The sequence below is a fragment of the Nicotiana tomentosiformis genome, chromosome 2 (genome assembly GCF_000390325.3).
Source record: "Nicotiana tomentosiformis chromosome 2, ASM39032v3, whole genome shotgun sequence".
Taxonomy (NCBI): domain Eukaryota; kingdom Viridiplantae; phylum Streptophyta; class Magnoliopsida; order Solanales; family Solanaceae; genus Nicotiana; species Nicotiana tomentosiformis.
Genome location: NC_090813.1, coordinates 137,270,070 through 137,342,158, shown reverse-complemented (window position 1 = coordinate 137,342,158; position 72,089 = coordinate 137,270,070). Strand labels below are relative to the sequence as shown.

General features: G+C 39.4%; 4 protein-coding genes and 1 long non-coding RNA gene across 5 annotated transcripts; 1 reads left to right on the top strand and 4 right to left on the bottom strand.

Annotated features, from left to right (window-relative positions):
• Window positions 1-36,604: 36,604 nt before the first annotated feature.
• On the bottom strand, window positions 36,605-37,751 carry LOC104094588 (uncharacterized). The gene is made up of 2 exons (XR_685948.4): window positions 37,517-37,751; window positions 36,605-36,919 (listed from the first exon to the last, which is right to left on the bottom strand). It is a non-coding gene; the product is annotated as an uncharacterized lncRNA (long non-coding RNA).
• Window positions 37,752-42,443: 4,692 nt separating this feature from the next.
• On the bottom strand, window positions 42,444-42,947 carry LOC104093213 (uncharacterized). The gene is made up of 2 exons (XM_070194204.1): window positions 42,869-42,947; window positions 42,444-42,769 (listed from the first exon to the last, which is right to left on the bottom strand). The coding sequence occupies exons 1-2, from the start codon at window positions 42,945-42,947 to the stop codon at window positions 42,444-42,446; spliced, it is 405 nt and encodes a 134-aa protein (XP_070050305.1).
• Window positions 42,948-43,114: 167 nt separating this feature from the next.
• LOC117276036 (uncharacterized) lies at window positions 43,115-43,834 on the bottom strand. The gene has a single exon (XM_033655364.2). The coding sequence runs from the start codon at window positions 43,832-43,834 to the stop codon at window positions 43,115-43,117; it is 720 nt and encodes a 239-aa protein (XP_033511255.2).
• Window positions 43,835-46,149: 2,315 nt separating this feature from the next.
• Window positions 46,150-50,857, top strand: LOC138905684 (uncharacterized). Its single transcript, XM_070194203.1, has 6 exons — window positions 46,150-46,326; window positions 47,735-47,977; window positions 48,113-48,342; window positions 48,445-49,438; window positions 49,820-50,653; window positions 50,750-50,857. Exons 1-6 carry the CDS (start codon window positions 46,150-46,152, stop codon window positions 50,855-50,857), a joined length of 2,586 nt encoding a protein of 861 aa, XP_070050304.1.
• An 11,342-nt stretch (window positions 50,858-62,199) lies between these two features.
• Window positions 62,200-64,965, bottom strand: LOC104093214 (uncharacterized). The gene is made up of 5 exons (XM_009598943.2): window positions 64,614-64,965; window positions 64,292-64,501; window positions 63,885-64,144; window positions 63,596-63,776; window positions 62,200-62,696 (listed from the first exon to the last, which is right to left on the bottom strand). Exons 1-5 carry the CDS (start codon window positions 64,963-64,965, stop codon window positions 62,200-62,202), a joined length of 1,500 nt encoding a protein of 499 aa, XP_009597238.2.
• Between the last annotated feature and the right edge of the window lie 7,124 nt (window positions 64,966-72,089).

Here is a 72,089-nt window from a genome sequence, read left to right as displayed (position 1 = left end):
GCTGTATTGCCTCTTTTACAAAGAAAATATACGTATGAGTTTGCAACTCTGAGGCATAACAACTCGAACCTCCAGAGAAATATTTTCTTAGAGATGCAATGCTGATAAAAGGGATGAAAAGAAATGAGATGTTTGTATTAGCACATAATACAAAAGAAGTAGATAAGGTAGATGCATTAGCCGATTAGATTGGAAATAACCTTAATAATATATATAATCCGATTCGAAATCCGAAATATTGATCCGATCCAAACTTTAAAATCCAATCCGATCCGATCCAATATTAATTCAGATCAGATTCGGATCGCATTTTGTAGAATCCGAAATCCGAAATCTAAATCCGAAATGTGCTAAATTTGATCTGATCCGATCCATGCACAACCTTATGTAGGACAATTTGCAAATAAGATATAAAACAAGTAGACATGTGAAATTAGACTAAATATGATGATTAAGTAACTCAATTAAAGCATGAAAGGAAACTACATAGCTAAAAACCAGAAATTTTAACATTTAGCCCGTGTACACACTTGTCACCTTGCGTACACGGCTTTCACATATCACAATTATCATAACAATACCAAATCCTAAAGAAAATTTCCCCCACACAAGGTTAGACAAGTCACTTACCTCAAACCACGCTAAATCAATTGATGTGTGGCTATAATTCCATATTTTAGTACATTAATTACCTTTCATTTTATGTGCTTCAGTGTTAAACTATACTTTATTTGCACGTAATAGAGTCTATTTTATGTGTAGGTGAATTGGAGATGAAATTAGAGCAAAAAGGAAGATTTAAAGAATAAAGTGTGCTCGAAAACTGTGGAAAGAAGAAAGAATGCATTAAGCAGTAAAAAAATAAAGAAGCTCGCAAGGCAACCCTTTGATTTCGCATGGAAGCTGGTGACGCGAGCCTCTGAGCTCGCGTAGGAGCAGGCATCGCGAAGGGTGAGGCGAGCTCGAGCTCGCGTGGAAGCTGGTGCTGCACAGTGTTAGGCGAGGTTCATCTCGCGTGGAGCCTCGCGAGGCATGGTCTGAGGCGCGCTTACTCCGGTTTTTGAAGGCTTATTTCATCTCCTGGTTTGACTAGGACTTGACCTATGTCGTTTAGGTATTTTCCTACACATATAAATAGACATAAAACACCACTTTTGAAGCAGTTTTTGGAGACCGGAAGCAAGAATAGCACGTGGAACACCAGTTGGGAGATAGAATCATCGATTTCTACATTATTTCATCTTTACTTTGTAATTTAGTTATGCAAAATATTTGGGATATTGTTACTATGAGTATGATTAGCTAAACTCCTAATCTAGGGTTTTGATGGAACCTATTAGAGGATGATTTTCTTGTTACGTTAATATAGATTTGCCGTAGTATTTTCTCTATTTGTTCAACTACGTTATTATAGTAGGTTGGCTGAAGAGCTCTCAATCGACTGTGCCTATTTAGTGTGTATTACTCGGAAGAGAGTGCATATTTAGGTAGTTGTTGAAAGATATCACTTCTAAAGTATATGGGGGATAAATACGGAGGGTTTAAAGGTGGGATTAGGAATAACGAAACCTTGGTGCGATCCGAGTGAGCCGTAACTTAGTGTTAGCTAGCGTAATTCAGAAGAATATATCTAGTAAATTGTGGTAGTTACTCGGGAGAGAATTACGACACTCAGAGAGCTTATGATTGGTAGAGAAAACTTAGGCAAATTTATAGGAAATGTAGCGAAAAGGATTTCGACAGTAGGGGAAATCAAAACCTTAGATCATTCCAATTCTTGTCTATAACCTGTCCGTAGTTAGTTATTAAGTACTGTATTTTCATTACATGTTATTTAGTTAGTAAACATCCAACTTGTTATTTTAATATTTCTGAATATTGATTGCGTGAATTTGTGCGAGTCTAGTAGCTATGCTTAATAGGTTAATTCCCTGTGGGATTCGACTCCGGACTTGTTAACCGGAATATATTTGCAACGACCGCTTAATCCTTTTTATAAGGCATAGTTAGGCACGATCATCAATCAACTAGAAGGCCTTTCCCTCGATTTTCCAACTTCAAATGACTCGAATCTAGCCAAAATAATTTCATACTATAAATATAACTATAGGAAACTAATTCAAACAATGAAATTACGATGTTTGCAAAGAATTGAAAAATCGACCCCAAAAGGTCAACCCGGGCCCGTGTCTCGAAACTCGACCAAAATTGTAAAAACCGAACACTCATTCGATATCGAGTCCAACCAAACAAGAATTATTCAAATCCAACTTCATTTCGCCTTTCAAAACTCAAAAATTTAGCCTAAGAAGTTCTATCACTTTTTCCCAATATTTCCAACTCCAATCCCTAATTACATGACAAAAACAATGATATATTCAAGTAATTTAACCAAAATCGAATTAGGAATCCTTACCCCAATGATCTCTTTGAAAATCCCTCGAAATTTCGCCTCAAACCGAGCTCTCTAAGTCCCAAAATGTGAAATATGAAATAAACCCTCAATTTCAAGCTTAAGTTTTGCTGCCCAATTATTTACACATTGCGATCGCGGAATTTCCTCCGCGATCGCGAAGATTAAAATTTTCATCAGCTCAAAAACCTTATACGCGAATGCGGAATACTAGTCGCGAACGTGGTGAGAAACTTTTCCAAAGTTACTCCATTGCGTGAACCAAATCGCGACCGCATAGAGCAATGCATTCACCTCCCAGACCTCCCCTTCCTTCATCGTGAACGCGGCACTACTCACGTGTTCGCGATTCACTGACCTTCCAAGCTTCGCGCACATAAGCCATATCACGATCGCATAGCACTAATCCACACCTGCTAAATCTCATAGCTTCACAATCGCGGCCCCTCTTTCGTGATCGCATAAGAGGAAACCAGAACTGAGAGGCACTAGAACTTCAGCCATTCCTAAATGATATGAAACGCGCCGAACATGGTCCGAATTACACCCGAGGCCCCCAGGACCTCAACCAAACATACTAATTAGTCATAAAACATCATACGGACACACTCGAAGTGTCAAATCACATCAAACAATACAAATTCGATGAATCGCAATCCAAATTCAAGCCTATGAACTATGAACTTCCAAATTCCGAAACCAACCCGATTCATACCAAAACAACTCCGATTAACTCCAAATTTTTCACACAAGTCATAAATGACATTACGGACTTATTCCAACTTTCAGAATCGGGATCCAAACCCGATATTAATAAAGTCAACTCCCGGTCAAACTTTCCAAAATCTTCCATTTTTCAACTTTCGCCAATTCATGCCGAAACGACCTACGGAACTCCAAATCAACACCAGACACGCTCTTAAGAATAAAATCACCATACGGAGTTGTCGGAACCATCAAAACTCTATCCCGGTGTCGTCTTCATACAAGTCAAATTACGGTCAACTCCTACGACTTAACCTTCTAACTTAGGGACTATGTGTCCCATTTCACTCTGAAACTCACCCGAAACAAAAACCAACCACCCCTGCAAGTTACATAACAACAATATAGCATAGAGGAAGCATAATTTAGGGGATCAGGGCTAAAATACTCAAAACGACAGGCCAGATAATTACACTAGGCAAAATTTACGTGCTCACACACTATGAAAGAGTCTCATAAAGAAATCAATGATTTAACCAATCCCGAGATTCATGAGGAAATCACTGAGCCTGAGACTCAAGAAAATAAGGAACTATCAATAAATCCAATCGTTATTGAGACGAATTTGAATCGACTGGATATAGTGGTGGATTATGTCTTTGCAAATAATGTTACATCTAGCATTATGCTAGATAGTGAGGATCTTGAACCTCAGTCTGGTGGAGAATGTAGACAAATATGTGATTGACCAAAATAGAAAGAAGTAATCCAATCAGAGTTGAATTCACTTGCGAAATATGAAGGTTTTGGGCCTGTAGTTCAAACACCTAATAACGTTAAGCCTGTTAGCTATAAATGGGTATTTGTACGTAAGATGAATGAGAAAAATGAGGTACAAAGATATAAGACATGCTTTGTTGTATAAGGATTTTCACAAAGGCCTGGTGTCGATTATGAAGAGACATATTCACCTATTATAGATGCAATAACGTTTCGTTATCTCATTAGTTTTGTTGTTCATGAAAAGCTTGACATGTATTTATTGGTCTTATTTGATGACAATGATTGCAGTCCCAATCTTGTTGGTTGTGCCGATGCTAGGTATTTATCTGACCCATGCAAGGCTCGACCCCAAACATGCTATGTGTTTACATGTGGAGGCATTGCCATATCTTGGCAATCGACAGAGCAATCAATTGTGGCTACTTCATTTAATCATGTTGAGATAATTGCTATTCATGAAGCAAGTCAAGAATATGTGCGGTTGAGGTCTATAACACATCTTATTCGAGAAAAATATGGTTTGAAGTGTGACAATCTACCCACGATTTTGTATGAAGACAATGCAGCATGCATAGCCGAATTGAAGAGAGGATTCATAAAAAGAGATAAGACAAAGTATATTTCACCAAAGTTATTTTTCACACATGATCTTCAAAAGAATGGTGCTATCAATGTGCAATAGATTCGTTCAAGTGATAATATGACTGATTTGTTCACCAAATTTCTACCGACGTCAACCTTCAAGAAGCTAGTGTACAAGATTTGGATGCGAATTCTCAAAGATGTGAATTGATGCTCTCATCGGGGGGAGTTAATATGGGTTGTACTATTTTTCCTTATGAGATTTTGTCCCACTAGGTTTTTCCTGCAAGATTTTTAACGAGACAACTAAAATGTATATTTCTAAACATGTGTACTTTTTTTCCTTCACTAGAATTTTTCCACTAGGTTTTATTTTAGTTAAGGTTTTAACGAAGTACATTATTTGTTGAATAGATATTCAAGGGGGAGTGTTATAAATAGAATTATATTCTATGTGAATGTCTATCTTTTAGAGAGTTTATTACTATGTGACTAAGTCACTTTTCCCCTATAAGTAGAAATATTTTATCCCATTGTGATTCATCTCCGAATCAATAGAATTCTCTCTCTTTCTTTGCAATATTCGTCTTTTCTTTATTGTTTTATTTCACATTCACTTTTGTATAGAAAAATGACAATAAACAGTATAAAACCTACCCGGATTCAGTCAAATCATAACTTTAAAAAAACTATTCATTGTATTTTACTGAAAGATTTGGCTTGTTGCTTAATTTCATTTGTAAGTTGTTCTGGTGCTTTTATTTTTCTTTCGAGTTGGAATTTTTCAAAAAAAAAAAAATCCAAAAACGTACATTATTTTTCTTTATGGGTTGAGTTTGATGAAATTATTTAGAGGTTATCTAATTGATATTTTACATTGTAATTTAGCTTAATTTCTGTCACGACCCAAAACCTAACCCGTCGTAATGGCACCTATCGTGATACTAGGCAAGCCGACATCTCCAAAACACTTTCAACATTTAACAGAAATGAAGTAATATATTTAAAATAACCGGCGTCTTTCATAAAAATGGGGTAAAACCCAAAGCATAATTGTGGAAAAATAGCCCAACATCGGGGTGTCATTGAATCATGAGCATCTAGATATCCAGTCTAATACAGATAGTGTCTGAGTATCAATACTGAAAAGAAAGGAAACATAGAAGGAGAGACAAGGTCTGCGGACGTCGGCAGCTACCTCGTAGTCTCCGGTACTCGATCACGCACGGACTCAACGACCTCCGTGATCAAACACACCTGGATCTGCACATGAAGTGCAAGGTGTAGCATGAGTACAACCAACTCAGCAAGTAACAGAAATAAATAAAGAACTGAGAAGGTAGTAACGAGCTATACAAATACAGTTCATTTTCAATAATTCCAGCAAAGAATAGACATGCTTTCAAATCCAGCATTTCAAGTCAAATCAGTTTATACAGTTACAGTGCAGGTAATCTAGATATAGAATCTTTCAGAAATTTCACAACAATGATAGATAGCAACTAAGTGCATCAACAAATGGAAAACAAGTACAATCTCTCAGGGCAACAGACACTCAACTCGTCACAACTGCTCAATCACTCGGCTCTCATCCCTCAGTACTCACACTCAATAGGTACCTGCGCTCACTGGGGGTGTGCAGACTCCGGAGGGACTCCTTTCAGTCCAAGTGTTATAATCTGCACGGATAACTCACGTACTTCACGGACAACTCACGTGCCATCGTATCATATCAAGATCTGCATGGACAACTCACGTGCTACAGTATCATATCAGAATTAACACGGATAACTCACGTGCTAAGTAAAAACATCATGATTCGCACAGACAACTCACGTGTTACGGTATCTATACCTCTGTCACGACCCAAAATCTGACCTGTCGTGATGGCGCCTATCTCAATACTAGGCAAGTCGATAACATCAATAACCCCCGATTTCCTTTAAGTTTGAAAACATAATATTTAAATACAATACAAAATCCCACAAATACTGATACGAACACTCCCCAAAACCTAGTGTCACCGAGTACATGAGCATTTATTATGAATACAAGTCTGGAAAATATAGTCTATAATAGTCTAAGACCAAATACAGTAAATAAGGAGATAGGGAAGGAGAGGCAAGGTCTGTGAAACACGGCAGCTACCTCAAAATCTCCGGGAAATCAACTGCGCGAAAGAATCAATACCCGCTATATCCGGGAACACCTGGATCTGCACACAAAGTGCACGGTGTAGTATGAGTGCAACCAACTCAGCAAGTAATGATAATACATAAGGAACTGAAGATAATGATGAGCTACATAGTTACAGTTCATTTTCAGTAATTCCAGCATAGGGTAGGCATGCTTTCAATTCCAAAAGTTTAAGTCAAATCAGTTTTATACAGTTCAAGTTCATATAATCCGGATATAAAATCTTTCATAGAATTTCACATTAATGACAGATAGCTACTAAGTGCAACAACAAATTAAAAGCAAGTACAGCCTCTCAAGGCAGCAGATACTCAACTCGTTACAACAGCTCAACCACTCGGCTCTCAGCCCTCAGCACTCACACTCAATGGGTACCCGCGCTCACTAGGAGTGTACAGACTCCGGAGGGGCTCCTACAGCCCAAGCGCTATAATCTGCATGGACAACTCACGTGCTGCACGGACAACTCATGTGCCATAATATAAATATCTGGATCCGCATGGCTAACTCACGTGCTGCACGGCCAACTCACATGCTATAGTATAATATAAGGATCCGCACGACCAACTCACGTGCTGCACGACCAACTCACGTGCTATAGTATAATATAAGGATCTACACGGCCAACTCACATACTGCACGGACAATTCACGTGCTATGGTATCAATATCTCACAATCAGGCCCTCGACCTCACTCAGTCATAAATCTCTCCAGTCTCTCGGGCTCTCAATAATCATGAAATCAGCCGAAGCAACAATGATATGATGTATCAATAATAATAACAGAGACTGAGATAAAATATGCAAGTAAAAACTGAGACTGAGTACATATAGCATTTAACAGGCAATTCAACAAGTACGTGACCTCTATGGGTCCCAACAGTACTATCACATAGCCTAAGCATGATTTATAACATGATTTACAGTCAAATTTTATCAACACATAGAGAGCATATAGTTAACAACGAATTATTCAACCTTACAGTTTCCCGGGACGAACCAAGTCACAATCCCCTCGGTGCACGCCCACACGCCCATCACCTAGTATGTGCGTTACCTCCAAAATAATCACATGATACCAAAATTTGGGGTTTCATACCCTCAAGACCAGATTTATAACTGTTACTTATCTCAGAGCGTGAAATTCTTTACTTTGCTATGCCCTTGGATTTCAAGGCTTGGACAAGAATTTGATGAACAAGACACTTCATCTACTTCCTCTCTCTAGAACACTCTCACTTCTCTCTAAAATCATCAGATAATTGCCCCAAAATAAGTCCCAAAGCCTATTTATCAAAATGGGGTCGGGTTATGAAAATAGAAAAATTACCCCTCCGAAAACAGGTCTGCGGTCGCATAATGGACCGCAGAATGGGTATGCGGGCTGCAAAGTTGATCACAAAATCGGTGCCCAGAACTGGGCTCTTCTGGTGCATTCTGAGACCAGTTTGCGATCGCAGAAGCAGTTTTGCGATCGCATAACTATTTTGCAATCGCATAATTGGTCGCAGAATTGTATTTTTCCAGCCTTTGGTAATTTGGTTATAACTTCTTGTAGAAATGTCCAAATGACAAAAGGTTTAAAGCGTTAAAAATTAGACTCAAAGATATTTCATTTGATAGGTAATAAACCATATAAAACTTTGTAGAATGAGAGTTATGCTCATTTGAAGTTGGGTCTTGTGCGAACTCACTTGAAACTTTAGTCTATTATGAAATTTCCAACTTCTACTTTCAATGCCGAAACCTATCGAATCAAGTCCGATTGACCTCAAATTTTGCACACAAGTCATAAATGACATAACAAACCTATTCCAATTTCCAAAATCGGATTCCGACCCCGATATAAAAAAGTCAACCCCCCGGTCAAATTTTTTTAAAATTCAACTTTCGTCATTTAATGCCTAATTCTACTACGGACCTCCAAATAATTTTCCGGACACGCTCCTAAGTCCAAAATCACCATACGGAGCTATTAGAATGATCAAAATTAAATTCCGAGGTCGTTTACATATAAGTCAATATCCGGTCAACTATTTCAACTTAAGTTTCCAACATGAAAATTTATTCTTCCAAGCTAAATCCGAAATACCTTAAAAATCAAAACCAAAAATTCACACAAGTCATAATACCTCGTAGGAAGTTATTCAAGACTTTAAATAGTTGAAAGGAGCGTAAATGTTCAAAACGACCGATCGGGTCGTTACTACCTCACAACCAGGCTCTCGGTCTCTCTTAGTCATGTACCTCTCTAGTCTCACGGCCCTCAGAAATCATAAAGATCAGCCCAAAGAAAATAACATAGTGTATTAACAAGAATCAAGAAGAGACTGAGATATGATGCGCAAGTAAAACCATGACTGAGTATAAGACAACAAATAGCACTTAATTCAGCAAGTACTCGACTGCTGCAGGTCCCAACAGTGATAACATATGGCCTAAGCATGATTTCTAATATGATTTGCAGTCAAATCTCTATAAAACTATTTAAAACTGTTACTTACCTCAAACCGCACAAAATCCTACTCCGCAATGTCCTTGCCCCTCGAATCAATCTCCAAACGCCCCAAATCTAGCCACAAGAAGTACGATATAATTAATGTAAATTAAAAGAATCAATTCCACAAGAAAAATACGAAATTATAAGCCAAAATCCGAAATAGGCTCAAACTGGCCCTCGAGCCCACGTCTCGAAATCTGACAAAAGTCACAAAACCCGAAAGCCCATTCACTCACGAGTCCAACCATACCAAATTTATCAAAATCCGACATCATTTGCTCCTCCAAAACCCCAAAATTCACTCTCCAATTCAAAAAGCCCTAATCTCCCAAATCTCACCTCACAAACTCACCAACTAGGTGTAAAATCAATGGGTAAATAGCATTATTGAAGATAAATAGGCACAAGGAACTTACCTCAGCAAACACCTCAAAATCCTCCTCAAAATCCTCCAAAATCCGAGTTCCAAAATGTGAAAATGGTGAAAACTCTCGAAGTCTTCTATTTATATATTCTGCCCAGCAAAACCGCACCTGCGGACCTCCTGTCGCATTTGCAATGCCGCACCTGCGAAAATTCCATCGCAGGTGCTGATCCCACTTAAATTCCCAGATTTTTCATCTGCGGTCACATATTCGCACCTGCGGGCTCTGCTCGTTTCTGCGATCCTTGCTACTCAGGCCTTTTTTCGCATCTACGCCTCCTCTTCCGCATCTGCGATTTCGCAGATGCGCTCCTAACCTCGCGCCTGTGCTTCTAGTACAACCCGACCTTGCCCGCATCTGCGTCCTCCTCTTTGCTTCTGGGGGCCGCACTTGCGGGCTCCCACCGCAGGTGTGAAACACTAGAAGAAACCAGCAATGCCTAAGTCCAAATTTCCTTCCGATGGGCATCCGAAACACCCCCCGAGGCCCCCGGGACCTCAACCAAACATACCAACAAGTCATATGACCCCATGCGGACTTAGTCGAACCTTAGAATCACTCAAAACAACATCAAAACACTAATTACACCCAGATTCAAGCCTAAAGAACTTCTAAACTTTCAAATTCCACAAATGACGCCGAAACCTATCATACCACGTCCGATTGACCTCAAATTTTGCACACAAGTCATATTCAACATTACGGACCTACTCCAACTTTAAAAATCAGAATCCGACCCCGATATCAAAAAGTCAACCCCCGGTCAAACTTTCCAAAAATTCGACTTTCACCATTTCAAGCCTAAATTAGTTACAGACCTCAAATTCACAGTCCGAACACGCTCCTATGTCTAAAATCACCCAACGGAGCTAACGACATTGACGAAACTCCATTCCGGAGTCGTCTTCACACACTTCCGACGACCGTCAAAATCCTGAGACTTAAGCTTACGTTTTAGGGACTAAGTATCCCAAAACACTCCGAAACCAAAAACAAGACCTCCCAGCAAGTCACTTAAGCAAAAACAGATATGGAGAAAACAGTAAATAGTGGATCGAGGCTAATACACTCAAAACGACCGGCTGGGTCGTTACATCCTCCCTCTCTTAAAATAATCGTTCGTCCTCGAACGAGCATAGAGACATACCTGAAGTGGTGAAAAGATGAGGATAACAGCTGTGCATATCATGCTCGGTTTCCCAAGTTGCCTCCTCGACCGGCTGACCCCTCCACTGAACCTTCACTGAAGAAATATTCTTCGACCTCAGCTTTTGAACTTGCCTATCTAAGATCGCCACCAGCTCCTCAACATAAGATAAATCCTTGTCCAACTGGATTGAGCTGAAATCCAACATATGAGACGGATTCCAACACGTGAGACGGATCGCCGTGATACTTCCGTAGCATAGAAACATGGAATACTGGATGAACTTCTACTAGACTGGGAGGCAAGGCAAGCTCATAAGCAACCTCCCCAACATGTCGCAATATCCCAAATGGACCAATATACCTCAGGCTCAGCTTTCCCTTATTTTCGAACCTCATAGCACCCTTCATGGGTGACACCCGGAGCAAGACCCGCTATCCAAACCATGAATGCAACATCGCGAACCTTCCGATCCGCATAACACTTCTGTCTGGACTGGGATGTGCGTAGTCTATCCCGAATCACCCTAACCTTCTCCAGAGCATCCTAAACCAAGTCTGTACCCAATAATCTAGCCTCGCCCGGCTCGAACCAACCTACTGGAGACCTACACCGCCTACCATACAAAGCCTCATACGGCGCCATCTGAATGCTCGACAGGTAACTGTTGTTGTAAGCAAACTCCGCTAGAGGCAAGAACTGATCCCACGAACCCACAAACTCCATCACACACACACGAAGCATATCCTCTAATATCTGAATAGTGCGCTCGGACTGCCCGTCCATCTGAGGGTGAAATGCTGTGCTCAACTCCACTCGAGTACCCAACTCAAGTTGTACCGCCCTCCAGAACCGTGATGTAAACTGCGTACCTCGGTCAAAAATGATAGATACCGGTATGCCATAAAGTGTGACGATCTCGCGGATAAACACTCGAGCCAGCTGCTCGAAAGAATAGGTAGTCATCACAGGAATGAAATGAGCTGACTTGGTCAGCCGATCCACAATCACCCAAACTGCATCAAACTTCCGCTGAGTCCGTGGAAACCCAACAATGAAATACATAGTGATCCGCTCCCATTTTCACTCCGGAATCTCTAACTTCTGAAGCAACCCACCTGGTCGTTGATGCTCATACTTCACCTACTGACAATTTAAGCACCGAGCTACATACTCCACTATGTCCTTCTTCATTCTCCTCCACCAGTAATGCTGTCTCAAGTCCTGATACTTCTTCACGGTGCCCAGATGAATAGAATACCGTGAACTGTGAGCCTCCTGGAGAATCAACTCATGCAAACCATCTACATTGGGCACACATTGCCTGCCCTGCATCCTCAATGCACCATCATCCCCAATAGTGACCTCCCTAGCATCACCGTGCTGGACTGTGTCCTTAAGGATGAGTAGATGGGGGTCATCATACTGATGCTCCATGATACGATCATAAAGAGAAGACCGAGAGACCACATAAGCCAATACTTGACTCGGCTCAGAAATGTCTAATCTAACAAACTGGATGGATAAGGCCTGAATATCCAATGCCAATGGCCTCTCTGCTGCTGGAAGATATGCTAAGCTCCCCAAACTCTCCGCCCGACAACTCAAGGCATCAGCCACCACATTGGCCTTCCCGGGATGGTACAAAATGGTAATATCATAGTCCTTAAGAAGCTCTAACTACCTCCGCTGACGCAAGTTAAGATCCTTTTATTTGAACAGATGCTGCAAACTCCGATGATCAGTGTAAATCTTACAATGGACCCCGTACAAATAGTGCCGCCAAATCTTCAAGGCGTGAACAATAGCTGCTAACTCAAGGTTATAAACAGGATAGTTCTTCTCATGGGGCTTCAACTGGTACGAAGAATAAGCAATCACTCTACCCTCCTGCATCAGAACACACCCAATACCGATCCGCGAGGCATCACAATACACTGTGTAAGAACCAAAAGCTGATGGTAGAACTAGAACTGGAGCCGTGGTCAAAGCAGTCTTGAGCTTCTGAAAGCTCTCCTCGCACTTATCCGACCACCTGAAAGGAGCACCCTTCTGGGTCAATTTAGTCAAGGGCGATACAATAGATGAGAAACCCTCCACAAAACGATGGGAATAGCTCGCCAACCCAAGAAAACTCTGAATCTCCGTGGCTGAGGACGGTCTGGGCCAACTCTGCACCGCTTCTATCTTCTTCGGATCCACCTGAATACCCTCACTGGACACCGCGTGCCCTAAGAACGCCACTGAACTGAGCCAAAACTCACACTTGGAGAACTTTGCATAAAGCTTCTCTTCCCTCAATCGTTGTAACACAATCCTCAGATGTTGAACATGCTCCTCCTGGCTACGAGAGTACACCAGGATGTCATCAATGAATACAATAATGAACGAGTCAAGATAAGGCTGAAACACACTGTTCATCAGATGCATGAACGTTGCCGGGGCGTTGGCCAACACAAAAGACATCACAAGGAACTCATAATGGCTATATCGGGTCCTGAAAGCTGTCTTAAGAATATTTGAGTCCCGAATCTTCAGCTGGTGATACCCTGACCTCAAATCAATCTTGGAGAACACCATCGCTCCCTGAAGCTGGTCAAACAAATCATCAATACGCGGCAAAGGATACTTGTTCTTGATTGTGACCTTGCTCAACTGTCTGTAATCAATGCACATTCTTATAGTACCATCCTTCTTCTTCACAAATACAACTGGTATACCCCAAGGTGACACGCTAGGCCGAATAAACCCCTTATCAAGGAGTTCTTGAAGCTACTCCTTAAAGTCCCTCAGCTCAGTCGGTGCCATATGGTACGGTGGAATAAAAATGGGCTGAGTTCCCGATACAAAATAAATACCGAAATCAATATCCCTATCGGGCGGCATGCCCGATAGGTCTGCAGGAAACACATCTAGGAAATCTTGCACCACCGGAACAGAATCAATAGCAGGAGCCTCTGCACTAACATGCCTCACAAAGGCCAAATAAGATAGATAACCTTTCTCAACCATCCGCTGAGCTTTCAAGTATGAAATCACTCTACTGGGAACATAGTCTATAGAGCCGCTCCACTCATATAGAGCCACTCCACTCAACCCTCGAAAACTCCGGAATCGCCAACGTCACAGTCTTAGCATGACAATCTAGAACAACATGACATGGAGACACCCAATCCATACCCAAAATCACGTCAAAATCAACCATACTAAGCAATAAGAGCTCTACTTCGGTCTCCAAGCTCTCAATAGTCACCAAACATGACCGATATACTCGGTCCATAATAATAGTATCGCCCACCGGAGTAGATATATGAAAAGATGAAACTAGAGACTCACGGGGGATATCCAGAAAATGAGCGAAATACGATGATACATATGAATAAGTGGAACCGGGGTCAAATAATACAGAGGCATATCTGTGGCAAACTGAGACAATACCTGTAATCACAACATCTAAAGCAATGGCATCTGGTATGGCAGGGAGAGCATAGAAATGGGCCTGGCCACCCCTTGATCGGCCTCCCACTCTCGGGCGACCCCTAGCTGACTGAGCCCCACCTCGAGTTGGCTGGACAGGTGGTGGAGCTGCTGGTGCCATCGGCCGAGTACTGTACTGTGGATCCCCACTCAATAACCTAGGGCAATCTCTCTTAATGTGACCAAAATCTCTACACTCGAACCAACCTCTCCTTTGACGGAACTGCTGCTCCTGATGCCCAGAGGAACTACCCGTGGAAACCTGAGCTGATGAGGCATGGTGAGAACTCTGCGCTGGTAGTGCACTGAACGACAACTAGCCCTGCTGATGACTGTGTGATTCGTGGCCAGATGATGCACCACGATGGACTGGGCGAGCCGTCTGAGCATGTCTGAAAGGACGACCCCTACCATGGTGGAACTACCCCCAGAAGGAACACTGCTAAATCTACCCTGTCCACGAGGCCTCTTGGCCTCCCTCTCAACCCACTCCTGGCTGCGAACCATCTCAATATGACGAGCAATGTCGACAACCTCATTGAAAGAAGCACCAGACACTCTCTCTAGTCATAAGCAATCGCAACTGAAAAGTGAGGCCATCTATGAACCTCCTGATCCTCTCACTATTTGTGGGAACTAACCAGATAGTCTGAAAATCTCATCTCATACTGCGTCACAGACATATCACCCTGATAAAGCTACTCGAACTACCTGCACAGCTCCTCTCTACGGGACTGAGGCACGAACTTCTCTCGGAATAGACCGGAGAACTGCTGCCAGGTAAGGGGTGCTGCGCCGACCGGCCTACGCCTCTCGTAAGCATCCCACCAACTGAAGGCAGCCCCAGAGAACTGAAAAGTAGTGAACGAGACCCCACTGGTCTCTAGAATACCTGCTGTACGAAGTATCCTCTGACACCTATCCAAGAAGCCCTATGCATCCTCTCCTTCGGTACCACTGAAAGATGGAGGCTGGAGTCTCCCAAACCTCTCCAATCGACGTTGCTCATCATCAGGCATGACAGGTACCACATAGTCCTGAGCAGTTGTAACCGGCTAGGCTGGTGGTGCCCTCGGTGTTTGGAATCCCTGTACCACCTGCTCCGGTGTGCGAGAGACAGGACTCTGAGCACCTCCCCCGGCCTGAGAAGTGGCTGTTGCGGCCAGAACAGAGACTGCCTGAGCAAGACTGGTACACGCGGTCAGAATCTGAGCTAAGGCCTCCTGAAGGCCTAGAATCACAATAGGCACAGGTGGTGCCTGAGCTAGTCCCACCGGCTCATCCACAACTGGAGCATTTTCTTGAACTGGGGTAACTGGTAGATCTGTAGGTGTTGTCCTAGCTGCGGTGCGAGCTGCACCTCTGCCCCTACCACGGCCTCTACCGTGACCTCGGCCTCTTGCAGCCATGGCTAGAGGTACTGGTAGTTGTCCGTCCTACCCCGTAGTACGAGTCCTCACCATTTGTGAGAGAATATAACAATAGATGTTTAGTTACCATAATCAACAGATTTGCATGACAAGAATTCAAAATGTGAAGTTTTTCCTAAGGGTTCGACAGACTCTCGAAGATAAGTACAGACGTCTCCGTACCGATCCGCAAGACTCTACTAAACCTGCTCATGACTCGTGAGACCTATGTATCCTAGGCTCTAATACCAACTTGTCACGACCCAAAACCTAACCCGTCGTGATGGCGCCTATGTCACGCCCCGACCTGGAAGCGAGACTGGCACCCGATGCCTCAACTAACCTAGTGTACCAAATTGCGACTAAGGGACTCTGAACATATAATGTCATAATTTGGCCAAGGGGCCACCTTGCAAGACAATTTGCGAAGCAAAATATAAAACTGAATGGAAACTAGCGCTGACTAAACATCATTATAAAGTTGGGCCGACAAGGCCGTCATAACTACTACAACTGACAAACCACCAAAATATACATACCAGGCCTACAAGCCCAACATAATGCACTAACTGACAGGATATGTCTACAAGCCTCTACTGATAGATATATTGTGATCGGAACAGGGCCCCGACCTACCCATAACATATATACATACATACGGAAGATGTACACGAAAACCTAGACCCGATAACTCTGAAGGATGTGGAGCTTACCGATCAGGCTGAACTCTGGAAACACCTACTGAGGAGGTATACCCGTCTGTCTATCTGAACCTGCATGCATGAAATGCAGCATCCCCAGAAAAGGGACGTCAGTACAAAATAATGTACCGAGTATATAAGGCGATAACATAATTGAAAGTTGAAACTGAACTGATAATATAATAACTGAAAGTAATTGGGAGTCAAAGATGATCTGGAGATATACTTACCTGTTGATACTGACTCAACTCCTTCAATATAGTAAGTAAAATAATTGTCCGGCCTTATAAGGCTCGGTATATATAACTGCTCTGCCATAGTAGGCTCGCTCATAGGCGCTCGGCCATACTAGGCTATGTATCTCGACCATGCTGGGCTCGCTCATAGGCGCTCGGCCACAGTAGGCTCGGTATATAACTTTCCATCTGATCAGAGGTTGCCCAATAGGGGCCTGCCCATCGATTATAGCTCGATAGTAATGAAAATACTGTAATACTGTATATATAGTCTTGCTGCTCTCTTGACTGAAAGAAGACAATACTAAATTGAATATAGAGTCTCGATAAGGAATAATATTATAACTTATGAGACTAGAATAATGTGAATAAATTCATGAATACGAACTTCTCTTTATGTCTCATTACTAACACATGTAGCTACGAGATCATGCCAAAATAAAGGAAGGCTTAGCCTTAACATACCTTATCACACTCTTTTCAATTACCAAGTTGAACTCGCCTCTTCTCACCTTAATCTACAACAACGATAATAATACTATCATTAAGTTATGAAATGTATAACTATCGCACAACGAACGACATGCTTATTTTGTATTAAAACGGACAACATTTCCCCTATAATCCTTACTTCCTCCAAATTCAAGATAACACCAACAATACCAAAAACAACAATAACAACATATATACATTATTTTCCAACCTTATGCACACCACACAATGCTACAAAACAGCCCAACACACCCCAATCTCTTCATACACAAAACGACCACCGTAGTAATGTCAACAACCCGAAAATGTTACGCGAACGACCAGCCCAAAATACTGCATTTATGTGGTGTTTCTCCATACCCTTCCTCCTCCAAAACTCCATAAAATAGTAGTAAAACACGCAGCCCAACAGCACCACAAAATAGTACACAAAACAGTCCGCTACAAGTGAATAACTCGAACTCACGGCTTCCGATCACTGTCCCGTGAGTTCTTACAAATATAGAACGACTTACTATACATCTACAACAGAAAAAAATAGATGAAAGAGAGCAGTAAACTTACCTTATTTTTTGGATAACTCGACTCCTATCTTGGTTCTTCAAATTCTAGGCTTTACCTCCGATTAGAACTTGAAAGGGGGAGGAAATCAATTGGGGTTTGGGGGAAATATTTGGGAGGAGTTTTGCAGAGAATGAGTCTGGTTATTTTGCCCTATTATTAGACTAATATATGAAGGGGATAGGACTTTAAAAAAGCCTCTTTGAACGACCCGAACTGGCCCATTTTTGGACGACACGAACAGGCCCAGTTTTGGATTCTCGTTTAAGCAAGTAGGTGACAGTCTGCGCAGTCTCGCAAAAATGCTCATATCTCTCTACTCAGATATCGTATTGACAAACAGTTTAATGAGTTGGAAAGTAGACTCATAGATCTTTAATTTGATGCGTGGAACACCCCATAACTCTAAGTATATTGGGAGACAATTGCAGTTACATTTCACCCAAAGTTTCAGTAAAACTTATGAACGTAACTTGTGATGACTTTCATCGACTTTTGTTCCACCACTCGCTTGACTTCAAAACATAACACACGACTATCATACGAATAACATAACTCGTAACATAACCTCCTTATCATGTAAAACACCCCGGTCTCATCCCAAAAGTACATGCTATAACATTCCCAATTTGTCGGCTTTCGACGAAACATTATTTTCTTCAATTCCTTTAGCTTCTAAACCTTCCAACCCTCTTTGTAGTTGTTGTTCATGATCTTCAATATTTGTAACTTCCAAGGTAACATGATTAACTTGTTTTATATATTTTCAAAGATGATCTCATTTCTTTGGGTCCTACATTAGTTTGCTCACGACACAATTTTATTTACGAAAATATAGGGTGTAACATCATTCCCCCCTTGGGAACATTCGTCCTCGAATGTTTACTTCTAGAGACTTCAGAAAAATTTTGCCAGAGTTTCCTCTGTACACCAGACTATAACCAACTTGTATGCAGCCAGAAAACATACTATGCATGCCACACATGGCAAATGTCTATAAATAACAACACTTTGCCTCAAAGAGTCGTAAATCATAAATACTGAAAGTCAGAAAATAAGAGCTTACCTGATGACCTACTAGCCTGAATAGAGTTGTGCTGTAGCATCCCATCTCGAGCCATATCTTCAGTTTGAAATAGGTGGGGGTATTTATACTTCATTTCTTCCTCCGCTTCCCATGTCATTTCTTCCACATTATTGCTTCTCCATAAAACCTTCACTGAGGCTACCTCCTTATTTCGTAGCTTGCGAATTTGTCGGTCTAAGATGGCAACTGGAATTTCCTTGTATGACAAGTCCTCCGTAATTTATACATAATCTATGGACACTACTCTGGTAGGATCGCCAATGCACTTCCGTAGCATAGATACGTGAAAAACCGGATGGACTGACTCCAATTCTGAGGACAATTCTAACTCATAAGCTACCTAGCCCACTCTTCGAATAATCCTGTAAGGCCCAATATACCGTGGGCTAAGCTTGCCTTTCTTTCCAAACCTCATCACGCCCTTCATAGGGGATACCTTTAAGAATACCCAGTCATTAACCTTGAACTCTAAGTCTCGTTGCCGCACGTCAGAATATGACTTCTGGCGACTTTGAGCTGTCAACAGTCGTTCCTGAATAAGCTTTACTTTCTCTACGGCCTGCTGAACTAGGTCTGGCCCATGTAACCCAGATTCTCCAACATCAAACCACCCTATAGGAGATCTGCACTTACGCCCTTACAAAGCCTCGTACGGAGCCATCTGGATACTGGAGTGGTAACTGTTATTATATGCAAACTCAACAAGAGATAAATGTTCATTCCAACTTCTTTTAAAATCCAACACACATGCTCGTAACATATCCTCAAGCGCCTGAATTGTGCGCTCAGCTTGCCCATCAGTCTGTGGATGAAAAGTTGTGCTGAGATTCACCTGAGTCCCTAGACCTCTCTGAAATGACCTCCAAAAATGTGCTGTAAATTGAGCCCCACGGTCAGATATAATAGATACTGGTACTCCGTGTAGCCGCACTATCTCCTTAATATATAACTTTGCATAATCTTCTGCTGTATATGTAGATCTGACCGATAGAAAATGAGCTGATTTAGTGAGCCTATCGACTATCACCCATATAGAATCGAACTTACGATGAGAATGAGGTAAACCCATAACAAAGTCCATGTTTATCGCCTCCCATTTCCATGTCGGGATCTCTATAGTCTGCATTAGCCCTCCGGGCTTCTGATGCTCTATTTTCACCTGCTGGCAACTAGGACACTGGGCGACAAACTCAGCAATGTTCTTCTTCATATCGTTCCACCAGTACACATCCTTAATGTCATGATACATCTTTATCGACCCAGGATGAATGTAGTACCACGAATAATGTGCCTCTGACATAATCCTGTCTCGTAGCCCTGATACATCTGGAACACATAAACGACCCCTATATCTGAGAACTCCATCTCCCTTGAGCTCTAACGATGGATTCTTCTGCTGCGGAACTCGCTCTCTCAACTCGACCAACTCTGGGTCATCGTACTGCCTTTCCTTGACTTCAGCTATGAGAGATGATTTTGCAGTGTTTTGGAGTACAACTCCTCCATCGTCGAAATCTACTAACCGAACCCCCAAATAAGCCAATTGATGAATCTCTCTAGTTAATTGTCTTTTCTCGGCCTTTACATGCGCTAAGCTACCCATAGATCGGCGACTTAAGGTGTCTGCTACAACATTAGCTTTCCCTGGATGGTAGAGAATATTAACATCATAATCTTTCAATAACTCAAGCCATCGCCTCTGTCGCAAATTCAACTCTTTTTGCTTGAATATATATTGCAGACTTTTATGATCGATAAATACATCAACATGAACACCATATAAATAATGCCGCCATATCTTAAGTGCATGAACAACCGCAGCTAACTCGAGATCGTGGGTTAAATAATTCTTCTCGTGCTTCCTTAATTGCCTTGAAGCACAAATAATTACCTTCCCATGTTGCATCAGGACACATTCTAACCCAACACCTGAGGCATCACAATACACGACATAACCCTCTGGACCCTCTGGAAGTGTTAGAACTGGCGTTGAGGTCAACCTGTTCTTAAGCTCTTGGAAACTCCGCTCGCAAGCCTCCGTCCACTGAAACTTAGTTGATTTCTAGGTTAACTTTGTCAATGGTGCCGAAAGGGAAGAAAAACCCTCTACGAATCTTCGGTAGTATCCTGCTAAGCCTAGAAAGCTACGAACCTCTGTCGGAGTGGTAGGTCTCGGCCAAGATTTCACGGCCTCAATCTTTTGAGTGTCTATCTTTATACCTTCATCGGATACAATATGCCCCAAGAATGCTACAGACTTCAACCAGAACTCACATTTAGAAAACTTAGCATACAACTTACGATGATGGAGGGTTTGGAGTACCGCTCGCAAGTGGTCCACATGCTCATCCTTTGAACTTGAATAGACCAAAATATCATCAATAAATACTATGATGAACATATCTAAAAATGGACGGAATAGGCTATTCATCAAGTCCATAAATACGGCGGGAGCATTCGTCAACCCGAAGGACATGACAAGGAACTCGAAGTGGCCATATCGGGTCCTGAAGGCTGTCTTCGGAATATCTTTCTCCCGAACTTTGACCTGGTGGTATCCCGATCTCAAATCTATCTTTGAAAAGAATCTAGCCCCCTGCAACTGATCAAACAAGTCATCAATCCTTGGAAGTGGATACTTATTCTTAATAGTTACCTTGTTCAGCTGCCTATAATCGATACACATCCTCAACGAGCCGTCTTTCTTCCGTACAAAGAGTACCGGTGCACCCCAAGGTGAGGTACTGGGCCTGATGAAACCTTTCTCCAACAAATCTTTTAACTGCTCCTTCAACTCCTTTAATTCGGCAGGTGCCATTCTATATGGAGGGATGGATATTGGTTGAGTTCCTGGAAGCAAATCGATGCTAAAATCAATCTCTCGCTCTGGAGGAATACCTGGAAGTTCATCTGGAAACACATCTGCATACTCATTGACTACGGGAATAGACTGAATTGTAGATATCTCAGCATCTGCATCTCTAACTCGCACAATATCATAAGTGCACCCTTTTGCAATCATTTTCCTTGCCTTCAGATAGGAAATAAACCTACCTCTAGGTGCTGCTGTATTACCTACCCATTCAAGGACTGCCTCACCTGGAAAATAAAATCTAGCTGCCTTTGCTCGGCAATCAACTGTAGCATAGCAAGCTGACAACCAGTCCATGCCCATGATAGCATCAAAATCCATCATCTCTAACTCAACTAGGTCGGCTGAGGTCTGACGACTACAAACTCTCACCGTACAACCTCGGTAAACCCGTCTAGCAATAATCGATTCTCCGACCGGTGTAGATACCGCAAAAGGATCACTTAGTATTTCAGGCACTATACCAAATTTCCTCGCGACAAATGGGGTAATATATGATAAAGTAGATCCTGGGTCTATCAAGGCATAAGCATCGTGAGAGCAAATGGTCAATATACCTGTCACAACGTCTGGTGAAGACTCCTTGTCATGTCGACCCGATAAAGCATAAATACGGTTCTGATTAACACCTGAACTGGAACCTCTACCTCTGCCTCGACCTCTACTAGCTGAAGATTGAGACTCGCGCCCAGAAAGATGCACAGACATAGATGATCCTGTCGCTGAACTTGCTGGTTGTGCCATACCCCCAGAATCTCTGTTTGGGCAATCTCAAATCATATGCCCCGGATGCCCACATGTATAACAAGCATCAGAACCTGCTCGGCATTGGCCCAAGTGTCCTCTACCACCGATGTCACAACGCAGCGAAAATGACCATGTCTGCTTTGAACCTCGTTGTTGTTGCAAAACTGATGCCCGTGAGCTCTCACCTGGTCCTAACTGAGTATAGCGGTCATACCTGTAACCCTGCAACTGAGGTGGCGGAGGCCTAGGTGGCCGTCCGAAGTACTGGCGCCTATAACTACCCTGAGATTGCTCCTGAGACCTAGGAAATCTCATCCTCTTACGTTGCCCTTGCTCAGTCCTCTCTGTACCCTGCTGTCGATGCCTAACCCTTTCTATATTCTGAGCGAATGCCTGAATCCGGGAGATATCCATATTATCATGCAATGCAGCGGTGGCACATGCCTCGGTCAACTCTGGGGCTAACCCTGCTATAAACCTATGGATCCTGTCACGCATAGTAGCAACTATAGATGGTGCATATCTGGCTAATGAGTCAAAACGGAGACTATACTCTCGAACACTCATATTGCCCTGCTTAAGGGCTAGAAACTGATCGACCCGAGCCTGTCGGATCTCCTGCTGTAAGTACTGGTCAAGGAAAGCATCTGAAAAATTCTCCCAACTAGCTAGAGGTGCATCACGTGCCCTGGACCTCTCCCATCCCTCGTACCAAAGGATGGCTATATCTCGGAGTCGAAAAGTTGCTAGTTCAACTATCTACATATGTCCTTCAAAGAGGATCTCAACTATTTCATAAACTCTCAGAATATGCACAAAGAGATCAAATATACGATCTCTGAAATTCCATAAAACTCTTGGAATATTCATTAAGAGATCAAAGACATGTCAAATATGTCTTGTTCAAAGTTCTAGCAACATTCAAGAGCCAAATGGATTGTTGCTACATGTTTTTTGATCATCATACATCAAGAATATGCATATCATCCTACATACGAGAAATATGCCGCTAAAACCCTCGAATTATGTATAATAAATCAGAGGAAAGAATCAAGGGATAAATAAAGTTGTAACCCGCAATGTTTATCAATAAAATCCTTTTTTATTTATAGTTATTTGTACTTACATTTTTATATTTTTCATACGAAAATTCATTATAAATAAATTGGCACGCCTAGTGGGACCAGTTCTGCCCTTCATCATTTTATCCTGCAAATCGAAAACTACAAGTTTCAAGATTATCTGTTGTGATGGTCGGGTATTTCAAGTCTCATTTTCAAGTTTCAGTAAGCCTACACCTCGACAAACCTTGAAGTAGGGGGCATTTGTAGACACTGAAATTTTAGCAGATAAAGATAAATCCTAAATTCAAGACGACTCTTGAAATATTAGGAGTCTATTAGGGTTACTTGGTGGCTACTTCACCCAAACCCTAATTCGTGCCTATAAATAACGCTACATATGTCGTTCAAAGAGGATCTCAACAATTCCATAAACTCTCGAAATATGCACAAAGAAATCAAATATAAGATTTCTGAAATTCCATAAAACTCTTGGAATATTCATTAAGAGATTAAAGACATGTCAAATATGTCTTGTTCAAAGTTCTAGCAACATTCAAGATCCAAATGGATTGTTACTACAAGCTTCTTGATCATCATAAATCAAGAAGATGCATATCATTCTACATACGAGAAATACACTGCTAAAACCCTCGAATTATGAATAATAAATCGGAGGAAAGAATCAAGGAATAAAGAGAGTTGTAACCCGCAATGTTTATCAATAAAATCCTTTTTCTTTATAATTGTTTGTAATTGCAGTTTTATTTTCCTACGAAAATTCATTGCAAACCGCATGAGCTCCATAATCCAACATATTATACTGGAACTTTCTGTATTTCAGCAAAACAATGGCTATTTTTTAATGACATTGCAAACGCTGACTATTTTTTGATTACCGATCCGAAAACTAGCCCATCCTATTTTCACAAATTGGACTTGTGAAGTAGGTGCACTTTTAGAGCCCAACTGGACGACTTAACCCAATTGCACTTAGATTTTAATCTATATCCATGTATTTTTGTCACGACCCAAAATTTTCACCTTCGGGACCGTGATGGCGCCTAACATTTTATTTGCTAGGTAAGCCAACATTAGAATAATATTAGCCATTTTAAAATAATTTTAAACTAATTAATAACAAAGAAACAAATGCTGAAGTAAGGTCTGAAATGTAGTGAGTAATCCATAATAATAGTGATGTCTAAATACCATCCCAGAATTGGAGTCACAAGTGCATGAGCTTCTAGAATAATACAAATACAAGTCTGAATAAAATTCAAGGTGTATGAAATATAATACACATCTGAGATAATATAGAAGGGGATTTCAAAACTGCGAACGCTGTACAGTTATACCTCAAGTCTCCATTGGTAGCTGTATCCGGGCAAATCTAATGTACGACGCTGGGACCAACTCTGAAATTTGCACAAGAAGTGCAGAGTGCAGTATCAGTACAACTGACCCCATGTACTGGTAAGTGTTGAGCCTAACCTCGACGAAGTAGTGACGAGGCTATGACAAGATACGTATGTAATCAACCTGTACAAGTATATACAAGTACAAAGTAACAATAATATAATAAATAATAATTTATAAATTGGGAGGGAACATGCAAAGGGGAATGATATAATAACTTCAACAGGAGAAGTGTCACTTAGCAGCCAATTAATTCATCAACAATAAAATGAGTAAATGATAATATGAAAGTGGCACGGCACTACCCTTCGTGCTTTTATTCTCATTTGACACGGCATCACCCTTCGTACTTTTATACTCACAAATGGCACGGCAACACCCTTCGTGCTTTTACACTCACAAATGACACGACAACACCCTTCGTGCTTTTATACTCGCGAATGGCACGACAACACCCTTCGTGCTTTTATACTCACAAATGGCATGACAACACCTTTCGTGCTTTTACACTCTTCCTTACCATGAAAATAATAATATAAATTCAGAAGAGTATTTAAATGCGGGGATATACACTTATTAATCAATTCAATACCAAAATACCGACTTCACCTTCCAAAATATTCAACAATAATTAAATGAATAATAATTTTACGAATAATGATCAAATAATCAATAATAAACTTAAGAAGAAATATCTTAATTAAATAGATAATTATTCACAATAAACAAATTCCATTCGCATGCTTTGACTCAACCACAATGTATAAGTACTCGTCACCTCACATATACGTTGTACCCGCACATTAAATCATGTAGCAAATAGTCAAAAAGGTCCTACTCCCTCAAGTCAAGGTTAACCACGACACTTACCTCGCTTTGCAACCAAATTCAAGAATCCAATAAGCCTTTGCCTCGCGAATTTGTGTCTAAAATCTTCAAATCTAGTCATAAACAATTCAATATACTCAATATAAATCGTAGGAATTAATTCCATATGAATTTCCTAATTTTTCGGATTAAAATTCGAAATTCATCTAAAAAATTAACAATGAGGCCCACGTCTCAAATCTCGAAAAACCGAACACTCGTTCCGAGACGAGTCCAACCATACTAAAATTACCAAATTCCGATTTCAAATGGACTTTCAAATCTTAATTTTTTATTTTTGGAAAGTTTTATAAAAATTTCAATTTCTTGCATCTAAATCGGAAATAAGTGATGAATATAGACATGAATTTATGAAATATAATCACTTTTGGTTATAAAATACTTACACACTTCAAAGTCGTGAAAAATCCCTTTAAAATCGCCTAAATTCGTGCTTGAAATGTCAAAAAAATGAGAAAAATCTCGGGCTCTTCTATTTATACACTGCCTAGGGGTTTTCGCATCTGCGGTGCCAAGGCTCGCACATACGCATCCGCTTTTGCGGAAGGGGTTTCGCTTCAGCGAACCTCACGTGCCAGTCTTCGCTTCTGCGATGCTTAGGACCGCACCTGCGGTCTCGCTTTTGCGCAAAAATCGCCGCACCTGCGAAGACCCCAGGCTAGCCCCAGTCCTGCATCTGCGCAATTCCACTGCACCTGCGGCCAAGACCCTCGCAGGTGCGATCACATCAGAGGCAGCAGTTCCAGCATTTTCCTTAAGTCCGAATTTGATCCGTTAACTATCCGAAACTCACCCGAGGCCCCCGGGAGCTCAACCAAATATACCAACAAGTTCTAAAATATCATACAAACTTACTCGGGGTCTCATATCATGTCAAACAACGCTGAAATTATAATTCATACCTCGATTCGAAATTTTGAGTTTCAAACTTTTCAATTTACAAAACTTGTGCCAAAACATATTAAATGAATCCGAAATGACTTCAAATTTGGTACATAAGTCATAAATGACATAACAGAGCTATTTAAATTTTCGAAATCGAATTCCGACCCCGATATCAAAAAGTCAAATCCGTGGTCAAACTTTGAAAATCTTTAACCTTTAAATTTCTAGTTTCCGTTAAATTGTCATAACTTGAGTTAGGGACCTCCAAATTAAATTTCGGGCATATGCCCAAGTCCCAAATCACGATACGGACCTACCAAAAATGTTATAACATTGATCCGGGTCCGTTTGCTCAAATATTGACTAAAGTCAACTTAATTGAGTTTTAAGGCTCTATTTTACATTTTAATCTATTTTTCACATAAAAAGTTTTCGAAAAATTATACGGACTGTGCACGCAAGTCGAGAAATAATAAATAGTATTTTTCGAGATTTTAGAATACAGAATTAATTATTAAATTTAAAGATAACCTTTCGGATCATTACAGTTTTAAAGCCCATCCTGTTTTGAATCAACATGTCTTCAAGTAGGACTTAGCCCAAAATTTTTGTGGACTTTATCTAATAAATTTTAAATGGCTACATTTATATATATTTATACATCTGAAGAACCCAACTGATCTCCATGAAAATTCAATTAAGTTGGTATACATTTTAAGTAGAACTTTGCATGTACCATTGCATAGGCTGGTGAAATGTTATGGGAAGATGAGGACGCTGGACGGCCCGCCAAACAAGGAGCAAGCATAATCAATCTTTCTATCCCATAAATGAATGCCATAGTTATGTTGTTATTTTGTGGTTGAGTTGCACAGATTGGATCATTGTAGCCACTTCGACCACAGTTGAGTTGTAAGTTATGACTGTGTACCTAAGGAGATATTGGTTCACCTTAAGTGGCAAACTAATTCGTCGATAAGGCACTGCAGCGTTCAGGGGGTTGCAGTGAGCTAAACCATCTTACGAGTAGTGAAGAAATATAGACCATTTTAATTTTCCCATCCATCTATCTTACGTTGTTAATCATGCTCTCTCCTTTCTTAAAAATGTTAAGTCAATCAATCAAGTGTAAAGTATGATTGCAAGATACATTTGAATGAGACCAATTCATTTAGTTCATGTTCAATTATTAAATAAGTGAAGGACAACTTAGAACAGTGGAAATGTGTTCACTAGTTCTAGATCTCTTTCGTTTTTGTAGGTGTACTTTTTGAGCTCTACAGGGACGATTTGGTGGTTAAATGCATATAGTAAAGCATTGACAAGTCTGAATATTCCAATTCGTATAGATGATTGGATATATCTAATGTTCTTGGAGAACAAACGTTTTGGTACAGCTAGCTCCAATTTTCTTGTATCAAACAATTAATTTTCAATTTCAAAAATTTATAAATGAAGATTATTATTGCACTTAAAATACTGCTCAAACAACATTTTCTATTTCAAATAGGTTATTTCAAGTTAAAGTTGAACGACCCTTCAATTTTGTGAACCAAACTTTTATTACAAATAGGGCCTTGCATAATTTAATAAATATCAAATTGTCGTAGCAAAATTGAAATTGTGGTATTTGAATTCGGTATTTTGGTATTTGATATGGTATTTTATTTCAATTCTTAAAAAATCAGGTATTAGATATGGCATTTGATATATTTTTTTAAAAAAAACACCGAAATATCAATATTGTAACGAAATATAGAATAAGTTACACGATACACATTTTATTTGTGGTACACCATATATGTTCTTTATTGCACATGTAAAAAATATTATGTGACATCATAAATGAGAAAATGCTCAAGAGTATGTGTAGTTCGAGCAAAGGCATTTGCTGCTCTTGATCTTGTTCAACTTGGTTTGAGAGCTTGACTAATTTACGCCCCTTGATCCTTGCTCATTTATGAGATCTTTATGCTGAGCTTTTTAGCCTTTGGACTATATTTTCTTTGGCATTTATATAGGCCGGCAATAAGCCCATGTACTTATTTAGAAAAATGGAGGAACAAGGTAGACTATATGCAGGTTGCTAAGTAGTTATAATGTTTTTATGGTTTCATGGTATTTTTTACTCGTGTATTGTTGTTGTATATGTTGGATTCGTCCTTGTTGCATTATTTAAGTTTTGCAATTAACTCTAAACAAGTAATAAAATATTTTTAGTGATCAAATTTATTCCTTTATATACCTTTTTCCCAATCAGGTGAGCTTATAACATTTTTATTATTATATTGGTGAGTACCTCAATTAAGAATATTTCAGTGTATGACTCTATGCAGTAGTTAGCATTCGCGAGCCGAGCAAACCAAAGTTAATTACCAGACCGAATAAACCAAAATCAAAAGGAGAAAAATCGAAACATATTGAATTGAATTAGGTATGATATTGGTATAATATTTTAAGAAATCTAATATCGAAAATACTAAATCGAAATGTCTGAATACCTAGCATACCTACCAACGAACACCCCTAATTACATATATTAATTATTTTTTCAGTTGTGGACATAATAAAATGTATGTCTGGTAGACTGGCATATAACTGCTGAATTTATTGTTCAGAAGATCTGGTTTTCAATTGGTCATTTTATATTATAGTAGCAGTGTTGTGTGGCAACATATAGGTTGGCTCGCCATAAATGAAAGTGTCCATCGCCTTCGCCATACTGTTTTTGTAGCTTTTCCTTCTGACTTTGTTAGGTTTGTTCACTCGTTAGGCTTTTATTTCTTGTAGCTGTATGAAAATGAAACTACTAGTATGTCTTTTGTCGTTCTTACACGTGTATATGTGAAGTTGAGAACAACTGAAACATTTGAATGAAGGCAACAAAAGAATATGTCCGGGTAACGACATAAAGAAAAAGGTTCATCTATAGTCAATTACTCGATCCGTTTACTTTTACTTGTCCACTATTGAATTTGCATACCCCTTAAAAAATAATAAATAAAGTGCATAATTTACCATGATACCCATATTAATTGGTGTATAGTCTTACTGGATTTGAAAAATGATTTGGAATGAGTAATTAATATTAAGGGCAAAACAGAAAAATATATTATTTATCTATTGATATATAAAAAGTGACAAGTAAAAATGAAAATTTAATTTTAGAATACTTGACAATTAAAAATGAACGGATGAAGTAATTCAACAAGAAAAAATGGACTATCTATTTAGGATTTGCCCTCTATAATGGGAAATAACTAAATGCAAGACTTGTATGATAGTTAATTTCCTGATTTCCTAACTTATCAAAGGAACTACATTATTGTATTCCGTGGCGGAGCTAGGGGCGGAAGAGGTTTATTCGAACCCGTTTCATCTAGAATTATGTAAGGTTAATTATTTTTTATATTTACATATATTAGATATTAAATTCTTTTAACTTCTTAGTATATTCACTTTTTGATATTTTGAACCCCTTAGATAAAATTTTTGACTTCACTAGTGATTGTACTTATCACTGCTCTACTTCCGAGTCTTTTCTCTGTCACCCCGTCTACGCACACGAAATGCGCAATTTAGTATAAACCACAAGAAAACTGAAGAAAGAGACACGAGACTTAGTTTTCTAAAAATATTCTTATTATATACAACTACTTAATTTACTCGTGCTTCGCGCGATCATAAAAAGCTAAAACATAACTAAATCGGTAATGGTATATAACGGAAAATCAATCTCTACTAATAAAAAATTTCTTTCACAATATTACTATAAAACTATTACAATGGATAATAACATATGTGAATTGGTAAATTACATTAACAGTGAAAGATCTTTTACACAATTAAAAATTAAATTTTAATCTTTACTCACTTGAAAATGAAAGATCTAACTTCAGATAAAATACCTCGGGCCCTTCATCTAAATGAAGTGAATCCTTCATGGCACCATAATACTCTACTATTTAAGACACGAAAAGAATGCTTTAAATAACAACTTAAAAAATTAAGAATAATGAATCAAATTTTTGTCTTACTAAAATAGAATAGGAAAAAGGAAAAAAGAAAAAGGAGATGATTATTAAAAAAGCTTTTACATATATAGAGTAGAATGTTCCCTAGCTAAAGTGATTTATTTTTTGTTTACTACTGTATCATACAATCAAGCCTTGGTGCCTGTGCTGCTATTGGTGGTGCTTCTTTTGCTTCGGTTAATATGGCCTCTACCTCAGATTTTTTATCCTTGTATCTATTTTAATTGTCGCAAAAATAAAGTCATGTAAAGCATTGTGGCCCCTTATTATAGGTCAAAGATTTAGCCTTCAAATTAGATACAGCAGCAAAATACTTTTTTTTTATACTGAAAATGGGTTATATACTTATATTAGTATTATATGGAATAACCACTTTCATGTTGAGCATAATATCAACGCTTTGGTTATTATACCATTCAGCAAATGTAATGTTTTAATGAATATGACTTTGGATAATTTCAAAGGCCGCCAGGCCATATTAAGCAAGAACCATAAACAGAAATGACCATTTGTCTCAGAATTTTGTTAATAATAAGAGTTATAGTTATAACATTTATAGCAGCAAAAATTTACACAGCAGAAATCAAGTATATGACACCAACAACTTTATCTTAAGGCACCTCGTATGTATAAAAACTGACTTATAACTATATTACATTTGAAACTCTTATTAAGCTAGCCTTGAATCATTCAAGTTCTCTTTCTAATATAAGTACATAGGAAATAGAAGATCTTCTTTACATCCCAAAAAATTTCCAGGGCTCCCCATAATCCGAGCTATCATAATAAAACCCACTGAACTCACAATGATAATTGGTTCATGAGTTTTTTGTTGACATTACTTCCCAATATCAACCAAATGGAGCAGCAAAGTCATACTTTTAGCTTCTCCGTCAAAAAATAAGTCGCATTTGATGTTTCTATAAACCCTCCGATCACAAACAGATTTGAGTGCGAAATTCAAATGGCCAAAATGACATGGTTGATAGTAATATATTAAGAAACACAAAATGACATGACAATTTACTGGAATTCACACAAGCAATAAATTAAATATGGGAGAAATGGTTTGAATAGTACTTGTACTCACTGCAAAGAGATAAAATTTAATATCATGTACACATCTAAAGTAGAAATTGGTGAGGAAGAACTTTGACATCTTAGCCTTAACATAATAGTAGCAATATATCGAGCACAGCTAGACAGAAAATTGTAGAGACCAGGAGAAAATAAAGTCTACTACCACCAATAATTCTCAGCAGTTAGTAAGAAAATAAAATTTCCGTAATGGTAAAAAAGATAGTAACAACAATATAATGAGAATTAGGAAGAGCAAAGGCATAAAACCAGGGGCGGACGGGTTTCCGGGAACCCAGTAACTTTTGCGTAGACACTGTATTTATATTAAGAAATTCAGTAAATATTTGTAAATATCTAACCGTAAACCCAGATATTATTGCATATTAATTTAAAATTACGGTAGGAACTCATAAGTCTTAAATCCTGGATACGCCTATGCATAAAACCATAAACATAATACATATGCAGAAACTAAAATCAACACGAAGATAGTGGAAGAGCCGAAATTCTAAAACAGATCCATGACGATGCATGAATCTTTTTGTATTATAGAAGTGTTCAAATATTTTAGGAAAAGAAAAAAAAAGAAGGGAACTTATGTTTGATAAGAACGAATAACAGGATTTAAGTGCATAACTTACGTGTTTGATGCCAAATGCTCCCCATACTTAGAACTTGATTCTTCCGTATTCCTATAAAATAACCACCGCATAGTTTCTCCAATAAATCTGAAATAACAATGGGAAATAGTTTTTCTTTGCAAAAAAAAAAAATTCGATAGACAATTTTAATGCTCATTAAACAGCTAAAATAACAATCAAAAACTAATTGAACACAAAAAACTAAACGTGCTACACCATAGTTACACTAATTCCAACTGAAGTGGAGCACTCACCGATATCAAAATGAATATTCAAGAACATATAAGAAAATTTATCATTCACATAGATAAATAATATGCTTCCAATGTGAATACAACTCAAAGTTTATCCCATGAAATTCAATACCTTCCGATTCCATCAAAATGCACATTGAAAAGAAAACAAAAAAGAAAGCAAAAGGATGTAGGATGGACGAAAACTTAATAAAAATAAAGAGGTATAGGACGCACAACAAAAATCGAAAAGACAACACATTAATAATAAAGTATAGCTGAGCGAAATACCAAAACACTTAATTGCCTCTTTCAATTTAAAGTTTTGACAATTACTGTGTGAAAGACTTTAGGAAGGTTAAAGGGAAAACAAAAGAACCAAAAATCTTTAGAGGAGCAGAACATGGAGAAAACAGGCACAAAAAAAGGACGAAAAATATAATAAATAACATTTGTATTATGTCACTTTTAACATTACTAATCATACTTCAATATAATTATAAAACCTAAATATGCTGCAAACACCAATTGAAGATGCTATACTCATTTTTTCCCTACTTTTTTCACTCTTTTTTCTTAACAAAAATTTTAATCTCAGGATAAACAGTGTAAAAGCCAAATAAAAAAAAAGGAAGAAAAACAACAGGAAAAAATTTCACTGGAATCCACATGCTCGGACAAATTGGCTCTGCCGACTGTAGTGCAAGGACGAGCAAAATCATTATAAAGGCCTGCAATAGAAAATGATAAAACGGAATTTAACACATAAATACATGAAGTGGACCAACCAAATATGAAGCTTTATTACTTAGATCTTTCTCAGAGACGGTAAAAGTCTTCTGCCATGTTAACTTCTTCTCTGGCTTGATATGGGTATTGATTGACTTTTTCTCCTTTGTTGATCATCGATTTTATACTACATATTTGGGAGTAATGAAATTGAAGTAGATTCTTGATTCACTCTCTATTTTTGGTGTCGTGGGAATTGAAGGTATGATTTTGGTATGGAACGGGTTCCAAAGAAATTTGAAAAAACATACCTTTACTGATTGGTTGTTATTTTTATTTTGATTTAATAATTGAGTTTATTTTGTGAAAATTAGAGAGAAAAACCTAAAAAATTAAAAAAATAGATAAATATATTTAGAGATCAATAGGACATGCCACCTCACTCCTTTAGGGCCTTGCTTTATATAGATATATAGACACTTAAAAAATAAACGTAAACATTACTTCAAGATGAAAGTAATTATTAAAACCTCATATCCTTAAATCCAAATTAGAGTATATACTAGCTTAATTTGAACAATAGATACGTCGCCGTTCTTCCTTCCTACCTTGTAATTTTGCCAAGGATATGATTGTGAAAATCCATTTTCTTTTACTTCCACTCTCTTCACTGGGCCTGTTTGGTGCGTGTTAAGAATATGGATGTCTTGCATGGGCAAGCTTAAAACATACCATGCAATCATCTCTCTTTGCAGTGTCATTGTCGTTCCATTATTGAATCTGATTTGACAAGGCACATTACCAGGACACGTGGCCACTGCGAAGTCGCCACATCAGGCCACGAACACAGTCTAAGGAATTGGGTTTCCATATTCGTGAAGTAGTAGCTACCTTGTGTACTTCTAACTTTTGTTTCGATTAATTAACAATTAATTTGTATTATTGAATAGAGTGGAAATATAATTAGCTTTTGTGAATTCAATGCAAGTGCATAACTTGGTGCTGTTTTCGCAGAAGACGCGTGACATTGGACCAAAATTCTGTTATAACATCTGTAGGTAATTAGAACAAGGCTTGAAATAGTTCTGAATTTTCTTCTTTTAATATATAACATGCTATATCATTTCCTCCATATTCACAAACAGATGCCAAAGCTTCAAAATCAAGTTCAAAAGTTCAAAACATAAATGTTGTAATACGGACAGCAACGGTCAATAAAGAACCAATTACTAACTCTGTCCCATCCCTTAAGAAGAATGCAACCATATTTGCATATAAAAACATTGACATCACAATTCGTAAAACGCCAGTGACATACGTTGAATTTGCTAGCTATTTATCATAATATTACAAATTAGAAAAAAAATACAAAGAGAGCCTAAACGGGGCAGGGAAAGGCAGGGCGAGGCGGGGCAGGGCAGGGCAAAATTTGGAAAAATGCTAAATAGGGCAGGCAGAGCGGGGCAAAATATTAGCAGGTCAAGGCTTGCCCCACCCCGCCCTAACCTGCCCTGCCCCATTTTACACCCCTAATATTGGTACAAAAATCTACTTTTCTCGATAGTTCTCTTTAATTATTTCCGGTCCGAGTCATTTTCCAGATAAACTTCTTCACCAATAAAGGAACACAAACTATCCGGTTTTTCTTATCTTGTCCGCATTGGAATTTTTTTTTGGTTTCTCACCCGGTGTCTGGTACCCATTTAGGGGTAGCGCTCCCTATCAAGAATTTTTCTATACCGATGGCTCGAACTCGAGACCTCTGGTTAAGAGAGGAGGAGCCCCATCCAGTGCACCACATCCTTTGGTGGTCGCCTTGGGATTTTGTTTGCTTAAGGAGAAATAGAAAAAGATCTAGGTCAAATTACACATATATGTAGATGTGTAGTATCTACTTTAATTGATATTTTTGACTATTTTCACACGTATGAAGTAATCTACCTTTTAATATTAATTAACAATAAAATTAATTATATTAACCTTAATTTATTTATTAAAAATATAAAAATAATGTTACGACATGGATCGGGATTAAAAATTTTTCCATTTTCATCCATTAAATAATAGTGAAATTTAATCACTTGAAAAGTCTGTTTTAAATTGTCAAGTTGCAAATAGTTAGTTACTAAGATCTGATTATGAGTTATTAAATGGTAAGATGAATAAAAATTCTCAATTGGAAGGGATGTTCCTAAAGGGCCCAATGAATTCCTAATTGGAATTAGGGGATCTTTTTTAATTGATTCTTTTATCACACTGTGATATTTTACATCCTTGAATGGCCCCATTCGAGAACAATTGGCTGCTGACAAAATTATCAACGACTGACATTCCTTATTTCTATTTAACAACGTATGAATAGTTCCTTGAGGTTGGTTAAGAGATTGTTGAATTTTTGCCTTGGAATAGGAATAAATGGAAGAAAAGGGGTTAATATTGGTACAATCTGATCCATTATCAGAGAGCAATCCTGACCCCGACGGATCATTCCTTTTTCCGATATATGAAATAGGGGATTTCACTAAGTTGATTCTTAGGAAATGTCGAATCAAACCATTTGTCCTTATTTCAACAAAAGAAGCACGGGCTTCTTCGCAAGAAGAACTTTTTTTGTCTTGGTTCCAATTTAATACTAAACAAGTCCGAACTAATTGAATACTTGTGTCAGAAATTCCTCGAATCGGTTTGCCATTTCCATAAAGGATATAATTGACAATTCGAAGTTGCACATTATCCCTTTCCTGCAATGGATCCGGTGGAAAAAGGGTTGCTAAATTTATACCGTCCGTTATTTCATATGTGACGACAGGTCGAACTAAAACAAAAAACCTTTTCTTGCTAGGTGTAATCCGTTGGACATAGATCCAATTTTTCACTTTTTTTGATTCCTTGGAATTTCTTTTTCCTGTTCCTGGTGGTATCAAAACGCCGGTATGTCGGGATATCTTATCTGTCTCTCCAGAAAAATGGATATCTCTAGAAAAGATTTTAAGTTCAATTCGTTTTTTTTCCCTCTCCACCCGGACCAACCCACCGACTCGGCTTCTTGATAACAGAAGTAATCATACTGCAGCTAAGAATTAAATCAACATCGGTAATCATACTAGAGCTAAGAATTAAAACAAGAAACCAAAATCTGTTATCCTATAAAAGTCTTTTTAATAATGATCTCCCATCTTATAGAAATCAAAAAACCAAAATATCTCATGCTACAACCTACAGAAAAGTGATTGGTAAGAAAATACTTACTTTATCATTATCTCCACAATCATTTAGCAATAAACCACAAATAATCTAGAACTTCACTTTTAACACATTTCAATTGATTTTATCTCAAACTTAATAAATGAAACAACACCTTCCTATCACCGCACATTGACTTCAAATTCACAAAGAAACTAAAAATATGCATCTAACCCAACAGGCTTTTCATACATTGTCTTCCTCTTTTTCAAATTCAAATTCTCTAATACACTGTCTTCCTCCTTTTCATAAGTTATCTTCTTAGAAACTTTACAGGTGGAAAGCCAAACAGATTCGCTAGTGATTCTGACTTCTAGTCAGTTCATACCAGAACTAAATCAAACTGATGACCTCGTGACCATTTCACCAACTTCTGAAAATTTTAGCAAGAAAGAAAACATGTTTAATCAATCTTGACCACAAGAATATTACTCCGGCGCATAGGATGCAAAGGAACTGCTCACAAATGCAACAGATGCACAGTTCCGAGAATATGGAACTTAAAGAATGCATTTCAACATGAGACAGGGATACGAATTGGCGCAAGCATCGAATAGAAACTAGCCAAGGCAGATAAATTAAAGCATCAATAAACTGAAGCTAAGTCGATCACCCATAAATGAAGTTATAATCTAAACACTCAAATTACCAATTGCTCATGTTCAAACATATCAATCAACCAAACCGAATTTCTAACAACAAGAACAAAATGTCAAATATATGTCCTTAAGCACAAATTGAGACTACAATCACAGTAACCAAGAGAATAGGGCATCACCCTATTTCAATCACAACAATATGAAAGTAACATTGCGAATAACAGAGAAAAGGAGAAAAGATGAACTTGTTCATTCGAAATTCTTTTAACAGCAGTAGAAGAATCAACAGATATAATATTTTGCTCAAAAATTCCAACTGAAAACAGCAATGTTATCTAGCAGAAACAACGAGCCAAATCGAAACAACGAACCTCAGACGAAAACTCGAACCGGCACCGGAATTTCAAATCCAAACATGAAATCAAACTCAAACTTCAATCAAACTCTCTCTTTGAAAACGGAAACTCGAATTGGAAAGTAGATACATCTTTTTTTTTTTGAGATTTAAATTAAATTAAAATCTGAAAAATGGAAACAAGAAGCAAAACCCTTTCTTTTTTAAGCCCTAGCTCTTACTTCTCTTTTTTCTAATCCGAAATTTCTCTCCAAAATTTTTGTTCTCCCAAAAGAAATCTATCCGCAATTCTCACAAAAACAAAATCCCCTCTGAAACAAAAACGACCTCCAATATATAGAAGCCCTGCCCTCCTTCCAAATTCGAAAATCCTCAATTCTTTGTGTGGACGATTTTTGAACAAATGGAGGGCATGGATTGATTGTCAATCAATCTATGGCTCTCATTAATCTAAAAATCGCCTCAAAGAGAATCTAGTCGTGCAAAATCCGAAAGAATTAATTCTGTTGTCAGAATTAGTTATGCTACATGGCAAGAGGAGAGAGGAGGGAGCACATGAGGCGAGTAGGTTGATATTTTCGGTGGGTTTGGGGGTCGTTTGGAAGCAGAGAGGCGGAGGAGGGGTGGGGGCGCCGTTGGAGATGAAGAATTAGGTTTAGGTTTCTTTTGGTGGGTGTTATAATTGGTATTTTATATGGAGTATTGGAGTTGATTGTGTCCATTGGATGGGGATGGAGTGAAGGGCTCAGATTTAAGAAAGGAATGGGGAGGGTTTGGGCAGACGGGTCGCGGGTCTGAGGGATTGGATAGGGGCTGATGGGTCAAGGGAAATTGGATCACTGAAAAATGGCTTTGGCCTAAATCGGAACCAAACAAAGCCTTTCTTTCATTTATTTTTCTTGAATTTTTAATCCTAATAAAATTAATTAAAAACCTAAGTTAAGTTCTAAAACAATCTAATTTGTAGAATTAAATTAGTTATCTATTTATAACATTAAAATAATTAATTAATCTAAAACTAAAGAAAGAAAAATACTAATTTTAAATCTAAAAGCTAAATATGTAAAAACGACCATTTATTCTGATTTTTGTTTAATAATGCAATTAACTCATGTAATTATATCCTAATATGCAATTAAATCTAAGATTCTATGCAATGAATATTTTATATATTTTTTATATTTTTTATAATTTTAAATATTAAATATGAAATTAAATGCGAACAAAATTAACCAGAAAATCCTAAAATTCTATAAAAATGAAAATAATTTAGAAAGATCTATTTTTGAACTTTGTAGGAGTAATTTTAGTCGGGCAAAAATTACGTGCTCATAGCTACCCCTCTTTGCTCGGAAAGACGAAGAGTTTTCGGTAAAGATAAAGTAAGAAAATACGAGCAATTTTTGCCCGTTTGGATACTCCATGGAAAGTGTTTTGAATGAGTTTGACCAAACCTTGCTTCGTAGGTTGCCTACATATCCTTGGCTATAAAGGTATCAGGTTAGTGTAGTTCTGGAGAATGATGGAAGGACGAGTTGGAGAGTCGAGTGAGGTACCGTTCTAGGCTCCGGTCTGTGGTCCTGTTATTACATCAAAATCAAAATGGAAAGAAAACTAAGCAAGTCTATCAACTATGAATTACAAGATCCCTATCCATAGGTCTTCAAAACTTGATATTGAATCTTCTACAATTCTGTTGTGCATCTCGAACTGTCGACTCGCATTCTTGGGCAAGCTTCTGCTACCTCTAACTTGAACTTGCAATAAATTCCCTCATTCTCTAGGTGGGCGCCTGTCAATGACTTGAACTTGAAATAAATTCCCTCGTTCTCGAGGTGGGCGCCTGATGCTGCCTTAAAACTTGAAATAACTTCCCTCGTTCTCCAGGTGGGAACCTGATAATGACTTGTACTCAAAATAAATTCCCTCATTCTCCAGGTGGGCGCCTGCCGATGACTTAAAACTTAAAATAAATTCTCTTGTTCTCCAGGTGGGCGCCTGATGCTGACTTAAAACTTAAAATAAATTCCCTCGTTCTCTAGATGGGCGCCTGATGACTTAAAACTTGAAAGAAATTCCCTCATTCTCCAGGTGGGCGCCTGATGCTGACTTAAAACTTGAAATGAATTTCCTAATTTTCCAAGTGGGTGCTTGATGTTGACTTAAAACTTGAAATAAATTTTCTAGTTTTCCAAGTGGGTGCCTGATGTTGACTTAAAACTTGAAATGAATTCCCTCGTTTTTCAGGTGGGTGCCTGATGCTGACTTAAAACTTGAAATGAATTCCCTCATTCTCCAAGTGGGCTCCTGCTGACTTAAAACTTGAAATAAATTCTCTTGTTTTCCAGGTGGGTGCCTGATGTTGACTTTAAACTTGAAATGAATTCCCTCGTTTTCCAGGTAGGTGCCTGATGCTGACTTAAAACTTAAAATAAATTCCCTCCTTCTCCAGGAGGGCACCTGCTGATTTAAAACTTGAAATAAATTTTCTTGTTCTCCAGGTGGGCGCATGCTAATGATTGTACTATAAATAAATTCTCCCATTCTCCAGGTGGGCGCTTGCCAATGACTTAAAACTTGAAATAAATTCCCTCGTTCTCCAGATGGGCGCCTGATGCTGAGTTAAGACTTAAAATAAATTCCCTCGTTCTTCAGATGGGCCCCTGATGACTTAAAACATGAAAAGAATTCCCTCATTCTCCAGGTGGGCACTTGATGCTGACTTAAAACTTGAAATGAATTCCCTCATTCTCCAGGTGGGCGCCTGCTCACTTAAAACGTTAATAAATTCACTCGTTCTCCAGGTGGGCACCTGCTGACTTAAAACTTGAAATAAATTCCCTCATTCTCCAGGTGGGTGCCTGCTGACTTAAAACTTGAAATGAATTTTCTCGTTTTCCAGGTGGGCGCCTGCTGACTTAAAACTTGAAATAAATTCCCTCGTTCTCCAGGTGGGCGCCTACTGACTTAAAACTTGAAATAAATTCCCACATTCTCCAGGTGGGTGCCTGTTGACTTAAAACTTGAAATGAATTCCCTCGTTTTCCAGGTGGGTGCCTGATGTTGACTTAAAACATCAAATAAATTCCCTCGTTCTCTAGGTGGGCGCCTGATATCAACTTGCACTTGAAATAAATTCCCTTACTCTCCAGGTGGGCGCCTGCGATCACAACAACATGGACAAAACAGAGAAAATTTCCTGCCCCAGTTTGTACTGGGGACACTCATTGAGTGTTAGTTGAATCCCATTATCTAGGAGGGTCCTGGAAATTTAAAACTAGATCCCATTATCCAGGAGGGTCCTGAAAACTTGAAATTAAATCCCATTATCCAGGGGTCCTGAAAATTTGAACTTATCTGGAACATATTTTCCTCATGGAGTATCCCTATACAACAAACACAATTTCTTGCCCCTGTTTCACTCAAAGAAAATATCGTCAGTTTAAAAATGTGGTGGTTAGTTTGTGGCATCCTTGCTGAAGGTATCTGCTTCTGTTGCTACCACGCTTCATTCTGATTAGCTGCTTCGGCTAACAAAGAATTGTTTGACGTTTTGATCAAACCTTGACCACAGAAATCTGTGAATCAGAATCCCTTACACTCAACTTGTTATATGGCAATTTTTTTCTGACAATTGTTGAACCTTTGCATTTCTTCAAAATTCACGAATCGCTTGACCACCTGAACTTCAATTACCACCACATTGCTCATTCTGAATCATGTCACTTGTGATGTGCTTGGCTGAATCTCGCTTGGTGCAATTAAAAAGCTGGTAATGGACTTTAAAGTCCTTTCTTGCTTTCTTAACAAAGGCTAACTTGACAGAGACTTAGAAAAATAGACCCAAAAGAAAACGAAGTGAAGTGACTTCGAGAATTAGGAATAAAGAGGAAAATTTTGAACAAAGATGACTATTTGAAGAAAAATGGAAAAGAGACTTATCTGAATGAAGCAACTGGCTCCAATGAACATGACATGCATTTCGGATTGATCAGCCTAATCTATCCAACTAATCACATTTCAGTTCATGCCATGTCTTCATACTTTAAACCGGGTTTCCATAATTCAATTTCTCTGTAAAGTCATGAACCTCAATCGACTTGTAGTGCCCCGAAGGGTTTTCACCAGCAAACCTCTCTCATTTGCTCATTTCTCAATTCACTGTCGCCTTACAGTACCCGTAAGGGTTTTCACCAGAAAGACTCTCTCATTTAAATTTTCTCTCGACTCACCGTCGCCCTACAGTGCCCGTGAGGGTTTTCACCAATAACACTCTCTCATTTATTCACTTTTCCTTATGCCCGTGAACAAAGGTGCTACCCATGATGTAAATCATACCTCTATCTCACTTGACTTGGCATCCTCAAAGTTGATCAGAAGGTCTTTCTTTGGACTATAGTGTAGGTTTTGGACAGGGTTAGAAAGAAAGGGTGGCATAAATGCTCAAAATAATTTAAGATGAAGGGGTTCAAAATTATAACTTTTGGAATCAGATCTTTTTACAAAATTAAAACTTCTGCCCCAGTTTTTTTGAATCTGGGGATTTTTGGATTTTTATTTTGATGGGACCGAACCGTGTAAGGCTGCGTACGTATCCTTAAAAGGAATCAGGTCGAACGTAGTTCAAACTAGTAAAAGTTGTTTTGTTTTTATTACTTTGCTTTTTTTTTTCTTTTCTCTTTTCTTTCTTTTGCTTTTCTCTTTTTATTTTTTACTATTTATAACTCTACTTATGATTCCAAAAGAGGGGTATGAAAGAAAATAAATAAGGATAAAAAAAGGGTAACAAAGGATAAAAGTTTCTGGGGTAGTAGAATAAAATGCCTTCGTCATTCCAACTTTGAACATGCCTAGTGCAAAATGCGATTGAAGATAAGCAAAGAAATCATACATAATATCTCTTGACTGCATCAGAATTGATAGCCATATCCGCATATTTGCCTTTACAAAGCACCATTGGGCAATGCCTTTGTCACAATGAACGACCCCTGCCAGTTTGGGGCTAACTTGCCTTTAGCTTCAACCTGATGTGGAAGGATGCATTTCAATACTAGCTGGCCCACTTCAAATTTTCGGGGACGCACCTTCTTGTTGTATGGTATTTCCATTCTTTTCTGATACAATTGACGATGACATACTGCTGCCAATCGTTTTTCATCAATCAAACTCAACTGCTCTAGCCGGGTTTTGACCCACTCATCATCATCAATTTCAACTTCAGCAACGATCCGAAGGGATGGAATCTCAACTTCCGCAGGTATAACTACCTCTGTTCCATATACCATCAAATAAGGAGTTGCACCTACTGAAGTGCGAACTGTAGTGCGATAACCTCGTAAAGCAAAAGGTAACTTTTCATGCCATTAACCTTGCACCATCTTACGAAGTATCTTCTTTACGTTCTTGTTAGCAGCCTCAACAACTCTGATTGCCTTAGGACGATACATAGTGGAGTTTCGATGCATAATCTTGAACTGTTGGCATACCTCTTTCATCAAATGACTATTGAGGTTAGTAGCACTATTTGTGATGATTACCTTGGGAATTCTGAACCGGCAAATGATATTTGAATGAACAAAATCTACCACCGCCTTCTTGGTCACGAACTTGAAAGTTACAGCTTTGATCCACTTGGTAAAGTAATCAATGGCCACCAGAATAAACCTATGCCGTTTGACTCTTTCGGCTCAATTGGTCCAATGAAATCCATGCCCCAAGAAACAAAGGGCCAAGGTGCAGACATTGTGTGTAACTCAGATGGTGGGGAATGAATCAAATCACCGTGCGCCTGGCATTGATGACATTTGCGAACAAAGCTGATGCAATCTCGTTCCATGGTGAGCCAATAATAACCTATTCGAAGTATCTTCTTTGCCAAGACATACTCACTCATATGCGGTCCGCAAACTCCGAAATGCACTTCGGCCATGATGGTAGAAGCTTGTTTAGCATCTATGCACCTTAGTAGTCCTAGATCTGGAGTCCTCTTGTACAAGATTCCCCCACTTAAGAAAACTCCACTAGCCAGACGTCGAATAGTTCTCACCATAACCACATTGCAATGGGCATGCTGATCACGGACTTGGATATGTAGAGGGTCGACGTAAGTCCTATCCGGATGGTGTAACATTGACGCTAGAGTAGCCAAAGCATCGGAGATCTCACTATGAATCCTGGGAATATGCCTGAATTCTACTGACCTGAATCGTTGACAAAGATCATGCAAACACTGTCGATACGGTATGAGTTTCAAATCCCGAGTCTCCCATTCTCCCTGAATCTGGTGAACCAACAAATCTGAATCTCCCAAAACTAATATTTCCTGAACTCCCATGTCTATAGCTAGCCTCAAACCCAAAATGCATGCCTCGTATTCAACGATGTTGTTGGTGCAATAAAATCGAAGTTGAGTTGTTACGGGGTAGTGATGCCTTGTTTCAAGATTGAATACAGCCCATATTCCGACACCTTTTATGTTAGCAGCTCCATCAAAGAAGAGTTTCCAACCTAACTTTCATCATGATCAGCCTCGTCAACATATATCACTTCTTCATCAAGAAAATAAGTCTTCAGTTTCTCATATTCTTCATCCAGCGGATTCTCGGCCAAGTGGTCGGCCAAGAATTGGGATTTTATTGCGGTCCGAGTCACATAGATGATGTCAAACTCGATGAGTAAAATCTGACTCTTTTCAAGTCTTCCTGTGGGCATAGGCTTCTGAAAGATATACCTTAGAGGATCCATCTAAGAAATGAGGTAAGTAGTGTAGGACGATAGATAATGCTTCAACTTTTGTGCCACCAAAGTCAGGGCTCAACATGTCCTTTCAAGAAAAGTATACTTAACCTCATAAGGAGTGAACTTCTTGCTGAGATAATAAATGGCTTGCTCTTTCTTGGACATGGGCCCTTTTGGCCGGCTGTTCTAGTTCTTGATCGACCCGAAGTCTTTTACCATACCATGTGGTGTAGTTGGATCCTACTTCACCCGTGGAACAATCCCGTACTTGAGTCTATGGCTCCAGGAACCTACATTGGTGCCAAATCTAGCGAACCCTTTCTTCTGGGTATGTAGCTTTTGGGCATAGTTCAATAACCTGTGGACTTAAATCTTCATCATAAGGGACTGTTTGGTATCTGCCCAATTGGTGTAGGACCCGATGCAGGGCATATGGCTGAATACTCCGAAGACCCATTAATAAAAGAAATCACACTCCGGCGGACATGCAAATAACTTCGTCGACCGGGAGCCAACCGAAAGTCCACTCAATTCGATTTGCGTTTAAAGAACCCAAATACGCGAACCATGCCTCAGTACCTTCTGGCAACTCATGACCGTTTACCCGGTTTTCATATTCTTCGATGCAATTGAATCCGGTCAGATCATAGTTCATGTAACCTGGGTGATGGCAAAGATGTTCTACCAACCACATATGTAAAAGCAAGTTGCAACCCTAAAAAAACTTTGTCCCAGCTCAACAAACGGTTAAAGCTCGGTAAATTTCCGCGAGAGTCATTTGTATGATGATCAATGAAACGCTATTACGAACCTTTGCCTGAACAGCCTATACGAACGCGAGACTAGCTCCGCGAATGCTAAGGACAAACCTTCATGCCTCAGACCAATACCTTACGCGATTGCGAACCAATCCCTAAGATCGCGAAGAACAACCTTTCAAACCTAGGCCACCTCGCTAACACTTCGTGTTCTCCCCTTCCATGCGAACTCGATGAAACCATCTGCCAAACACTGCGACCACGAGCCTCCATACGCGATCACGAAGAACAACTTCACCCAGCTCCCAATCAACACTACGCAATTGCGAGCTTATTATCGCGATCGCAATGAACAACCCTGACACCAGAAACTAGAAATTTCAAGACAAGATGAAATGGCCCGAAACCACCCCGAATCACACCCGAGGCCCCTGGGACCTCGTCTAATCACACCAACAAGTACCAATACCTTATCCAAACTTATCCAAAAGCTCAAAATGCCACGAATAACATCAAAATCACCAATTTGTGATCAAAATCCTTCTTTTAACTTTCAAACATTCAAACATCGACGAACGTATCTGAATCATATCTAAACATTCTTGAATGACGCCAAACATTACGTACGAGTCACAAATCATAATACGAACCTATTCCAAGGCTTGGAATCCCAAACGGGCATCAATAACATCAAAGTCCACTTCAAATCAAACTTAGGAAATTCTAAAACCTTCAAAATGCCAACTTTTCACAATAAGTGTCGAAATGCTCCGGACCACTCGATACTCAACTCGAATATATGCCCAAGTCCGAAATAATCATACGAACCTATTGGGACCTTCAAATTCTAATTCCGGGATCGTTTACTCAAAAGTCAAACCTTTGTTAACTATTCCAACTTAAAGCTTTCGAATTGAATTGAATATTCTCTCTAGATTTTCTCTCTCTAAAAATGCTCGTCTCAGCGCACCGACGGTGAACTAACGTACGCCTCGCCGGCATGTGAGGTCGAGAAAGACCTAAGAGGGTAGGTCCGATCATGAAACCAGTCAAAGAGATACTAAGTAGAACCAATAGGAATGGGAAAGAAGATGTGAAGGAAAATGAGAGGTGCCCTAGCCCTGCGACTTCAATGGAATAGTGTTCACAGGAGATGGATATCTTGCCGCCATTGAAGGGAGCAAGTTCAACTCAAACAACGTCAATTGGTGGACTAAACCAAACTCCAAATCTCAATCAAGATAAGGAGGTGCTACCTACGCCTACAGAGAAAGGCCCAACTGCTAGAGCTGAATCAGAGGCTCAATTGAAAGTAGTTGATCAACTTGGTGTAAGCAAGCCAATCACCATGAAATAGGCCCAAATTCACAAGAAATTGGATGTGGACCAGCATAAGAACAAGAAGAAATGGGTAAATCTGTTCGTGGGCAATCTCCATCAATTGGGGCTCTAGATAGATTCATTGCAGCTAACTGGAATTTTGCAGCTAAGCCCAAAATTTACTTTCACAACGATGGTTGTTTTGTAGTGAAATTCAAATGTTTGGAAGATAGGGATATTGTACTTCACTCAGGACCATACACTATACATAGCAAACCTATAATCGTTAAAGCCCAGTTGCCTAACTTTGATTTTGATACTGAAGTGCTTCAAACAATTCCCATATGGGTGCAACTTCCAAACCTACCACCAAATTGTTGGAGCATGGACTCTCTTAGTAGGATAGGAAGTGGTCTGGGTATTCCTCTTTATGCCAATGAATGTACAACAAAAATTGAGAGGATCTTGTATGCTAGATTGTTAGTAGAAATGGATGTTACAAAGCCTCTGCCCTTACTCAATTAAAGTCATGGACCCAACATGGAAGATCTTTGAACAAAATATTGAGTATGACTGGGTTCCTGAATACTGTCATAAGTGCCTTCAAGTGGGTCATACCTTTCGAAATGAGGAGAAACAACCAAAACCTATGCCAATGATCAAGCAGAAGCAAATGAAAACTAGGATGGAATGGAAGAGGGGAGAGGATCAATAGCAGATTAGATCCAAGCCACAAGAAGTTGATGGAAAAATACAAAACACACAGCACAACCAAAAGCTCAAGAACCTGAATTAGTCATTAATAGTCAGGGGAAGGAGAATTGGGAAATTATCAAAGGAAGATCAGGAATCAAAGGGACTCAAACCAAAGGAAAGGATTCAGAGGGGATCAATGTGATAAATGATTTCAGCCCTTTAATTAATGCAATATAAGGAGAGGATGAGGGGTATAAAATTGTTGAAAAGGGGCAATGCAGCTACCTAGGAGACACGTGTGGTGCAAAAACACTACATATAACTAAATGAAGGTCATAACCCGAAATGTAAGGGGAATAAATAAAGTATATAAGCAGAAGGAAGTAAAGAAGTTCATACAGAATAATGATGTTGGTTTAATTGCCATACTAGAAAATAGAGTAAAAGAATAGAATGCTAGGAGGACAATCTTGAAGATTGCAAATAATTGGAGATGGTGTGCTAACTACTCCCATAGTGACAAAGGCAAAATTTTGTTAATTTGGGACCCAAACAGGGTGGAGTTTGATGAAATTGCCATGAGTGCCCAAGCCATTCATGGCATAGTATGGATCCCTCACTTGAAAGTTAAATTCACATTATCAGATATATATGGTTTCCACACTATTGAGACTAGGAAATCATTGTTGAATGAACTGAGGAATATGAGTGTTACAATGCAGGGGCCTTGGATAGCTATTGGTGATTACAATGCAGTAACAGATATGGATGATAGACAGTTTGGGAATCATGTGCATGAAAATGAGGTACAAGACTTTAATGCCTACATAATAGAGTCTGGCATGACAGAATTACGAGCTGTTGGTAGGAAGTTTACCTGGTCTAATGGGAAGATCTGTAGCAGAATAGAGAGAGCTTTTGTTAATGCTGAATGGTTTCTTACAATAGCTCAGACTGAAGTTGCAGTAATGAACCCCGACTGCTCAGATCATACTCCACTGAGCATACACTTTGAGACAGTTGAGAAAAAGGGGCCCGGACCTTTTTGATTCTTGAACTGTTTGTCTGATCACAAAGATTTCTTGAGCACTGCTAAAAAGGCATGGGATATCCCTATGAAATATCAATGCATGGAGGTACTATGGAGGAAGTTAAAGGAGGTAAAAACTGGTTTAAAACAACTGAATCAGGTGGAATACAGTAATGTGGAGAAAAGGATGCAACTATATAGACAGAAGTTAGCTGATATACAAGCCATGATAACTAATCACAACCATCCTGTTGAATTGTTCATTGCAGAAAAGGAGTTGCAAAAGGAACTAGAAAAGTGGTGTCTTATGGAAGAGAGTATAATGAAGCAAAAATCTAGAACAAAATAGTAGCAACTGTGAGATGCTAATACTGCTTATTTCTATGCCAATCTAAAGAATAGGCAATCTCAAAATAGGATTAGATTCCTCATCAATGCAAATGGGGAAACTCTACAGCAACCCAAGGAAATTGAGAAAGAGGTCACAAGGTTCTACAAAAACTTACTTGGAACTACTGCCGATCAACTACCTGCCATTGATCCTACCATCATGAGGAGAGGTAACTACCTAAATAGAGGACAACAACTAAGCTTGATAGCTCCAATTAATAAGGAAGAAGTTTACCAATCACTAATGAGTATCGATGATCAGAAGGCACCAGGCTATGATGGTTTTAATGTTCTTTTATTCAAAAGAGCATGGCCAATAATAGGGGAAGAGGTGACAAATGTAGTACTCCAGTATTTTGAAGATAGTGAATTATATAAGGCGATAAATTTCACTATCACACTCATCCCAAAGGTACAAAATCCATCCAAAATTTCAGAGTTCAGGTCAATATCTTATTGTACCATGTTATACAAACTCATCTCCAAAGTCCTGACTAGAAGAATGCAAGGTGTGATGGATAGTTTAGTGGATCAAAGTCAATCTGTCTTTGTTCCTAGAAGGTTGATTACTGACAACATCATACTGAGCCATGAGCTTGTGAAGGGATATGGTAGAAAAGGAATTACACCTAGATGTATGTTGAAGATTGACATGAGGAAAGTCTACGACTATATTGAGTGGCAATACATAAAACAAATTCTCAATTATTTACAATTCCCAACATGCTTTGTCAAATGCATCTTGAGATGTGTGCAGTCTGTCTCCTACTCTATCATTCTCAATGGTAATCTAGTGACACCTTTTCAAGCAAAGAAGGGGCTACGACAAGGGGACCCCTTATCCCTTTTACTATTTGTTCTTGTCATGGAATATCTTAATCGGTCCTTAAAAGGACTTAATGCAATGCCTAGTTTTAAGTTTCATCTAAGGTGCAAGAAATTGCAGATCATTCAACTTGGGTTTGCTAATGATTTACTTCTATTTTGCAAAGGAGAGCTGGAATCAGTGCAAATGCTCTTCCAGTGTTTTTAACACTTTTCACAAGTGTCTGGGCTGATAGCAAATGGGGACAAGAGTTCAATATATTTTGGGGGTATAAAACCTGAGAATTAGCAAGCTATCCTACAAACATTAGAATTTACAAAGGGTGAAATGCCTTTTAGATACCTCGGGATTCCACTTAGCGCTAAAAGGCTATCTATTATCCAGTGTAAACCTCTCCTTGAAAAGATGTTGGCTAGAATTAAATCCTGGACTACACGGTACTTTTCATATGCTGGCAGACTATAGCTAATTAAGTCTGTCTTATTTTCTTACTTTTCATATGCTGGCAAACTACAGCTGATTAAGTCTGTCTTATTTTCTATACAAGTATTCTGGTCACAGGTATTTGTACTACCAAAGAAGGTGATTCAACTGGTGGAGACTACTTGCAGAAATATTTTGTGGACTGGAGGGAGTGATACTTCAAAGAAAGCACTTATAGCATGGGAAAGACTCTGTCAACCAAGAGTTGCTGGTGGCCTTAATATACTGAATGTATATACTTGGAATCAAGCTGCTATTGGCAAACTACTATGGAATGTTTGTAGGAAAAAAGACAACTTGTGGGTTAAATGGATCTATACCTATTACACAAAGGGAGGTTCAATATGGGGAACTAAAATAGTACATGCCTCTTGGATGGTGCAAAAAATCTTTAAAGCAAAAGTGGTATTTGAGCAAGCAAGCTTAACAGAAGATGCAGTAGCTAAGATGAGTACTTATTCAATCAAAAAGATCTATGGGCTTATTAGAGGTGAGTACCCAAAAATTCCATGGAGAAGACTGCTATGCAACAATGCTGGAGTGCCAAAGTGGCTGTTCATACTCTTTATGGCACTGCATAGACGACTTCAAACACAGGAAAGGATTGCATGCTGGGCAAATTTAGAAGATATGATATGCCCTCTATGCTTGAGAAAAAATGAGGATATTGATCACATGCTGTTTCAATGTGATTATGCGAAAGAAATCTGGAATAAACTATTGCAATGGCAAGATGTAAGAAGGGGTGCAGGGGACTGGCAAACTGAGGTACTATGGGCAATCAGATATGCAACTGGAAAGAAGGCACATCAAGAAACCTATAGAATGGTTTTGGCTGGTGGTGTTTATCACATTTGGCAGGAAAGGAATGCGAGGATATTCAAGATGCAAAGAAGGGCAGCTCATCAGATGGTAAAGCAAGTGATACCGGAGATTCATCAGAGATCAAGTAGAAGCAGTAGGCTCGGTAGATATCTGGAAATGTTAAATTTCTATCCATACCTGCAGATATGTGGTGTAAATAGAGGTTACTTCGGGGGTGCAAGTTTAGGACCAATGTCTAAACTGCACACCTTCAATTTTGTCGACACAACTGTATATATTTCCAAGTGGTAATATAAAATTATTAGTTACCCAAAAAAAAAGCTTTTGAATTGAAAATTTTCCTTCCTAATCAACTCTGAACTTCCCGAAATTCAATTCTGACTATGCGTACAAGTCATAAAACATAAAGTTAAGATACTCCAGGCCTCAAACTGTCGATCGACGCGCTAGAGCTCGAAACGACCGGTCGGGTCGTTACATTCTCCCCTACTTAAACATACGTTCATACTCGAACGTGCCAAGAATCATTCCAGAGTTGCTCAAAATCGTTGTTTAACACCTCGTGCACCTACCTATTCCACCACAACCCATGTGAGCACGTTAGCTTGATCCAGATTGAAGATCCTTCCTGCGACCTTAACCCATAAGCCTTAGAACCAAATTCCAAGATTTGGAATTCTCTACGAGACCTGATTCTAACTTTTGAACACCGTATCAATCTAAACATGCTGAACCCAAAACATGATCATCCACCCATATTGTAATCACACATTGCACCGCATAATTTGTATGTGCAAACTAACATCTTCCAACCATAATAGCTGCATCTTCACTAACTCGATGCCTGTAGTATACCTCATAACACATATAAGCCATGTTCCAACCCTCAAAATACTACAATGATGAAAGAGATGTGTAGAATCTCATAATTACCCGCCAAATGATTAACTCGTGGAATTCCCCCGCTCAACAAGAACCCTTGCCTCATCCTGAACTGAATAGTGACATTTTCCCTCTAATATACCTTATATAAATCCGATTGCACTGGCTCCAAGTCCAACAACCTCGTGTCCCCCAGTACAAGGCACTCGGCAATAAGCCACCTCAAACGCCGTCTAAAATCTCATATGACACCACCAATGCGCCAACAAGCTACAACTCCAATATGGCCCTTAAGGAAGAATGAACTCTAGAAAAGAACTACACAGCCCGCATAACGAATAGGACAGCCAAACGAATACTATGTACCTATCTCAAAGGTGAGAAATAGCACACACTAGGTATGTACAAGGAACCGTACCCAACATGATACCGTTTCAGCACGCAACCCGATCCGAACATCATACCCATGGCGGCACGCCACCCAATCCACACATAACAATCAATGAGGAAATACCTACTGATCCAAACTGCTCATACCCACGAAATACCTGAATATCGACCACAAGCACGCCAAGTTCATAAACACAACCCTGGGGAAATAGATAGCGTCATGCGCTACAAAATCCAAGCACAACTAAGGTGCATCAAACAACCGACATCTCGAAAACCATCTCACTCATACAATACCACAAGCTATGTCGTATCACAACACACGCTTAAATACTCAAGTCACCTCACAACCCATATGGCATAAAAGAGTAGCACCTAAAATAGAAAATTCTAGGAATATCATCCACTACGCTCGAAGAATCATCCATAAGTAATGCTATGCTGACTAAGCATATCTGACATGGCATAGAATATTCATTCACATTAGGCCTACCCACGACCCTCAAAGTCGATTCCTATCATCTCCAAATAGTTATATAACCTCCCAAAGATCCACAATGACCCTATCCATGACACATACGATCGACCGTCAAATCCAGAACAAACTTCCATAGTCCACAATCAAAGGAATAGCGCGTCTCTCGGACATAAATTTTCCAATCAGCGACAATGCTAGAATCTCCATACTTAATTCAATCTCTGCCCCTTAAATGACTGACACACCATACTTATACGATCACCCGTGAGAGATACTCCCACGACCTTCCGCACCAGGTAGCAAATTCTGCACATCCATACCACCAACAGTACAAATTCTATAATGCAAATCAAGAATCTGCCAAACAATACACAATGCCTCTTACGCAGAACGTCGTCCTCAGGCGACACTAAGATAGCGCCAGCATACTCTGAACATCTTAAATCTTCCCCCGCTTCTCCGAGCCTGTGATATTTTTATCAAAACTGAAACGCAATCTTGATCCTCAACTTCCAATCTCCATACCGCTCACTGCACATATCATGCTCCTATGTGATAGTACAAAATATTCATCATAACTCCTGAATCATCAGTAGAATTAACACTACATCGGCTCGAAACCTTTCACTTAACTCATTTCAGAAGAAGAATCGCCACCCACAACCAGCTTCCCACAATCGCAGAAAATGCAAACCTCAAGTCGTGGTCTAAACTGCCATAACTCTTCCGGGATCTATTTAGACATAACCAAGCCATCAAAATCAAATACCTTTGAATCAATCAAATCACAGTGGTTGTCAAGCCCGCATGTACAATCACGAATCACTTGTATAGCCTTACCATACCAAAGGAATTGATCATTTCCACAACCATGATGATTCAAACCATTACTAACTGACTCAACTTCTTCCAATTTACTCTTGACTTGCCTTCAAAATAATATCCCTAAAACACATAACAGACCTCAAACGACACTCATCCTGAGTGACCTAAATCACGAGACTACATCATCTCAATACCGGTAAGCCATCTCATACCCTCCTCGTGCACTCAAAAGTATCTTACACTTGTCCTAAAAGATCTTCTACATACCTGAAGATGTTTCCTTCCATCTTTCTAACACCATACCGCAGACCCGATGACAGCATAGAAATTCTCTAAGTATCCTTCACACTCTACCGCAAAACCAGAATCCTCAGCCACATAACGAACTTGAGAATCCTTAAGAACCACACCTTAAATCTCGAATCCATTAGTACTATTATTGAGAGTCGCTCACTCTAATCCAGTCCCGATTATATATAACCAGACAACTAGTGCTCCGTTAGCACATGAACGCTCCAAAGAAGCAACTGACTGAATCATTTTTCCTTGTACATCACACTCTCAAAGAAATAACAATTCTGAGTCATTCCCCAACCTTCACATAAACCGATAAGGCAAAAGTATAGCAAACACCCATAAAATCCCTAGCTCAAATTACCCTAGATATTCTCTTCCCTTAGTCACAATTGATCCATCAGAGTACCGATGACCAGAAATTGCACAGGCACACAACCGTGTGACCTAATCGTAGGCAATGTCCCCCACTTAACTTTATGCTATATTCATATAAATCCAGACCCCACAATGACTTGATGATCCCACACTATTACTCGACCAACTTCTCGCAAGCTCTTGTTGCACTAATCATAACATATCCCAAATTATCAACCACCATCGCACGCTCAACCTCCTAGGGGTCATACTATCTTCTTCGAACAATCCAAACTTACATCACAATACATGTATCTTATGCTGGACAGAAAGTAGAATACTTCATAGGAACCTCGTCAAAACCACGCAACCACTAACCTACACACAAGAGATAGCCCACCTGCACAACCCCATATCGACATCTTCTATCGACATTGCCATGATTAAAACCACCACAAAATCAGTTAATTCTCCTAAGCCCACGCTCGCTCACTAGCTATACGCACTTGTTCGTTCCCATTAACATCCGCTAAAGATTTAGCGATATGTTCAAAACTCGAAGTCGTATTACATCCCAAGCAAACTCTTCCCGTCATATCCAAACTTCCAAAGCACAAAATCCACCATCTCAAACGAAATACACGACTTAGTCCTTTGTTCACCATGACCATAATCACACCAACCTTCCTCAAAGCATGTGGTTATCCTACCACAAAATCCATACGATAAACTAACATTCTCACTCCGAGTTAACCATCTTCTGAAGTGAACTACTTGACCTATGTTGATCATACTCGGCCTATTAGCAATTCAACCATCACGAGACATCTCCTACCATGTCCTTCCTCCTACTCCGCTGCTAAAATACAGCCTCAAATCACAATCCATCTCTGATAACCACTTCTTAGGAACCATTCACAACATCCTGCCCCAAAGGCAAATCAAAGAAGACCCTAACACCGACGAGCTTTAATGCATTCAAACAAGGACAACTACACAACATCACAAATGAGAATTTCACCAAGTTCAAAAATCCCCCATCTCACAACTCCGTCAGCTAACGCCTGAATATCCGCAATCCAGTTACCTCCCCTCCGCCGGGATTAAATGCCGAACCTCTAAACCATGAGCCGAATAATCCTTATTTCGAGTCATTCACTGTCACGCCACATAAGTAAGCACCCTACCATATAAACCAACACAGCGGGATAACAACACACGAACATCATAATACACTGTGCATAGCCTCAAAACCGTAAGCAACACAAACATTGAGCTAAAAGGACAGGACATCCTTCCACAAGGCGACAATAATAGCCCGCCCGAATATGCAGGGAGAAATATCTTGCACCACATCTGCAGAACCACTACAACTCCTCGATAACCAAATGATTACAAGAGCTCAACATCGTATAAGAATGAGTAGGAAGGAAATTAAGGCATAAGCTTTAATGGAATCAAATCGCACGACGAGGAATCAAGAAGAAAAGTGTTCCTAACGGCCCTATAGCCTCTTGAAGATAAGTACAGGCGTTTTTGTATCGATCTGCAAGAATCTACTAGACTTGCTCATGACTTATGAAACCCAAGTAAACCTAGAGCTTTGATATCAAGCTATCATGACCCAAAATCCACTATAGGACGCGATGGTGCCCAACGTAGCCATTAGACAAGCCAACGGTGAACTATCACATTAGTTATTCATTTTAATTACTTTCAAAATCATAAATTTTATTAAGTAAAATGTTGAATCTAATACCATAGTTGAGCCCCTCGATAAATCAATAGACTCGCTCTCTGACTGTAGAAACCAAGGCAGGTGCATGTCTGGACAAATCATTGAATTGGACATCATACTGTGACACTGTCATAGTACCCTAGTGTAACTGCTCAAACTCTGCGCGCCATGCATCCCTAAGGGTCTAAGGAACAAACTCTCTCAAGAACAACTCTGAAAATCGAGTCTATATAAGTGAAGTTGCATCGGCTGGGCTACCCTCTTCGTACACACGCCACTACAAATATGCTATTGCTGATAGTTGGAAAGTAGCGAAAGCAACCCCGCTCGTCTTTACAATACCCATGGTGCGGAGAATACGGTGGCACTCCTCTAGTAAACCATGTGCTTCCTCTGAAGCCAAACCACTGAAAGTAGGAGGGTGATACTTCTTCAACCTCACAAGCCTAAGTTGCTCCTCAGATGTTGTTACCCTAACCTCGGGCTGAACCAGAACAACAGGCTGTACTGGTATAACCCTGAGACGTGATCAACGTGGACCCGCTACTCTGGGGTATGGGCCGCGGGAGTCTGAGCTCTTCCCTCAGCCTGAGATGTGGCCGGTGCAAGTAGAATCAACCCTGCCTGAGCTAAGGTACCGAATATGCTCAAGAACTGTGCGAGGGTCTCCTAAAGTGCAAGGGTGGAAACAGGTGCCTTGGGTGCCTGTTGCCCAACTGGAGCTACTGGTGGCTCCTCAGTCACAACTCTGGCAGGCGCTCTAGCTGCACCACATGCCCTTCCTCAGCCTCTACCCCGTCCTCTCGCGGCTTTAGCAGGGGGCGCGGGTGTCTGATCGTCGGATCCAACAATGTGTGTCCTCACTATCTGTGAGAGAATAGAAAGACAAAGATTCAGTTTTCGAAGTCAACCAATTCACACGATAAGGAATCAAAGAAGTAAAGTTTTTCTAACAGTTCTATAGCCTCTCGAAGATAAGTACAGATATCTCTGTACCGATCCACAAGACTCTACTAAATCTGCTTATGACTTGTAACACCTATGAACCTAGAGCTTTAATACCAACTTGTCATGACCCCAATTTCTCTTCGTAGGATGTCGTGATGGCATCTAGTCTCTATGACTAGGTAAGCCTAACATTTAATATATCTTGACAGAAATAATTAACAAAATACTAAAGCAAGTCTGATAACTGATATAATCTTCTAAAATAGAATCTCCACAACACACTTCCCAAAACTAGTAGAACTGAGTCATAAGCTCTACAAAGTAATACTAGAATGACTCTGAGGCCTGCTGATGCTGAGCAGGTATACCATGAAGTCTCCGCAATACAGCAAACAGTCGATCACTAATGTCCGGCACGAGCAGACGTACCTAAATCTGCACAAAAAGATGTGCAGAAGCGTAGTATGAGTATACCACAATGGTACCTGGTGAGTATCAAATCTAATCTCGGTAGAGTAGACGAGTATCAAATCTAATCTCGGTAGAGTAGACGAGGTCAAGACACCTACTAGGATATAATAAATAGAACAAAGACATAATAACAAGAAGCAACGGAAAGCGGAGCAATAAGTAATATGAAGCAAGTTAATAACATAGACTAATGAAAGGATTGCAAGTATAGAGATAACATAAGGAAGTAATTGAAAAGAGCCACAATGTTCATATACGGACAAGAACTGGCAAAACAAGGAAGAATAAAACAAAAAGAGTGTTCCCACCAAATAACTCTTTGCAACATGAGATAAACAACAAGAATCACAATGAGGTACCGCCTCATGCACAATAAGAATCACAACCTAGGTATCTCCACGTATAGAACAAGAATTGCAACCGAGGTACCGCCTCGTATTCACATTTCTCAGTTTCAATTACAATCTTTCCTTATACCGCAGCGTGAGCCTTACATTTAAATAGTTTTGAAAATATTTTTTCCTAAATAGCTATACGCACTTTAGCCTATCTTATGATGCCACGTGGCTTCACATAATTTCTTTACAAGCAACACACACATAAGTCCCACCTTATGCCACCGCATGCATATTAACCCCTTATTCTTATACCGCCCCATGCGCGTCAATATCACATCACAATAACAACTCGCACCACAAGTGTTCATATGTCACAACTTACCAACAATCAACAATATCAATGTTTCCACAATAATATCCCATGGCTCCACCACAACATGTACAAGAATATAAATAATAACAATGAATGTAAATTCTCAACAAGAAAGATGTCTCAACAATTAACACTTCACCTCAACGTGATAACGACTTTCACAACTTTAATACCAATAACTCAACAATGAGAAACATAATATGTAACCATGACACTAAATAAGAATAACTCACAGTAGAAGAGATAACTTATACCGATGACTTCAAATAAGGATAATCAACAATAAAAGAGTTAACATGTAACAATGACTTCAAATAATGATAATCAATCAATGAAAGAGATAACATGTAACAATGACTTCAAATAATGATGATCAACAATGAAAGGGATAACATGTAACAATGAGAGAGGCAACAAGTTCAACTAAAGAGTAGTTCAACTAATTGACTTCAATTAAGGCAACAAGTTCAACTAATTGACTTCAATTAAGGCACGTGAAGATAGACTAGCACAAATAAGAGTAGATTGACTATGAGAATTTAGAACATGATATGACAATTCAATTAAGGCATGGAAAGAGTCTAAATTTCCTAAACCGGTCAAATACCACATACAACCCGTGTACCCACTTGTCACCTTGTGAACATGACTTTCACATAACACAAATGACACAATCAATCCCAAATCCTAAGGGGTAGTTCCCCTACACAAAGTTAGGAAAGATACTTACCTCAACTAGGCCAATTCAACCCTCGAAAATAGCTTTTTCCTTAAATTTTGCTTCCACACGGCTCAAATCTAACCAAAATCGACTTAATATCATCAAATAATACAAGGAAAATTGATTACAATAGATAAAGTTATGATCTTTATATTTTTTTAAAAAAGTCAACCCGGGGCCCGTCTAGTCAAAATCCGGGTCCAATGGTAGATTCCCACTACCCATGACCCCATGGGTTCATATATGCGATTAGTTTCAAAATTCGAGTCCAAATGGACTCCCAAAACTCAAATTCTTATTTTTGAAAAACTTGACAAAGTTTCACAAATTTTCACTTTGATTCATATGATTTTGATGTTAAAATCAAAGATATATTGATGGAATATAGTTGAAAATAGATTACAATCACTTACCCAAAGTTTGTAGATGAAAATCCCCTATCCAAATCACCTCCTACCGAATCTAGGGTTCTAAAATGAGAGAATATGAGATGAAATCCCAACTTCCAGCCCTTTTGATCAGCTGCAGACATCGCAATTGTGATAAATGTTCGCAATTGCGAACCCTCGCATTTGCGAAGAATTCATCGCAAATGCGGCCTCTGACCAGCCTACAGGTACTTCGCAATTGCGAGAAATGGGTTCACAAATGTGAACCCTTTCCCTTCGCAAAAGGGATAGATTAGTCGCAAATACGAGCTACCCAAAATCATAAATCACTTCGCAATTGCGAGCCAGGTATCGCAATTGCGAGCCAAGTATCGCAATTATGATACCTGAGGCCCTCTGCTAAGCTTGCAATTGCGAACCTGGTGTTCGCAAATGCGATAACTGAAGCATCAGCACACCAGATTCTGCATTTCAGTTCAAAACCTTCTGAAACATGTCCGAAACTCATCCGAGCCCCCGGGGCTCCTAACCAAACATCCACACAAGTCTAAAAATATTATACAAACTTGCTCGCATGATCAAAACACAAAAATAACATCTAAAATTACAAATCAAATACTAAAATGCATAAGTTTTAAAGTAAATTTCAAGAATCACTAGAATTACAACTAAACGACTTAATCCTATCAAATCAACTCAAATTGATACCAAATTTTGCAGATAAGTTCTAAATAGCATAACGGACTTATTTCAACTCCCAAAATTAAATTACGAACTCAAAAGCTAAAAGTCAACCTACGGTCAAAGTTTTCAACTTTAAATTGTCAATTTCGGCAAAACAACACAAATCCACCTACGGACTTCCGAAATCAATTCTGGGCATACGCCCAAATCCGAAATTATGATATGAAACTATCAGATCCATAAAAATACCGTTTCGGGGTCGTTTATATAAAAGTCAAAGTTTGATCAACATTTCTAGCTTAAGCTTCTAAGTCAAGAATCGAAGAGTCTAAATCAACCCGAAAGCTTTTCGGAATGAAATTAAACAACCTGGTAAGTCATAAAATCATAAACTTACATGTGTGAAGCAACAAAAGGGGTAACGGGTGCAATTACACAAAATGACTGGTTAGGTCGTTACATATTTGCATGGAACAACCTGAGGGTTTTATTTAAAAAGGCCACGAACATAAGGTTTGTAGTATTTTGAAGTCTATTTACTATCTTAGACAATCTTCTAGGCAGTAGTATGTATACTTTCATAGTGTAATCACTTCTAGTGGCTTCACAATGATCCATAAAGATCATTGCATTTATACCAAAATATCTATGGGAAATTTTTTAATTATGTCATTATACGTTGATGACATATTAATAGCCAGAAATAATATGGAGTATTTAAATGAGGTTAAAGGCCTGGTTGTCATCCCATTTTAAAATGTAAGACATTGGTGAAACAACATATATTTTGGAGTAAAAATTTCAAGAGAATGTTCAAGAAAATTGTTGTCTCTTTCTCTAGAGAATTACATCATAAAGGTTCCTGAACGTCTCAATATGCATAATAGTAACCCTATTGATACTCCAATCAACAAAGATAATACCTTAAGTATTAAAATATATCCTAAGACCCCATAAAAGAGGAGAAAATGAGTCGTTCCTTATGTCAATATAGTTGGTAGTCTAATATATGCAATATTGTGCACTAGACCTGATATCTATTTCGCAATTGGCTTGGTAAGAAGATATCAATCCAACTTTGGCCCAGCACACTAGAAAGCAGTTAAGAGGATCATGAGGTACCTGAAGGAAACTTCTAATTATGCACTTTGCTATGAGGGTAATGACATGTGCTTTGGAAGAAAGAAATTCCACCTCTAGATATATTTTTCTGCTCAATAATGGTGTTATATCATAGAGTAGTAAAAAGCAATCATGTGAGACCTTATCCAATGAAAGCTGAATTTCTGGCTCTATCTTCAACTACGTAAATGAGAAAATGAGAGAATGATTTGAAGATTTCCTTCTTTTATATATTCAACAGAAACCTATGTTTTGTCACTGTACATACCTAGGATTATATACAAAAGGGACGAAATTGTACATAAAATAAAATACAAGGAAGGAAAAATAATTAATTAAAAATACATTGTGTAACGTGCTAGCACTATGGGAATATTATAGAATAATGTATTAATGGAAATAAATAATTAAAGTACATGGTGTAATGTGCTGAGCACTAGAAAAATATTCTTGAACAATGTAGTAATTGTACTTCATAATTAGAAAATCCTAGATATTTTTCTGCAAAGCTTCATCGTCTCCAACACCCCCCTCCACCCTCAAGTTGGAGGGGGAAGGAAACACACCCAACTTGCCTAATAAATCACGATGAAGAGGTCCTGTGAGTGGTTTTGTGAAGAGATCTGCCAATTGGGAAGAAGATCGAACAAAAGATAATGAAATCAGCCCAGCTAGATATTGTTCTCGTACAAAATGACAGTCGATTTCAATGTGCTTCGTCCATTCATGAAAAACGGGGTTTTTTGCTATGTGAATTGCTGTTTGGCTGTCGGAGTGAAGGGTGACTGGAAGAGAAATAGGAATTGACAAATCCTCAAAAATACGAACCAACCATGTACGCTCTGTGACCACTCGCCTCATGGATCGGTATTCTGCCTCGGCCGAACTGAGTGAGATTGAAGTTTGATTCATGGATTTCCAAGAGATCGGAGAGGTGCCAAAGGAAATGTAAAACCCACTCACCGACTTTCACGAGTATGGGTAGGTTGCCCAATCGGAATCACAAAAGGCTAGGAGTTTGAATGATGAGGAAGATGACATAAAGATCCCAAGCCCAGGATCTTTGAGCAAATAGCGAAGCACACGGAATGCTGCATCTAGGTGTAGCTGTCTTGGGTCCTGCATGTACTGGCTGAGGTGCTGGACCGTGAAGGACAAGTCTGTCCGGGTGTGATTGAGGTAGTTAAGTTTTCCAAGGAGATGACGATACAAGGTGGGATCCTTCACTGGTTCCCCTGTTTGAGTAGACAGACGAGTAGATGAATCAAGTGGAGAAGAAACATGTGAAAAATGAAGGGAGTCAAATTCTTGGAGAAGGTCGTCTCCTCTAATGACTAATATCGCCTTTAGTCTTTCCACACTGCCATCTGAATGTTGTTTAACCTTATAAACCCATTTGCATGGTAAAGCTTTCCTCCCAGGTGATAATTCAACCACTTCCCAAGTCTTATTAAGTTCAAGAGCCTCAATCTCTTTATCCATTGCTTTTTGCCACCCTGGGTGATGTGCTGCCTGTAAATAGTTGAGAGGTTCTTGTATATTGGACAGTGTGTTTAGCATGTGTTGATTAGTAGAAGATAGTCCACTAAAAGATATACAACTAGGTGTAACAGGTGTGAGAAATTAAGAGTTGCTAACATCTGTGAGTTGGAGTGCATTACAGATATAATCCCTGAGATAAGATGGAGTTGTGTGTGGTTTGGTAGACTTCCTAATAAGAACATCCATCATATGATCAGAATTTAGAGAAGGAAAAACAGGTACAAATGTATGTGATTGACTAGGTGATACTAGAGAATCTGGAGAGAACTTAGAAGAAGAGCTAGAGGAAATAGGTGTGCTAGGATAAATTGAAGAAATGGGAAAAGAACATAAATCAATTGATGATTCAGTAGGCTCTTGGGAAACTTCAGTATGAGGTCTGGTACTAAAGGGTGAAAGTTCTGGAATCTGGTTACTTATACTAACTTTAGCAGTGGGTAAAGAAACATCAGAAGAAGAATTAGACTTAATAGAAGCAAATGGAATGAATTCTTCATGAAATATAACATCTTTAGAAATGAAGGGCTTTAAATTCTTGAGCTTCAACATTTTGTAACCCTTATTTCCATAAGGATAACCTAATAACACACAAGGAGTAGCCCTTGGTTCAAACTTAGTTCTATGATTTGAGAGAGTGGAAGCAAAACACAAACACCCAAAGCATCTAAGGTTAGAGTAATTTGGCTTGCTTTTAAAGAGAACTTCGTAAGGAGTTTTAAATTTTAAAACACTTGAAGGAAACCTATTGATCAAATAGGTTGCTGTAAGAAGGCAGTTACCCCAATATGATATAAGTATGTGTGATTGGTATAACAAGGCTCTGGATGTCTCTAATAGATGCTTGTGCTTTCTCTCCATAACTCCATTTTATTGTGGTGTGGACACACAAGTGGCTTGATGAATAATACCTTGTGACTAAAAAATTCTGATTGAATGTTCCCACTTCCCAATTCAAAGGCATTATCTGACCTTATAATTTTGACCTTGCTATTAAACTGCCTTTCTACCATGGCTAGAAAGCCTTTTAGAATAGTGAATGCATTGGATTTGTTGGTTAGTAGATAAGTCCATGTTCCTCTACTGAAATCATCAACAATTGTAAAAAAAATATTTAAAACCATCATATGTAGCACTATTGTATGGTCCCCAGGTATCCACGTGAATTAATTCAAACACTTTCTTAGTAGATAAGTCCATGTTCCTCTACTGAAATCATCAATAATTGTAAGAAAATATTTAAAACCATCATATGTAGCACTATTGTATGGTCCCCAGGTATCCACGTGAATTAATTCAAACACTTTCTTGGTAGAAATAAAACTAGAGGGAAAAGAAAGTTTGGATTGCCTTGCTATAGGACAAATAACACATGGAGTGGAAAATTTAGAACAATTAGATATAGAAACTGATAAAATATTATTCATAGTGCTAAGGGGCATATGGCCTAATCTGTAGTACCACAACTTTTTCTTTATACTTGAATCAGAAAAACTAAAACATGATTGTAAACCATGATTGGAAACAGAATTCCTTCTTGGAATTAAAACTCTTCTAAACTTAGGTGAACTCTTAGACACTATTGTTGTATGTATGGATCTGAGAATGTAGAGGCCTCCTTCCTCTTTACCAATCTCCAGTGGAATCTTCATTGAAGGGCTCTGCAGAAGGAAACATGAAGAGGGAGTGAATAAAACATATTGCTTGAGTTGTCTGCACAACTTGTGCATAGACACCAGATTATATTTAAAGGATGGAATGTAAAGAACATTTCGTAGAATCAGATTAGGCAAAAGAGATATAGTTCTTGAATGAGTGACTTTAACTCTGTAAGAGTTTAGAAGTTTAACCATGAGAGGTTCAGGCAAAATTTTTAAATCTATGAAAGATTGTTTGTTGAAAGACATATATTTTGTTGCTCCACTATCCAATATCCAAGAATCATCATTTATTTTAATTAAACATGCAAAAGAGTCAAAGAGATTGGTTATACCAGCACAACTCACATTTGCTGCAACATCAGAGGTTCCTGCATTGTTTTGTCCCATTTTCACTTACTGAAGGAGCTACAGCAATTCAGCCACATTCTCCTTGGTAAGGTTCTGACCTCTTGTTGCATTTTTCTCTCCCTGTTCACTTTCCTCATTTGAAAAGAAAGCGTTGTTTGCCTAGGCACCTCCCTGAAACCTTTTCTGCTTTGTGAACTTGAAATCTGCTGGAAAACCATGAATCCTATAGCACTTGTCTATGCTATATCCAGGCTTTTTGCAATAAGAACAAATTCCTGCATTTTTCTTGGATTCAAAACTTGTTTTCAGCATCATGTTCTCATTAAATTTCCTGAAGTTTTCCGGTTGGTTTGCAACAATGAATGAGGCAGATTCCCCTGATTATGCAGGGGTAGCATGTATCTCCCTTTATTTCTCATCTTGAATCACAAGAGAGTATGCATGTCCAATGGAAGGTAAAGGTGATGACAACAAAATGTTGCTCCTTACCCCCAATAAATATGTCATTCAGTCCCATTAGGAATTGCAGTAGTCTTTCATCTTGGTATGCTTTCAAGATTTTGACTTTTGTTCCACACTCACACTTACAAACACAAGCAAAAAATGTGTTGAATGCATCTAGTTCATCCCATAGGCTCTTCAATTTGATGAAGTAAGTTGCCACACTTGAATTTTCTTGCACCACTGAACTTAACTCCTTTTGTAGTTGGAACAACTTTGCTCCATTTGCTTGACCAAATCTGTCTTCCAGGTCACTCCATAAATCCTTTGCACTCTGTGAATGAAGAATACTCTCAGCTATCTCTTTGGATAAGGAGTTGAGCAGCCATGAAAGTATCATGTTATTGCATCTAGCCCAAGCTTACTGGATTCCAGAATCAGCCTTAGGGACAACCAGGGTACCATCGATAAATCCCAGCTTGTTCTTTGCAGACAAGGCAATAATGACTGCTCTTCTCCAACCTCCATATCCGTTTTTATCAAAAGCTGAGGACACAAGGTTCATCCCTGGATTGTCAGAAGGATGAAGGTAGTAAGGGTGAGTAGAGTCAATCACTCGTAAAGCAATAGTAACTGCAGGTGCAGGAGCATTGGTGGTGGTAGTAGCAGAAGCTAGAGTATCAGCCGACTGTGGTGAAGAATCCATAGCAGACAAGCTTAAGAGAAGAAAAAAAATGAAGAAGGAAAGATGATTTATGAATGAGAAAGCAGAAAATGATAGCAGAATCAAACCTGCTCTGAAACCATGAGAAAATGAGAGAATGATTTGAAGATTTCTTTCTTTTGTATATTCAACAGAAACTTGTGTTTTGTCACTTACATACCTAGGATTATATAAAAAGGGACGAAATTGTACATAAAATAAAATACAAGGAAGGAAAAAATAATTAATTAAAAATACATTGTGTAATGTGCTAGCACTATGGGAATATTATGGAATAATGTAGTAATGAAAATAAAGAATTAAAGTACATAGTGTAATGTGCTGAGCACTGAGCACTAGGAGAATATTCTTGAACAATGTAGTAATTGTACTTCATAATTAGAAAATCCTAGACATTTTTTTCAAAGCTTTATCGTCTCCAACAATAAAAAGCTATTTGGTTAAAAAGGATTCTTGGTGCATTTGATTGGTGATGCAATAAGTGCTGATCAAATAACTGTCTATTTTGATAGTCAATGTGTAATATATTACAAGCACCAATGATTCGAAATATCACTCTAAAACCAAACATATTAATATCAAGTTCAATTATAAGAGACATGGTAGCACGCGAGGAAGTGAACGTACAATATATCTGCACAATAAAAAAGGTTGCAGATCTATTCACTAAGCCAATTCCTAGATGTGTTTATTGAACATGCTAGATCTCAAGGATTACGTAGGCTTTGATATGTTGCCATTGGTTGATTGTTTCATTTTCCCAAACGTTCGCAGATATTTATTCTTTTTAAAATAAAATAAATTTTTAATTTTGCACACACTTATTATTTGAATGTTTGTGTACATTCTGATTATGAATGTTTTTTGTACATTCGTATTATAAATGCTTATTGTGATCAAATTTACATATTATTGAAAGGTATGTCGAGTAGATAGATGTCAACCTTTTCATACAGTGACCGCCTCCATCAATTTAGTATTGATGGGAGATGAGAGAGATTTTGAGCAAATTATCATACAAATAATTTCAGAGCGCACGAATTAAAATTCTTTAGCGTCGGATAAAGGAATGGCTAAGGTCATTTATTGTTTTTGGTGAAAATAGATTTTACCTAATCTCCCTTGAGAGGCCAAATGAGAGTTTACATTTATTGAGTAGATCAAGGAACTCAATTCATATATATATATATATATATATATTGGGTACGGCAATTGAGGTTGCTCCTGCTATAATTCAAGGGCCCATCAGCAGAAATGTCTCGAGGAGTAGTTAAACAGGCAGGAGATAATAACAGAATAATTGTGTGCAAGCAGGATGTTGAGGTCCGAAATTCGAAGTGAAATTTTTTATTTGCCTGTTCTTAGTCGTCATGGGAAAGAAATACAGAAATAAGAAAGAGATTATTTCTTTAGAGTCTTCCTCTTTTTTGTTGATTTAGGTGACGTAGTCTTATCCGATGAATGGCAGTGAGAAGGCGAAAAAGGTCGTCTGAATATCATCTGTATAACATTATCTTGTGAGATAAAGACATACGCTCCATGGGAAAGGAGAAAATATTATAGCACATGTTTTCATATCATGTATGCAGATATCGACCAAATAGGTTAGCGTAAGTTTTATCTCAACATATTATTGTGTGAGAATCCCAATTTGAGTACCCTTACGACTCCTATCAGTGCCTCAAAGCTTGATTCGATGTTTGCTATCTTTATAAGTTAACAAATGACCATGGAAGATTCGGTTTGGTGAAGCATGACTAGAAAAGTGAATTGAATTCAAGTTGACACACTCGTGAAAAGAGGAAGATCATTAATGGTATCTCATTTTTTTGTGTTTGTTGGTACCCGTTAGGACTTAAGAGTCATGATTGTGAACACAAGAAATTATAATGCATGAGATCTAGCAGGATACTTTGATTCAAATGATCTAAGGAACTAACCATACTTTGTATGGTCTATTTGAAGTTTTTCATGACGATGACGAGAGGTTATATATTCCTAACAGATGTATAGCAACGTGCTCTCATAGTGTGCTGGTCGCACAACCTATTTATCCACTATGAATGATGATGAGAAAGACAACAACAACAACAACAACAACAACAATACCCCAGTAAAATTCCACTAATGGGGTCTGGGGAGGGTAGTGTGTACGCAGATCTTATCCATATCCCGAAGGAGTAGAGAGGCTGTTTCCAAAAGACCCTCGGCTCAAAAAACAAAAAGACAAAAGGACAAAAAGGGGGACAATATTAGTATCACAACAACAATCATAGGATAAATAAGAACACCATGAAATCCAGAAGAAAGATGCAAAGCAAAGGGAGACAATATTAGTAAATATTAGTATCATCACAATAGTCATAAGAAAAATAGGAACACAATGAAATCCTAAAGAATGATGCAAAGCAAAAGTGATAGCTATTAAATAGGACATGCAGTGAAAAGCGAAATAGGAGGCCACAACATTCCCACTAGCTATCTTAGACAAAAACCCTATATGGCTAGTCCCACCATGGTACGAAGTAAGGCACGACTCAACTACCTCCTAACCTACAACCATAATACTCGACCTCCACATCTTCCTATCAAGTGTCATGTCCTCAGACATCTGGAGCCTCGCCATATCCTGCATGATCATCTCCCCAATACTTCTTAGGCTGCCCTCTATCTCATCTCGTGCCCTCCGCAACCAGCTGCTCACACCTCCGTATCGGAGCATCTGGGCTTCTCCTCTGAACATGTCCGAACCATCTAAGCCTCGCTTCCCGCATCTTGTCATCAATGGGAGCCACATGCACCCTCTCCCGAATATCATCATTCCTAATCTTATCTATCCTAGTTTACCCGCACATCCACCGTAACATCCTCATTTCTGCAACTTTCATCTTCTGGATATGTGAGTTCTTAATGGGCCAACACTCAGCCCCATACATCATGGCCGGTCTAAACACCGCTTTATAAAACTTACCTTTGAGTATCGGTGGCACTCTCTTGTCACACAGGACTCTAGATGCTAACCTCCACTTCATCCATCCTACCCCAATACGGTGTGTGACATCCTCGTCTATCTCCCCTCCCCCTGGATAACCGAACCAAGGTACTTGAAGCTGCCTATACTCGGGATGACCTGCGAATCAAGTCTCACATCCACGCCCACTTCCCCTGGCTCAGAGCTGAACTTACACTCCAGGTATTCCGTCTTCGTCCTGCTCAGCTTAAAACCCTTAGACTCAAGAGCCTGTCTCCAAACCTCCAGCCTTTCATTAACACCGACTCGCGACTCATTAATCAAAACTATGTCGTCGGCAAATAGCATGCACCATGGCACATCCCCTTGAAAATGGTGTGTTAACGCGTCCATCACCAGGGCGAATAAGAACGGACTAAGAGCATAACCTTGGTCTAACCCCATTACAACCGGAAAATACTTAGAGTCGCCTCCTACTGTCCTAACCCGAGTCTTAGCCCCATCATACATGTCCTTAATCGCCATAATGTAGGGAACCGACACACCTTTTGCCTCCAGGCATCCCTAGAGAATTTCTCTAGGAACCTTGTCATACGCTTTCTCTAGGTCAATAAACACCATGTGCAGATCCTTCTTCCTCTCTCTGTATAGTTTCACTAACCTTCTAATAAGGTGTATAGATTCTGTAGTCGAACGATCCGGCATGAACCCGAACTGGTTGTCGGATACAGACATTGTCATCCTCACCCTCGCTTCAACCACCCTCTCCCACACTTTCATGATATGACTCAGTAATTTGATACCCCTATAATTGTTACAACTCTGGGTATCACCTTTGTTCTTATACAATGGAACCACCGTACTCCACCTCCACTCATCCGGCATCCTTTTCCCCTTAAAAATAATATTAAACAACCTAGTCAACCACTCTAAACCTGCTCTCCCTACACACTTCCAAAATTCCATTCTCATCTGGCCCGGTCGCTCTGCCCCTACTTATCTTATGCATAGCTCCCACGACCTCCTAAACCTCGATACACCCACAGTACCAAAAGTCACAGTGACTCTCAGAATACTCCAATTCGCCTAGCACAATATCCCGATCCCCTTCTTCATTCAGAAGTTTATGAAAGTAAGTCTGTCATCTCCTCTTAATCTGGGCATCTTCCATCAATACTCTACCATCTTCGTCCTTGATGCATCTCACTTGGTCCAAATCCCGAGCCTTCCTCTCTCTCAACTTGGCCAGTCGGAATAACTTCTTCTCCCCACCTTTTTCCCTCAATTCCTCATACATACGACCATAAGCCGCAGTCTTAGCCTCTGTGACCGCCAGCTTAGCCTCCTTCCTAGCTGCCTTATACCTCTCCATGCACACTCGCCTCTCCTCCTCACCTATGCTCCCCACTAACTTCAGGTACGCCGCCTTCTTTGCTTCCACTTTACCTTGGACCACTTCATTCCACGACCAGTCTCCTTTGTGCCCACCAGAGATACCCATCGAGACCCCTAACACCTCTCTCGCAGCCTCCCTAATATAGTCTGTTGTCGCTGACCACAGAGTGCTCGCATCACCACTGCTCCTCCAAGATCCCATAGACGACAACCGCCCCTCCAATGCTTGGGCTTTATCCTTAGTTAAGGCTCTCCACCTGATTCTCGGTCTTCCTCGAGTAGACCTTTTCCTCCTCTTTAACATAATACCAACATCCATCACCAAGAGCCTATGCTGCGTCGCGAGTATCTCACCCGGAATCACATTGCAATCCTTGCACAACCCTCTGTCACACCTCCCGAGGAGGAGATAGTCAATATGGGTCTTCGCCACCGCATTTTGAAAAGTAACCAAATGCCCCTCCCTCTTCCGAAAGCTAGAGTTCGCAATCACCAACCCAAAAGCCTTAGCGAAGTCCAACAACGATGTACCTCCTCCATTCCTCTCCCCAAAATCGAAGCCTCCATGCACCTCGCCATAACCACCTGCGGTCGATCCAATATGCCCATTGAAATCCCCTCCTATAGATAGCTTCTCAGCAGGCAGAACCTGGCACACAATCTTATCTAACCCTTCCTAGAAGCGCCTTGTAACCTCCTCATCTAGGCCCACATGCGGCGCATAGGCGCTAACGATGTTTAGGGTGAACTCTCTAACCACCAACTTAATAGTCATCAATCTATCATTCACTTGTCTAACCTCAACCACAGACTCTCTAAGTTCCCTATCCACCAAGATGCCCACTCCATTCTTACCTTTCTGGACTCCTGAATACCAAAGTTTATACCCGTCTACGTCCCTCGCCCTCGACCCTACCCACCTTGTCTCCTGGACACACGCTATATTGACCCTCCTCTTCTGAAGGATCTTCACCAACTCTATAGATTTACCCGTCAATGTACCTACGTTCCATGACCCAATTCTCAACCTACAAACACCCTTGTTCCCTTTACCTGCCTTGCCTCCCGCCCCACCCCCTAAACCCTGCCCTACCTCCCGCCCCACCCCCGTTCCCCCCGAGGACATGACCTCATCGACCATCCCAGACCACAGCCACTCTACCTACGGCAGAGTAAGGGGAATCACTATCACACAAGGCAACAGACCAAACCAGAAGAATACAAGTTGCAACAACAAGCACAATAATACAGTAAATAAACTAGTACGAGGTAAAATGTCAGCAATTTAACTCACACAACAAAGGAAAACTAGAAAACGGGAGGTACCAACTCCCGCGAGCAAACAAAATACAATAAAAATACTGATACTACGAGTACCAGATATAGAACGAAAGAACCTAAAGTAAGTTTTCCTGAAGCGTGTCGGATCTGCTCAAGAGCACTGGCAAGTCCTGCTGTGTCCTGCCAGAAAGCTGTTCGGAAGTCACCAGAGTTTTCGAAACTTGCCGACAATCTGAACACACCAGGAAATAGTCTGTCCTCGCCGGGAAGAAGCTGCACCTGTCCAAAGAAACAAACGCACCCACACACACAAGGGAGGGGGAGAGAGAAAGGGAAAAAGAGAGGGGGGAAGAAGAAGATGGAGCGGGGGTCGCTGGAAAAAGCAAAACCAAAAGGGTCACCGAAAATCAAGGGTCGCCGGAGTTGCACCAACTCACATGGAACACGCACGTCCCGACTCCGACGGCGAGAACGGAAAAGAAGAGAAAGAAGAGAGAGAGAGAGAGAAAAGAAGAAGAAGGAGAGAGAAAGAGAAAGAGAGTGGGAGAGGGAGAGAGAGGGGCTGGAAAGAGAGAAGTGGACTTACCTGTAACAGCACTTGCGGCGGCGACGGCGACAGCAAAGCAGCAGATGCCGAAGTGTCGCTACTGGGGTGCTACTGAAGATTACCGTTTTAAGAAGAAGAAGGACAGCCGAATGAAGAGAGAGGTGATTATCCAAAATTTGATAAATTTGTACGTTTTCAGAATTTCACCTTTCCATTTCTCCATTGTTACTATCTGGCAGGCTCAACTCACGCATATACTTTGAACGATTAATTTAAGCTACTTGAGGAGGAAAGTTACAGTAGGGGTGGGCGTCGGTCGGTTCGGTCGGTTATTATGAAAGTACGGTTCGATTTATCAGTTTTCGATTTTGTAATATTAATAACCAAATCAAACCAAAGTATTTACGGTTCGGTGCAATTTTTTTAAAGTTCGGTTCGGTTATTTCCGGTTTATTTTTTCTGTTTTAAATGGTTGTAGGAGCAACAAGTATTTACGGTTTGTAGGAATATCAATAAACAAGGCTGGAATTTATTTGTTTTTCGTCCAGCCTAACAGCAAATTGTCATTTTGACTTTTGAGAAAGACAGCCCAGCAAATTGTCATTT

What these genes read in the sequence shown, in the direction of transcription:
- LOC104093213 (XM_070194204.1), bottom strand. Translation starts at nt 42,947, where the DNA reads ATGTATCGTCCTAAGGCAATCAGAGTTGTTGAGGCTGCTAACAAGAAC. An exon ending in ACTTCGTAAGATGGTGCAAG is followed by an intron (nt 42,770 to 42,868) that starts GTTAATGGCATG and finishes TATATGGAACAG; the next exon opens with AGGTAGTTATACCTGCGGAA.
- LOC117276036 (XM_033655364.2), bottom strand. Translation starts at nt 43,834, where the DNA reads ATGGGAGTTCAGGAAATATTAGTTTTGGGAGATTCAGATTTGTTGGTT.
- LOC138905684 (XM_070194203.1), top strand. Translation starts at nt 46,150, where the DNA reads ATGGATATCTTGCCGCCATTGAAGGGAGCAAGTTCAACTCAAACAACG. An exon ending in TAGCTCAGACTGAAGTTGCA is followed by an intron (nt 47,978 to 48,112) that starts GTAATGAACCCC and finishes ACTGCTAAAAAG; the next exon opens with GCATGGGATATCCCTATGAA. An exon ending in GCAAAGGAGAGCTGGAATCA is followed by an intron (nt 49,439 to 49,819) that starts GTGCAAATGCTC and finishes TTCTGGTCACAG; the next exon opens with GTATTTGTACTACCAAAGAA.
- LOC104093214 (XM_009598943.2), bottom strand. Translation starts at nt 64,965, where the DNA reads ATGATACTTTCATGGCTGCTCAACTCCTTATCCAAAGAGATAGCTGAG. An exon ending in GAATGACATATTTATTGGGG is followed by an intron (nt 64,502 to 64,613) that starts GTAAGGAGCAAC and finishes CTGCATAATCAG; the next exon opens with GGGAATCTGCCTCATTCATT. An exon ending in GCAGAAAAGGTTTCAGGGAG is followed by an intron (nt 64,145 to 64,291) that starts GTGCCTAGGCAA and finishes AAAACAATGCAG; the next exon opens with GAACCTCTGATGTTGCAGCA.